The sequence below is a fragment of the Leucopleurus acutus genome (genome assembly GCF_964270905.1).
Source record: "Leucopleurus acutus genome assembly, chromosome: 11".
NCBI lineage: Eukaryota > Metazoa > Chordata > Mammalia > Artiodactyla > Delphinidae > Leucopleurus > Leucopleurus acutus.
In genome coordinates this window covers 55,655,478-55,727,566 of record NC_139152.1, presented here as the reverse complement: position 1 = coordinate 55,727,566, position 72,089 = coordinate 55,655,478, and the positions used below count along the sequence as shown (strand labels likewise).

At 39.3% G+C, this 72,089-nt stretch overlaps 2 protein-coding genes across 2 annotated transcripts in view; both read left to right on the top strand.

Moving 5' to 3' along the window:
* Positions 1-11,566: 11,566 nt before the first annotated feature.
* On the top strand, positions 11,567-39,922 carry MDM1 (Mdm1 nuclear protein; the record flags this gene model as incomplete). The annotated part of the gene is made up of 15 exons (XM_082849461.1): positions 11,567-11,618; positions 12,671-12,785; positions 16,370-16,734; positions 17,845-17,979; positions 21,803-21,970; positions 23,239-23,342; positions 23,424-23,523; positions 28,382-28,411; positions 28,737-28,912; positions 29,984-30,277; positions 31,362-31,474; positions 31,565-31,662; positions 36,642-36,894; positions 38,509-38,568; positions 39,810-39,922. Exons 1-15 carry the CDS (start codon positions 11,601-11,603, stop codon positions 39,920-39,922), a joined length of 2,142 nt encoding a protein of 713 aa, XP_082705587.1. The 5' UTR covers positions 11,567-11,600.
* A 27,298-nt stretch (positions 39,923-67,220) lies between these two features.
* Positions 67,221-72,089, top strand: part of IL22 (interleukin 22) — a gene marked incomplete at both ends in the record, with an annotated part of 4,938 nt that continues 69 nt past the window's right edge. The window contains 5 exons of the mRNA XM_082850451.1: positions 67,221-67,406; positions 68,325-68,390; positions 68,489-68,632; positions 69,557-69,622; positions 72,051-72,089. The exon at positions 72,051-72,089 is cut by the window's right edge and continues 69 nt beyond it. Of these exons, the coding sequence (XP_082706577.1) occupies positions 67,221-67,406; positions 68,325-68,390; positions 68,489-68,632; positions 69,557-69,622; positions 72,051-72,089 (501 nt within the window). The remainder of the gene's footprint in view (positions 67,407-68,324; positions 68,391-68,488; positions 68,633-69,556; positions 69,623-72,050) is intronic.

Below are 72,089 nucleotides of genomic sequence, written 5' to 3'. Positions count from 1 at the left end.
AGAGAAGACAAATTGCATCATTGTTTTTTAAGTGATCCCTATTTATTACTTTCCCTTCACAACCCAGAAATGCAGTTATTATATTTTGTATAACAAGTGAGGATGAATCCTAGGATTTCTTTTCCTTGGGTATTCAATGTATTTTCTACAATATAGTCTTCATAGATTATATTTTGCATTCCTTCATATATCTCCATATGTAAAGATTACTCTGGGTCAGCAATTAATCATGGGCGAGTTACTTAATCTCTCTGTGCCTCAGTTAACTTGGTTGTAAAATGGGGTTAATAATATTTCTACTTCATAAAATTATTGTGAGGATTAAACAAATTAATAAATGTAAAACTCCTTAGATGAGTACTTGGTATATAATGTGTATTATTATTATTACTATTATTTTATATTGTCATCAAGGCTTTCTGAATCTTTACCATTTACTTATGTCTTCCCTATGTGTATAGTAGGGAAGAGGTGGAGCAGGAACGCTGAAGTTTAGGAAACATTACAACCTTCCAGGATCTTATCTAATACACACAAAATATGACATATTTAAAACTACATGAAGTAATATGCTACAATATGTAATCTGAATCAAATGCTGGTTTTAGGTGCTGCAGTAACACAAAGAATGAGATTAAGTGGGTTTATGCCCTTCAGGGAGAGGGTTGAGTTTGAGCTGGGCTGAAGAACAGGTAGAACTGAGTTGGATGAAGAAAAGTGAGGAGGGCATTCCAGATGAGGACAACATGCAAGAAAGCAGAGGCCAGAAAGAGTGTGAGATGGTCTTGGGGCAGTGGGCGAAAGAGCTGGCAAAGCAGAAGAGTGGAAGGAAATAAGATTGCACAGAATGGAGCTTCATTATGGAAGTTCTAGACAATTCTCTCTACTCAGAGGACTCTCCACCTTATGGAAGTGGAAAGAGAGGAGAACAGCAAGCTTCTGAGTGAAGGACAGAGCAACAGACAGAGACTCTTAGAACATTTCCAGGGCTCGGGGGTTGGAGGCTGAGCCCGTGGAGACTACTGAGGAGGTGGCTTCTCTGGCTGTGGCAGTGCGAGGACATGGGGGCCAATGGGGGCCAGTCCAGGGCACAGCAGAGGGAGGGAGAGGAAAGAAAAAGAGTAAGTGGCATTTCGAGGAAAAGTCAGGCAAGTTAGCAAGGCCTGTCTGTCACTGACTGGATAAAGGAAATTAAGTAGCAGGTAAGCCAAAAATCATTTCCAATGTTCAAATCGGTGGGTCTGAGAATTAGAGACCCCATAGAAAACTGGAGGAGAACTGATTAAAGGGGGAGAGAAGCAAATGAGGAGTCTGGTGTTGTATAAATATAGCTGGCAGTGACAGTATGACCTCCAATAATGATAGCTGATGCTTATTATTTACTATGTGCCAGGCACTATATGTTTTACACATGTAAACTCATTTAATCCTCATGGAAACTGTTTGAGATAGGTACTATTATTATTCCCATTTTATGAAGGACAAGAGGTTAAGCAGTTAATGCAGTTTATAGAGTTGACTGGGATTTAAACCCAAGCTGTCTGATTCCAGTGCTTGTGCTAGACCACCACTGTGCTTAGTACTCTCAGGAAGTCCAAACTCTGACAGGAAGTGAAGACTGAAAACAACAGTTGGGAGTCATCAGCACAGAGGTGTTAACTGCAGTTATGGAAATGGATTAGCTTTCTGAAGAAGGCAGGCAGATAGGAGAGCAGATGGCCAAGAATGCATCCTGGGGGAGGCCCACCCTGAGAAGTCGAGCACGGGGAATGTGCAGAGCCCCAGTGAGGGCAAACAGACTGTACGGGGCCAAGGGTGGCAGCCAGGAGACCATACCAGTTCAGGCAAACATTATCGGTGGCTTAGAGTTAGTATAGTATCAGTGGAGATAGTGCAAAATGATCCGATTATTGATAAACCTTGAATACATATCAGACAAGACTTGTGGATGAATTGGATGCCAAATGTAAGAGAAACAGAAAAGTTAAGGATGAAGCCAAGGTTTTCAGCCTAAACAACTAAAAGGACGGAGGGGGAAACTCTTAGATGCAAGGGTGAGAAATTAGGGGTCATTTGGATTGACTAATATTAAGATGCCTTAAAGACATACAATTGGAGATATCACATGTATTTCTTTGCTAAATAAATTTAGGGGGGCGAAATTGCATGTTCAAGTTCATTCTCATCAATACTATGCATCTATCTCAAGGGCCAGACTAGTGACCAGATTTTAAGGACCATTTCCAACCCTGAGACTTGACAATCTAATAGCCCTCTTTTTACAACTAAAGTAAAAGCTATTGATTCTCTCCTTTTAAAATTCCTACAGGAACTTTTCTTCCCCATATGTATTCCCTTCCTTTGCCACATTGCATATACCACTTACACTTCCTATACCACTTACAGCGGCTCTGTTTTCCTGACAGAACCATTCTGATATAGTATATACAGTCCTAAGAGATGTAGCAAGCACTCAATAAATATTAGACAATAATAACACTAATCAGAAAACGTATGTTCATAATAAACTTGAGACTAACAGATTAATGATGTTAGAAATGGGTGGGACTTCCCTGGTGGCGCAGTGGTTAAGAATCCACCTGCCAATGCAGGGGACACAGGTCTGAGCCCTGGTCCAGGAAGATTCCACATGCCGCAGAACAACTAAGGCTGTGTGCCACGACTACTGAGACTGCACTCTAGAGCCTGCGAGCCACAACTACTGAGCCTGTGTGCCACAACTACTGAAGCCCGCGCACCTAGATCCTGTGCTCCGCAACAAGAGAAGCCACTGCAATGAGAAGCCCACACACCACAATAAAGAGTAGCCCCCGCTTGCTGCAACTAGAGAAGCCCGCATGCAGCAACAAAGACCCAACACAGCCAAAAATAATAAATAAATAAATTAATTAATTAAAAGAAAAAGAAAGAAATGGGTGAAGGGGGGCAAAGGTACAAACTTCCAGTTATAAAATAAGTAAGTCATGGGGATGTAATGTACAGTATGGCAACTATAATTGACAATACTATATTGCAATTTGAAAGCTGATAAGAGTAGATCTTAAAAGTCCTCATCAAAAGAAAATCATTTTTGTAAGTATGTATGAGAATAGATGTTAACTTATTGTGGTGATTGTCTTGCAGTATATACAAATATCAAATCATTATGTTGTGCACTTGAAGCTAATATAATGTTATATGTCAATTATACCTCAATAAGAAAAGAAAAAAGAAAGATTGTTAAACCATGTGAGTTCCACTGTTTAGGAACAGCAAATACGAGGAGTCGTATAAAAGGAGACCATTCTTAATACCTAATAACAAGAACTGCTCATGCTTCTATAACACTTTTCAATTCACAAAGTGTTTGCACATACCTTACTGCATTTGGCTAAGATGAAACACATTTTGGAAACAGACACTTACTTTCTTAACAATAAAAGCCCATGATCAAGAGAACAGCACAACTATAATAACAAAGTGGCTTACATTGTAAAAAGAACATTTGTTTGAAACATGGGTTTGTTCCACAGAGTTTTCTCTCATCAGAAGAGAATGAAGCTGCCCTCTGGCTCATGTGTTCTCTCGTGCTATGGTGTGAGCCTTGGATCACAAGGAAGTAGTAAAAAACCCTAATGACCACCCATATTTCAATAATTGCAGAGTTTAGCTTTCCAATTAATTTGCTGAGCACACACTTGATGACATGTATGGTAGTAGCCAATTTATAAATGACTTTAATTGGAATTAATTTTAGGGAGCCAGTATTTTTTCTCTTTTTGGCTCACCAATATTGATAATTTTCCTTAATACTGTGTTTTAGACACCTATAGGTAGAAAGACAAGTTCTGGGCCCAGAGGCTCAGGTCCAGTTTCTGTTTTCCTTGCTCCCTTCTAGAGTAGGGGTTCCTGTGCTCGTCTCAGCTCCGATTCCCATCCTTCTTTTGCCTTTTGTCCAATTCCCATCAGCAGGCTGTCCTGCTGGCCCTTGGATCCAGCTCTCCTAATTGTTTGCTTGGCAACAACTCTACCAGAATCTCTGGAAATACAAGGCTATGGATGGTCTTCTGCAGAGGCCCATTATAACACCATGCCACACGGTAACGTTGAGGAGACCAGCAGAGGGAATGAAAGGGCACAGCGAAATTCAGGCCTAGTGCCTGAAATGAAGGGCACTAGTGCTGACAGGTACCCATCTTCACTCCTGAAGGTTTGGGGCCTAAGACTCTAATGGTTGCACTGAGACTAGCTCCCAATGGGAACAGAGGTTTTTTGGTCTATGGCTTCAAATATATGCTACTAGTTGGGAACACTGACTGCGTAGTAGGAAGATGCTTACAATGATGCGCTGTCCAAGTCCTGCTGCTACTGGCTGTGCTCTCTGCTATCATCCCCCTTAGGGATCACCTTCACTGCAGACAGCCACCTTGCCCAAGGCCATGCCCTTCCTAGGGAAGTCTATTATGGCCCAACGCAGAACTCTGACAGGCCATGTTAGTTCTGGACTCCCCAGGGGGTTGCCTGAGGCTGTGGTCAGGCCTGCCTTGCATCTTGACTTCTGCTCACTCCTGCTCCCTTGCTCTCCCTCCACAGCTATGGACCCCCAGGGCCCTCACTAACAAACATTCAGCACATGCAACTACATCCCGGGGTCTGCTTCCCAGAGAACCCAGTCTGCCACAGACTGCTCTCTATATGGCCAGTATGTGTTGCTATCTCTATTTTGCCATTGTTGCCTCTGCCTTTCTCTTTGACCGTACGAGTTGGTACCTGTTTTCCTCATTTATTATCAGTTTTTAGAGTTTTAAGAGGGACTGGAGGTAAATGAGAGCGTCTAACCCACCACTGTGCAAGTCAGAGTTAAACTGCAGAGAACATAATTTACTCTAGCAATTCAAAACAGAAAGGGTATTTTCAGAGTATTCAGTGTTGACACAGATTTATTGCAATAATGGCCCCAATTTTTCATTCCTCCTCTACCATGTGAGTTTGTAACTCCTCACATCAAGGGATTGAGTCTATTTCCTTACCCCTTGACTCTTGCTTTGGCCTATGGAATGTGGTAGAAATGGTGTGCTGTTTGTAAACCTAATCCTCAAGAGGCCTTGCACACCTTGCTCTTCCTCTTGGATCTCTATCCAGGCTAGCTTGCTGGAAGATGAGGGCCCACATGGAAGAGGAGTTGTCCTAGCTGAGGCCATCTGAGACCAGTCAGCCTCTAGTTAGCCCATCAGCTCTCACACCACAAACACGTGAGCAAGCTCAGTAAGATCAGCCAAACTCAACCTGGACCAGTAGAACTGGCCAGCTAACCAAGAGATTCACGCAATAATAATGGTTACTGTTTTAAGCTGCTGCATTTAGGAATGTTTGTTATAGAGCATTATTGTGGCAATAGATGATTGATATGAGTAGCTTACAGAATCACTGGGAAGTCTGAAGAAGTAGACTCTGGGGCCATGTTATATGACAGAGTCACTAAAGTCATGAAGTTGTCAAACCAGGAAACTCCCTGCTAAGTTGACAAGCCACTGTTACAAGCTCTGGTTCCAGAACCCTGTCACTTCTCCTGTAATTAGGAAGCTGCTAACTCAGAACCAGGCTGCTGCTGTTATTGCCATGATTTACACCATCATGGTAGATGCCTGTGCTTTGCCTTTCTTCCAATTCATTTTCTTCCATCTAATTCATTTTATGTAAGTGCTTCTTGTCATCAGAATGTAGGTTACACCTGAACTTCAGCTGCAAAGGCATCTAGGGTCAAAGGGATTTTTAGCTTTCTAGCTTCTGCAGGACATGAGAAGGAAGTTGGAATGGATTTGGAATGAGTCAGCCTCAGTATCTACCACAGCTATGATTAACTAAAACAAGCATCAGTCCTAAAACTTATTTCATAGGCATATGCTCAATGATACTGAAAACAACTTCTTTAAATTCATACATTCAGTGTATTTCACAACTGGGCATATCACTCTCTACACTGTCAAACATCATTAATTCAATTAACAGAAGTTGAGAGTAAAGGATTAACAACGCAGTACTAAGATTTTATGAACTCATGGCTTCAGCAAAATTCAAATAAAAATTTCTTAAGGGAACCAACAATTATAAGTCAACTAAGGAGAGGAAAACTGATTTATGTTCTGAAAAATTCTTGGTCCCTTATGATATTTGATATAGCAATGCTAATGGAAAAAACAGTGATTTCAGAAGGAATAATAAGAGCTATTTGGTCTTGATCTGCAGTTATTAAGGTGTATATACACAACTATGTGATAAAAGAACATTTCACAATTTATTTTGGCATAGAGTAGATATTTACAAGGTTCTTAGGAAGGCAGGTGGGTAGTGTCCTCTGATCTGACCTTAAGACATGACATCTGGTTTTAAGTGGTGAGAGAAATAAAGCTTCCAAATCTGCCGAGTTAGCAACTCTAGAAAAATCTGTAGGGGTGATGATTTAAGACAATGAATATTCAGTGAAGAAAAGGGAAGGTAATTCTTAGATAACAGAATCTTCAACAGTGAAGGCCTTAAAATGAAAGGAATTTTGTGCCCCCAATATTGTTCTGTGTCTTGTTGCATGGAGACACAACATTATTATGGTATGTAAGGCTTGCAGTGGTTTATGCCTTACTGAGAATTACTTTACTCACTATAGCCTTGTATGGCAAGGAGTCCCACAGCCTCACACACACACAAAAGTCTGTGCTGTCAGAAGCTGGAGTCCCTCCAAAAGGTGCCCCACTGATTCAAAAGCCAGACACTTCTTTGTCAACAAAGGCATGGGGGCTAAAAGTCTGGAGGGCAAACTGTACTTGGCTCATTGGCAAGTCTTAATCACAGACCCTGTTTGTTTCTTACATTAATGTGAAATGCCAGAAATTTTGCTTCCAAGACAGAATCCATTGACTTAATTTTTTCACTTTTTTTTTCATTTGTGCAATCAGAAATTCATTCATATGAGGAAAAGGCAGTTATTACCTATGGAAAAACGCCAAAGAAAGCAGTGGTCAGACTGATTGCTTTTTGGCAAAGGCTGAACTCAAGCTTTACCAAGGGAAGACCATATAAGTGTGACCTGAGGGGAAGTTACAAGTGCCAGAGCATTGCTGAGCCTGGAAACTGGAATTTCAGTTACCTTGTAAAGTATTTCAGAGTAAATTATACACATGCAAATGCAAGGATGACGTATCACCATGTTGCTAAAACGGTGATTTCTAAACCAGCTTTACTCTTATTTCTGAAGCAGTAAGGGAAAAAAAGAGAGACAACAGACAGCAAGTAATTTACCTTTTGGGGAAAGAATCTTGAGCAAGTGTTCCTTAAAATCTTCCTGATCTCTGGCCTGGATTCAGCTACCTGGGGGCATAACAAAAGAGAAAGTGAAAGGTCACCTAGGTCAGGTGTTTCCCAGGATGGAATTTAAAAGCAGCTGCCTTATCCTGTCTGCTCTTTAGTCCCCAGGCTTAGATCAAACTTGCTGGCTCTAGATTTAAAAGCATCTTCAGAATACCAGGGTGCTCACATTTAGCCCCTTCTTTGCTTCCTTCTCTCTATCATTTCCTGTGTTCTTTGTGTACGCGTCTGTTCCCTCATCTGATTGCAATCACATTTGAAGGCAGAGGCTGTGTGTTACTCACTGTATCTTCTTTCTTCAACTTTGTTATCTGTATAAGTGTTTTGCTTATAGATAACATATTTTTGTTTGTTAAATGAAAATATAGTTAGAGGCAAATACAAATTCTTCAATCTTTCAATTCTTACCGAGAAAATAATGGGAGATTGTTAGATTTGTGAAGTGATCGACTTTCTGTTTTTAATAGAGTGAGTAGTATATTTACACTTCAAGTACAAATAAAAGTTGCTTTAAACGATTTTGTATGTTTTTGTCTCTAAAAGAAGCAACAGCCCTATTGGGATATATATAAATCAAAGTGACTCTAGAACAGGTCAATGGAAAGCGTCATTTTAAATAGGAGGACAGCCTTAATAACTATCAATACCACAAAATTTCCATGTATTAGAAACTATGAATAAAATGCTCATCTTCATAGCTGCTGCTAATGTAGTTAGACTCATGAGGGTAAAAATGTCTGTGAATGATGCCATCATAACATCATTTTTCTTTTTTTTGTCTGTCTTTTATCCCAGCTGACGGTATACTACACAAGCTCTTCTACAACTTGCCTTTTTTTTTGGCAGGGGGAGAGGGAGGAATCATTCCATGTTAGCTCAAGGAAATGCTTCTTTCTTTTTAAGGGTTGCATGGGGGCGTTCAAGTTAATAAGCTATTGTCTCAATTCTAGTCTCACCCTTTGGAATCTGCAGACCCCTTGGATCCTGCTAGCTCCCTGTTAGGTGTGCTAAGACAGACTCTAGAGACAGGAATGCTCTCTTTTACTAGCTTTTCCTCTCTGCAGCCCCTTAGCGATGACCTTTACCTCCATGGTGCCAGCTGGTTGCAGTCTCCTCATTCCCTTCCCTTCTGCCTCCCTTTTCTTTTTTGGGGGGCAGCCTCATTTTGTCCCCTCAGAGGCATCAGCACCACTAGGCAGTGATTCCTTCTCAGAGGTCTGACCAACTCCCATGAGGTGTCTCCAGCCAGCCTGGAGCTGTGCTCGAGTAACCTCAACATTTTCCCTCTGTTCTTCCAGACCCAGGGTATGAGCCGCTTCTTGGAATTACTATGCTCTATTACTCCATTTAGCTTTTTAAAGTTCTCCAACAGCTAACCAATCGCTCATATTGTTTTCTCTGTTGAAATGCTTCTGGTAGTTTCTGTTTTCCCTACCACACCCTGAAGGATATAGTGTGTACTTGACATCTGCTGGGTCAGAAAGCCCAAAGGAACAGAGCAGCCTGCACTGCCGTCTGGACCTGCTGCACCGCCTGTTCCTGCTCTGGTCCCTGGAGGAACCATCATGTATTTAACTAGTACCCTGCAGATGGACATTTAAGTTGCTTCCAACTTCTGTTACTATAAACAATGCAGTCAACAACATTAAATGAATTAGTTTTTCACATTTGGGCACGTATATCTGTAAGATAACTTACAAAAGTGGAATTGCTGGGTGAAAAGCACTGCCAAATTGCCTTTTATAGAGGTTGTATCAGTTTGTCTCTCACAGGCAATAAACAGAAATCTATTTGCATGAGAAACAGAGAAATCAAGAAAGGGAAGAGGGAGCCAGTTGTGACACCCTCATCTCATGGAATTCGATCCATCATTTGAGGAATTACTTTCTGGCCTAGACCCAATGGACTTCACCTTGAGTCCTTTGGAGAGAAGGAAGGCTAAAACACAAGTGGAAAAGCTCTGTAAGACAGTTTGGTACTCATTCAATAGAGGGTAACACAAAAAATGTACGGAGGTGATTTGCCACAGATTCCCGCCAGGGTTGAATAGCCCAAGGAGGTTCCATGCTGCGCCTGTAGTAACTCAGGCCACAGGGAATGTTGGTGGCCAGCAAGAAGAGTGACACCTAGAGATGTGTGGCTATTGGAAGAAGTGGGCAAACTATATGTGGTAGCTGTAAGCACATGTGAGACACTTCCTAGGCACTCTCCAGAACACTTGGGTGGAACTTTGTGGGGTACCGGGTCTGCTGCCTACAGTAGTGGAGAGTGTTAGGAGCTGGTAAAACACAGGCCACAAAACTCTCCTTTAGCAACACTGTCGCTCTTTTCATTTCTACATCTTTGGCTCATAAACTGAAATAGGCTTTTCTTAAAAATAACAAAGTAAACTATTCGTCTTCCTTGAGTCCTTGTAACACATCTCAGCAAACTCAGGTTGTGACTAAGTCATTTTTTACCATCTGCTGTTTGGTTTTCTTGACATTTGTTCCCTGCTCAGCAGAGCTCGACTATAGTTATCATTGCCCTTGTTTGGCAGACAGGCTACATTCTGTATATTTACTTCTACTGATTTCCCCTTAGCATTATGTGGTAACAAAGCTTTGTGTACAACCAGATCTGTCTTTCCTATCCTGTAAGATCTGGGCTGCTTTCCTGTAGAGGACTTTTGTTTTATGTTCCACTGTGTGTTTGTGCCATTCTTAATTTACACGACAGAGATGCTGTCATCACCAATTAACATTTATCAAGGGCCCTCTGGATGCATGGCTGCATAGGGACTAATTTAATATTCTCTTTGTTTCATATATCCGATGGCTCCTTCAAATGAAATTTTAAGTATCTCAGTGATGATGAAGAAGAACAGAGACATCAATTAGGATTCAGAAGACAAGCCTCTGCAGAAAGGATTAATAATATTTGAAAGTTTAAAAGAGGGTATCCTTTTCTTCAGTCAACAAATGACAGAAGTAAAACGAAACTGCATTCATTGTTCTGGAAAAAGCCTGGCAGCATTCCATTCAGACATCTGCCCTTTGATTGTCCCATTTTCCTCTTTACTTATTTCAGTTCTTCTAAACGTCAAGGCTAAGTCTGAATAGTTCTTCCTGAGGCTTTTTCTAACCATCTCTGACCTTGGGGATGACTCCTTCCTCCAATTCGTTTATCATTCATACCTCTCATTTGGAAATTTAGCACATGATACATTGTACAATAGTATTGAATAAATATATGTTCATTCTCCCCAAGCATATTAGAGAACTATCTGGACAATTTATGACTTTTCCATCGCCAGGGTCAGCACAGTGTTCTGTCAATGGTAGAATCTCAAGATATACTGATGATGGCAAAAATCTGTAAAATTCAAGTGGAATTTTATTTTTAAAAAGGGTGAGAGGAGAGACAAGGCTGAAACTTTGGAAGCTGAGACTCACAAGCATCATTAACGAACGTTTCCTAATCTAGGAGCTACATGTACATCTTTTGGGGCGGAGGCGGGGTGGGGTGGGGGTTGTGGGAGGCAAGAACATCACTGGGAAGTCAGCAGTTTGTCTATCAAGATTCAGTAAAAAAGTTTTTTGGCCTGTAAGCCATATTTATTTTCTGGCCTCTTCCTTTTGACGTGACAGTAAATAGTGTTAGCACGGTTGTCGGTGGCAGGAATTGATATTCTAAAGAACAGACCTGAATATTTTCATTTCATACAAAGAAACACTCCGTTCTGTCATACATGTTGGAACTAAAAACACACCTTCCTGTTTTATGACGTGAAGAACCTGGGTCCAGCGAGGCCGGCGACTCACGAATCCCAGCGGCACGCAGACCCATTGGTGCGCAAGACGCGACAAAGCAGACGCCGTCGAGCTCTCCTCAGGACGAAGCTCCCGCGGGGCCCCGCCCACTCCGGGCCCGGGAGCCTCATTGGCCGGCCTTCCGCCCGCCATCTCTATCAATCCCCGGGATTTGGCTGGGGAGGCGGGCGTTCTCCTTTCCAGCACTGATTGGTCGACTCTTAATGACGGTGCGGGGCTCTCCGAGTCTCTACTGGTTTTCAGTCTTCAGAATGGGCGGGGAAAGGCAGAGCGACACGGCTCAAGGAGACAAGCGCGGAGTGCGCCGGCGCGTAGTCGGGGACGCTGGGCCGAGGCTTTTGCTAGGGAACCTCCTGTTGTCGCCCCGCCCCCTCCGGGCTTTTTGTCTCATTAACTGTCGGAGTGACTGGGGCTCCAGCGCCGGGCGACATGCCGGTGCGCTTCAAGGTGAGGCCGGGGTCCCCGGGGGCCGAAGCCTGATGGGGGGAGCTGGGACAGGGCGGGTGCAGGGCGCCGGAGCCTCACTGGCTTCCTGGGCCGCGCCCCTCGGCCCTGCTGAGCCTGTCAGCTCCCGATCCTGCCTGTAACCATCCTAGAGGATGCTGCTCTTGTCCTCTTACCTAGCCCCCTCTCCGCTCACACTCACTTCCGAGTTGCCGAGTGGAATAGTTAGATGGTTTGGGGTGGATTTATTTGGGTGGGTGGGGGCGGGGAGAGCTCAGAGGCGTGTAGATGGAGGGCACTTTATAATGGGAACTACGGTGGCTTCAGATTGGGACACCTGTGGACCACATCACAGCTTAGCTTTTAACACCCCTTCCCTTTAAAACTTTAAAGTGTGTTATGTCTTTTAAAGGCTTGAGAAATGGGACCCTGACAAGATAAAGACAGGGTATAAGAAATACACATTCTTCACAATTGTGCATTTGTTTAAGGTTTGTTAATAGTTCCAGGTAGCTGGTAGCTGTCATGGTCAAGCACCCTTCAACATAACAATTGACCACAGTGTTCCACAAGCCCTGACTGTCTTCTTTTATCTTGAGGGTTTGCATCCAGAATGGGAGGGAATTTGGCTTTTCTTGGTTGACTTTACAAAACTTCTAAAGGGATTAGGCATACTATATTATATTGTGTACTCGGTGAGAACTTCGTTAGTTAGGATAATTATAGTGATGAGGATTTAGATTGCCACCCATTATCAGACAAGACCCCAGGCTTTGGAATCAGACAACCAGCAAAAGGGTAGCCACTCTGAGCCTCAGAATCCTTGTAACATCTGTCTCAAGTGGTTGTGAGGATTAAAGGATATAACACTATGAACTGGTAGCACAGGGCTGGGTCAATGTTGGGAGCTATTATTAAGGACCTCTTCTATGTTTAATTATCAGTCTTAAGTCTTTCAACTCTTTTTAGAGGTTCAGAAATGATTTTTAACTGATGTCTACCTTAAAACAACTTTCATTAATTACGTTTTACTCAAATTGTACTTTGCATTACAGGGGTTGAGTGAATACCAGAGAAACTTTCTGTGGAAAAAGTCATATTTGTCAGAGTCCTGTAATTCCTCATTGGGGAGAAGGTACCCATGGGCTGGACTTAGATCAGATCAATTAGGTAAGTTGAACAGCTAGTAGTCATTATAAGTTGAATAAACCTCGGGGTCAAGTTTGCAAAATGATTTATTAAAAATTTGTGAAGTGGGCTTCCCTAGTGGCACAGTGGTTGGGGGTCTGCCTGCCGATGCAGGGGACACGGGTTCGTGCCCCAGTCCGGGAGGATCCCACGTGCCACGGAGTGGCTGGGCCCGTGGGCCATGGCCGCTGAGCCTGCACGTCCGGAGCCTGTGCTCCGCAACGGGAGAGACCACAACAGTGAGAGGCCCGCGTACCACAAAAAAAAAAAAAAAAAATTTGTGAAGCATTGTTCAGTTGGCCTTGTTGATTTACTCGTTTGTTCAACAAATATTTATTGAGGGTTTACTGTAGGCCATGACTATTCCCCTCTTCTAGGGATATAACTTTGAACCAGACAAAGACCCTTAACTGTGGGGGAAACAGTAAACAAGTAACTCAATAAATAAACCAGGGGATTTCAGGTTGTTATATAAAATTGTAGGCTGGTGTGATAGATAACTGGAAGGAGGGGTGGGTTGGAGGGAATATACTTTAGAAGCAGTGGTCAGGAAAGGCTTATTTGAAGTGATATTGGAGCTGAGACATGAAAGCTGAGTGTGGACAAGTGTGGGGAGGGGTACTCCCAAGGTCTTGAGGAATGGAAGCTTAGATAGATAAAGCAGTTTGCCCAAGGTTCACACTCATAAGTGACAGAACCATGATTTGAAATCAAGTCTGTGTTGTTCAAAGCCTGTGAGTTCAGAGGCCATGTTCTTGTCATCACACATGCTTCCTCCCTGTATCTCAGGGAAGTTAGAACCCTCGGCTAAGGTTTCCCAGAGTGTGGTGGAAGGGGAAAGAGACAGACTGATTCCATTCAACCTACTTGCTTAATTCTGCCTCACTAGAACATAAGATCTCTGAGAGCAGGGCTCTGTCTGTCTTCACCACCTTGTTCCTGCTTAGTACATGACACAGGGCCTTGGCGTACTCTGGAGTTTATTAAACTTCATTTTTGAATGAATGAATAAACCTGGGTTTGAATCCATATTTGCTGTGTGACTTCGGGCAAATTGGGCCTGTTTCACCAAGTGGGAGTTGGGAAGCCCATTGCACAGGATTCCTAGGAGGGATGAAATGAGATGTTCCTCTTAAGGGCTAGGTGCATATATACAGATGAGTGCCTGGTGCCCAACCCGTGACATGTGTGAGAGTGCCAGATGTGTAGTATATAAGTTCCTCCAACTTAGATGTGTGAAGCCAGGAGAAGAAAGACTTACATGTGGGGTGGCAAGCCTGGGAAATTAGTAAGATGAGAGTGTTTCCAGGATTAGGTTTGGAGAATAAAGGGAAAAGTGGATGAGAGTGGGTGGTTCTTTTAGGATTCCTCTGAATTGTCAGGACCCTTTGCCCAGAGCCTGGCTTCAAAGACTGGGGTCACTGCATCTTGGGCAGGGTGGTGCTCATAATCCTCTCCGAATAACCAGAAACTCCACAGATTCGAGGCTCCATTAGATTAAGAATCCCAACATAAATCTCTCAAAATGTAGCTAGCCCACTGAGGGCCTTGAGGGATGTTATGACACGGGGCATTGGTTAACCACATAGTTACCCCCATGTAACATTTTAGCTTGGATCAGCTACATGTGAGGTTAGGGGTGATGAAATGAGACTGCGGGAGCAGAGCCACTTTGGAGTATGGTACCTTGTGAGGAAGGAATGGTCTAGGGGGAGGCCTGTTAACAGGGAGGTAAGGAGGAGGGGCAGAGTGAGAACTCCAGGTTGCTCAGAAAGGGAGGTGGGGGCCAGGAAGGAACAGCAGCGGTGTTACCGAAGGCTGGCTGGGCGTTCTGTGCTTATTTTTCCTCATAATGTATTTTCCACGGTGCTAGGAGACAAGGGTGGACCACTTGAGAATCTTCCCTTTTCATTTTGCTCTTCTTCCACCAGCCCTGCTCTGTGTTAAAGAGAGAAGTCTGGGGCAGTGGTCTTCAAGCTTTTGTGCTTTCATACCCGCTAAAAGAATTTAGAAACTCTTATCTCTGTTCACATTTTAAAGTTGATATTTAAGTTCTTTTTTATCAAAAGTGTAATGAATAGTTTCAAAGGATATGATTTCTAGCATATTGAATATTGTGTATATGTTTTACATGTCTTTTGTTAAAATTTTGGAGCTAGCGATTGAGCTCAGTTTATGGTAAATGTTCATCATTTAATTGGTAAAGTCAGTCCTCACAAGAAAACTAATCATGTAAATTAGAATTATTTTCTGTGAGAAAAAAGTCTGACTTTATTTTTTGGTCCACATAAATACATTAATATGCATATATGCATTTCACATAATGACTGTCTTACACCCTGAATTTTAATTCTAAGATAGGTAGATGGAAAAGGTGTTGTGCTGGATAAAATAAGGCACTGTTCTTTTGTTATTTCTAATCTCTGCCTTTGTTGCTTTGCTGTCAAATACTCTTCCTCAGGAGCTGTGCTTTCTTGAATTGTTCCTTTGTTTGTCCTCCCCACCTATGACAATTTTTTTATTCCATAGGGTGGTTGAGAGGCGTGTCTTTCTTGTATGAAGTGGGAAGAGGGTGATTATGAAGGGAGTGGTGAGAAAGGAAACTACAGATGGCAGATGCAGCCCTTAGGCTGTCAGGAAGTAGCACACATGGAAGTTAGGATCTGGAAAGTGATTCCCTTAAGCTGCCCATTTCTGCTCCTGCCCCCCCATAGAATGTCTTTCTGTGCCTCCAGATATATATGCACCCAGTTTGGAGACCATGGTCTAGGGCAGACTTGTAAGGGTGGGGACCCTGGGTTTGATGGCCAGAACATCCATGATAGAGGCTAAAGGGCTCTGGTTTTACCTAATGCCAGGTTGTCTGTCTACCTTCCCTTCTCTTCCATTCTTAATCTTTCTTCTCTACCCCACCCTACACTGTCTTCTTTCTTTTTAAAGAATGGCTCCAAACTAGGGCAGTATCTCAGTGACTGTCATTCCACAGAGCTCCTCTTACCTGGGTAGAAGGTTAAGTTTTTGGACATTTGCTTGCCAGACAGAAATATAGAGAAATAGTATCTTAGGTCTTGTCAAAAGGGTTCATTCTCTTTACTTCTCAGGAACTCAAGGCAAATGTAGAACTAAGATCCAGCATAATGACATCTCACCCCTTCTCATTTTGGCCAGCTGTACATAAGAGAAGCTTTGTGAAAAGTTCCAAATTTTGACAGCACCAGGGCCCTTTGTTCTGTAAAGTAGCACAGGAAAGTAATTAGAAACGGAGGCAACACATTCCACCTGGCTTGCCAGGTCCATCACGTTGTGATTCTAGCAACTTGTGTTAGGATAACTCGAACATTGTGACCTCAATTTAAAAATTATGGTCAAACGTTTAATATTTCTTTAAAACAAAATGAAAGATATTATGTTGAAAAACTGTACTTTTTTTAATCCCGTAACTGGAAGGATATTGTGTATCTCAACTGAATTTTAAATTCCATTTCTCCTCTCATACATGTGATTAAAAGTTGTCTTTGTAGCTTGATGCTTTGGTATCTGCTAATTTTGTATATTATATTTTGTAGGAATCACAAAAGAGCCAAGTTTTATTTCCAAAAGAAGAGTCCCTCACCATGACCCACAGATTTCAAAATCTCTTGAGTGGAATGGAGCTACCTCAGAGAACACTGTGGTTGTATCACCAGAACCCGAAGCCCCTAGAACATCAGAATCAGAACAAAAAGAAGATGTTAACCAAGAAAGGGTTCTTGCACTAGACGCCTCCAGGGTTCCCAAGAGAACCAGATCTCACTCTGCAGACTCCAGAGCTGAAGGGGCTTCAGAAATTGTGGAAAATAAGGAGGATATAGTAGCAAATCATGTACCAGTTAATGAAAATGTGGAGCTGGAACATTCTACCAAGCTTCTTTCAGAAAACATAGATGGTGGGGTAGGTATATTCACTGTATTTCCTTTCAGAAGCATAGAATTCTTTGTAAATTTCATCATCATTTCAGTAATATTACATTTTGTGCTTAAATTTTTCCATTATTTGTTTTCTTGTCCAGTGTCTGTAGAAGAGTTGATAAGAGGCTGTTGACTTTAGTTATTATGACTTAGTTCTCTTCTTAATAGTTGCCATTTTGTACTGGTTTTACTAAGATATCCCTTCGTTGGGTACACAGCCTGCCTCTGGATTTTATTTATCATATATCAGCACCTGAGTCCTAAGGGACAGATCAAGTTGAGACAGAGAAAGGGAGTAGGCCATTACCTCTGGCAGGGATGGTGAGCTTACTTATACCTAGGCCCTTTTCAATTTCTTATTGTGTACTAGCAGAAAAAACAGAGTCTCAATTGACAAAATGCAAAAGAAAGGAGAGGTCTGGCTAGATCTCAAAAGATCTTGCAGTTCTGCTCTCTTATGTCCCAGCTGGCCTGCGGCAGGTCCCTGCGAGCACATAAGCAGAGGCTGCAGGGACCCGTGCAGACGCCTCACTGCTTCCCCATTTTTCTCCACTCTACTGCTTCCTCCCCATCTCATGTCCACCGCTGACTGGAACCACGGAGAGGCATTTAGAAGTGTTGGAAGACCAGGGGGCATGGGAATCAAGGAAGGTGACATGTAAGTCTGGTGGGCAGGGGAAGGGGTGTCCCCAAAGCAAGCTGTGGACGAGGTAATGTGCTGTTGTTTCTTAGTAATATATTCAATTATGCATAATCGGTAGGAAGGGACTGAGAAATGTTATCTACACTTGATCTTAGCCAAAAGGCCGAGAAGCAATGAGAGAAATGTTATCTTTTGCTGGGATGCACAATAATTCCTTGACGGTATTAAGGGAATTTTAAAGAGTTTCACAATTTAAAGGAAGATTAACAATTAAAGAAAGGTGTCTGTATGACGATGTGCATATAGTTAATGATACCTTACTGTACACTTAAAAATTTGTTAAGAGGGTAGAGTTTTATGTTCTACGTTTTTTACCACAGTTAAAAAAAAAAAAGTTTGAATAGAAATTTTTAATAACTTTGAGTGGGATTTTTTTTTTTCCCCTAACAGTTGGATAGACTTCTACAGAAAAAAGCTGGACTGACTGTTATTCCTTCACATAATGTCTTGAGAAATTCTGAATATCAAAGGCAGTTTGTTTGGAAGACCCCTAAAGAAACTACTTCAGCTTTTGCAGCCAATCAGGTAGTTTAATGGATGCAATACATTTTTGAGGAATATCATCTAATCTAGTGTTGCAGATTTACATAGAACTAAGAACTGAAAGAAATTAGATACTTAAGAAGGCCTGAAGGTGGGTTCTAGAAACGTGAAAATGAGAGTTTTGCTAAAATCATCCTATTACTTCTGATTTATAGTAGTAATATTATACTGTCCTAGGCTACTGATGATCATTGTTGCCAGATCCATCACATATACTAAATATGAGACAGGGTAATGAAAATTTGAGGACTGGTAAGTTTTTGCATGCTGTGAATTTTTTTTATTTATTAAAAAATTGTTAAATTGATTGTATTCTGAAATGTTGAATTTTGTTGACTAATATATTGCATGTTTTCTGTCTTCTAAGAAAGGTGTAACTGCATTGGATATTTATTTTAATAAGTACAAAATAGGTTGAAAGTGATGCAAGATATATAATTTTGTCCTTATATCAAATGAGCAGTGATAGGAATTGTCAGTTTAACTATATTTATAAATTCAAAAGCTATAATGGTAACTAAATGTGATATTAGGTTTCATTGTATCCTCACACAATTTTAGTATTAGACTACCATTACTAATATATACTCTGTTGTTTTACTACTAGAATTCTCCAGACAGTTCTTAGCTCATTTATGTTCTTAACCATACTCCTAGGCTTAGGTAGGAAATACTTCCATTTAGAATATCCCCAAAGGCTCATGACAGCTTAGTCTTTTCTTTCTCACTCACCTATATACTTTATACACCCATAAGGACCAAGAGGATAATTAGATTCAGCAAGACAATAACATGTCATCTTACACTAAGATAGTACCAGTGTTATCCTACAAATTGTAGCAGCTTTACGCTTGCTTACTTGTTATTCAGTTTTTAAAAAACTGAAATTTATATAACATTTTAGGGACACATAAAATAACATAAATCAATACATACCCTTTATAAACCTAGTGAATAGAATCAGTACTTCTTTTGCTGGCTCACAAGTGTTGTTGGATAGAAAGTGTACCTACAAAATTACTTACAGCCTAAAAATCATGACTGTTCAATTTTTGTAGAATATCTTACCTTTAAGGTAGAGGTGATTCAAATCAAAGCCCTATTGACAACTTCTGCATACTTCAGTGAAAGCATTATGTAGAAACGTTCTTTTGATAGTATCAGAAGTATAACATAAAATAAATCACTAGCAATACCTTCACTACTAGCTTTATTGCTTTCATTAGTGAGGGTTTCAGAGAATTTTTTTTGGAAGCAAATGCTCTTTGTTAGTTGAAAGCATATCAGTTTTCGGGTCTGTGGATTGAAGAGCTCTGTGACAGAAACTTTCAAAGCTTGTTGCTAGGGAACCTCTAAAGGAGCTGTTCCGTTCTGTTTTATCAGACACCTGTTTTCTGAAAGGATGTCTTATATTAATATGTAAAAGAGTCAGAACAATTTTTGGCAGAAGAGTCCTTGAGCTTATACTACTTCAGTATACAGTATATACTGTACTTAAAAAGATATACTGTTTGGTTGTGATCTGTCTGAAGGTGTATTATTCAGCGTTGTGAAGCAATAGTATACCTTATTTGAACTCCATATCTTTTCTATTTGCTTTCTCTGTAATCAGTGGTAATAGACCATGAAATGGAAACCATATTATGAAATATTAAGGATAAAAGAAAACATTTAAAAATAGAGACATGATAATTACCTGTTTTTTTCCTTGCTTTAAGCTAAAAATAAGCAAAGGAAAAAACCTGAGCAAATGCATATGTCAGATATTCAAAACGTTAAGACTTTTTTATTGTTGTAGGAGGAAAAAAAATTCGTGTCAAGGAGGAAAAAAACCCTGCAGAGCTGACAACAGAGTTGCTTTGTAAAGCTAATGTGTATTTTCTTATTATTAAAATCTGCCTATTTTACTGTTCTCACTACCAAACTAATAGGGGGGTGGGGAACTTGGGGGAGAAAAGATATGGTTCATTATTTCTTTTGGCTTAAGCATTATTTGATTACAATAACTATTATTCAAAACATAGTAATGAGTAGAGAAAGTTGATCTTTGGATTTTCTCTACAGCTTTACTGAGCTCTAATTGACAAAAATTATATATTTATGATGTATGATGTGAAGTTTTGACATATGTATTCATTCTGAAATGATTACCACAATCAAGCTAATTAACACATCTATCACCTCATGTAGTTACCATTTTTTTGTGTGTGGTGAGAATACTTAAGATCTATCCTTTTAGCAAATTTTAAGTACATAATACAGTATTGTTAACTACATACATGCTGTACTTCAAATCTCCATAATTATTTATCCTGCATAATTGAAACTTTGTACCCTTTGACCAGCATCTCCCCATTTCTCCCACCCCCTGGTCCCTGGCAACCACCATTCTATTTGCTGCTTCTATGAGTTCCTTTAGATTCCACATATAAGTGGGATCATATAGTGCAGTATTTGTCTTTCTGTGCCTGGCTCATTTCACTTAGCATATGTTCTCCAGGTTCATCCATGTTGTTGCAAGTGAGAGGATTTTTTTTTTTTAAGGCTGAATAATAATACATTTTCTTTATCCATTCATCTGTCCATGGACACTTAGACTGATTCCATATCTTGGCTACTGTGAATAATGCTATAATGAACATGGGAGTGTAGATATCTTTTGAGATACTGATTTCATTTCCCTTGGATATATACCTAGAAGTGGGGTTGCTGGATCTATTTTAAATTTTTTGAGGACCCTCTATACTGCTTTCCATAATGGCCATATCAATTTACATTCCCACCAACGGTGGACCGGGGTTCCCTTTTCTCTGCATCCTTGCCAACACTTGTTACCATTTGTATTTTTGATAATAGCCATTCTAACATGTGAGGTGAAATCTCACTGATGTTGGTTTATTCCTTGATGATTAGTGATGTTGAGCACCTGTTCGTGTACCTGTGGGCCATTTGTATGTCTTCTTTGGAAAAAAGTTCCTTTGCCCATTTTTAATCAGATTGCTTTTTTTTAATTGAGTTTTATGAGTTCTTTATTATTTTGAATATTAACTCTTTATCAGATATATGATTTGAAAATATTGTGTCTTGGTTTGATGTAGTCCACTTGTTTATTTTTGCTTTGGTTGCCTTTGTTTTTCGTGTCAAATCCAAAAAACCATCATCAAGACCCATGTCAAGGATCTTAGCCTATGATTTCTTCCAGAAGTTTTATTGTTTCAGGGCTTACATTCAAGTCTTTAATCCATTTTGAGTTATGTATGGCACAAGACAGTGGTCCATTTTCATTCTTTTGTGTGTAGCTGTCCAATTTTCTCAACACCATTTATTGAAGAGACCCTTTCGCCATTGTATGTTCTTGGCTCCTTTGTCATAAGTTAATTGACCATATACATGTGAGCTTATTTCCGGACTCCTTATTCTGTTCCATTGATCTATATGTCTGTTTTTATGCCTCTTTGCCCATTTTCTAATTGGGTTGTTTTCTTGCTGTTGAGTTGAGTTCCTTAAATATTTTAAATATTGACCCCTTATGAGATTAATGCAGATATTTTCTCCCACTCAATATGCTGTCTCTTCACTCTGTTGATTGTTTTCTGTACAGAAGTTTTTTAGTTTGATGCAATCCCATTTGTTTTTGCTTTTGTTGTAATGGATGTTAATTAGACATGTGAAATGAAATTACAGTCGTATATAATTTTCCCTTTTTTGTATCCTATGATTCAACTTCATATGTGAAATTTTTTAAGCAATTGAAGAAGTTCTGTATATTTAACAAAAAACTAAACTAAAGTAATTTTTTTTTAAGGTTTTCCACAATAAAAGCAAATTCGTTCCACAATTCAAAGGTAACTCATTCATCCATGAAACTGAATACAAAAGAAATTTTAAGGGTTTATCTCCAGTGAAAGAACCAAAACAAAGAAATCATTTGAAGGAGAACGGAAATTTTGAAACAATATCTCCTGAAAAGAAGGTATTTATCAGCTCTTTAAACAAAATAAAATCCTCATGATTTGAAACTCTCCACGTTTTCTTTTACTTACCACCATTTGGAACTTTACAAATTTCCTTTTACTTATCACCATTTGAGATTTTGTTTTTAGCTAGTTCACTAATTTGTTTATTTATTCACTAAATGTCAAATGTTCATCTAGCACCTGGTAGAAACCAGGCACCAGGTAGGTACTGAGAATACAATGATAACTACACTAAGCCCTAAGCAGTTCTTGGGTCAGTGGGGAGACAGATCTAAATAATTAAATGTAATACAGTGCAGCATATGCTTAGCAATACAGCAGGTAAGTCTGCTATGTCTAATATCAAATGATTGTCCTTATAGTAATGTGAGCTCCAGGGGTTACAGTGGTGATGGAAACACATACTTTAAATTAAATAGTGGAAATCAGATAGAAACACACATCCACACATGTATTTTAAACCATAGCTTTAATATGCCAAATTATAGCCAGTATAATTCACACGATTTACCTTGGTATATACAAATGTACTTCTCTGTGTGAAATTACAGCTGTTTCAGTTACAGCATCAGGTTAAAATTATTGTAAATTATAGGTAAATCAGGGGTAAGTCCTATTTTTTGATCTCCTGGAATGTCATACCTGAAATGTTATGGGTTCTAAGAATAAAAATTATATGACTAAAAGTAAAATAATTTATATATATATAAATATACATATATAAAAATTATATATGCATATATATAAGTCATACATATATATTATATATGATGTATATGTTTAATAACATATATACTTGTTGGACCTATGATGTTCTTGAAAAAAAAAAGAATTAAGTTATTCAGTAAAGCTGTGTGCTAACTTACAATAATTAAGTGGAAGGTCCCAATGAGTAACAATTAAATGTAAACTTAGAATATCAAGGGAAAATGTAAGACCAGTGTTCAATAGGTCGTTAACATAAAGTTTATTTATTTAGATGTTTGTTAATTAAAACTTTTTCCTAGCCAAGTATCTAAAATTTTTATTGTTAGAAAATGAAACCATATCCTGAGCTATATACTTCAAGAAACTAACCAGATATACTAGTTTCAAAACTTGCTTGTTGATTTTTTATGATTTCTATGTTATCTTTAGTAGTTAAAGCTTACTTTTAAAAACAGAATTGTAATTCAGTATCCAGCTATACTTTACAACATCTGTGTTTTCACTTTAATGTATAACATAAATTGAGCATAAAAAGTTAAAATTATTTTCATTTTAGTATAATAAAACAGATGATCCTTTAAAATTAGAAGCAGAGATGGAATCAAAAGACTTAAACCAACCTAAAAAGAAACTTACTCCTTGGAGACATCAAAGGCTTGGGTATGTATTTTGTAAGAAAAATATCATGGTATTTAGATGATCAACATGGTGAAATATTTACTCTCATTTCATTTCTGTTAGGAAGGTGAATTCTGAATATAGAGCAAAATTTCTGAGCCCAGCCCAATATTTTTATAAAGCTGGGACTTGGACACGTGTGAAGGAAAACATACCAAATCAGGTGAGTGTATAAGCTCAGGAAGCCCACATGTTCTTTGGCACTATATCAGTTTGATTTCACAATAGTTTCACCTAGTAATAGAGATGACAGTATGAAAATGTATGATGCAGTAATAGCACTAAAAGTATCAGGAACTTCAATTGTATGTATGAGGATATAGTTTATCAGTGTGTTTAGTTTTTTTAAAAATACTAGCTTAGAGATTAGTATTATTATAAGGTCTTTAAAGTTAAAAATGTTTTTAAAATCAAATATTTATGTTAATGAAGTCAGTTTATAGAATTGTAGCATTATAGATTTGATTATTTTATAACCTTCAGACCTCTCTCAATTCAAGATTGATTAATTTTTCAAGATTAGTTTATCTGACTGACGTGCCCTGTTAGCATGTACTAATAGTGCAGTCTGCAAGCACAAGGAAGGAGTGGCCTGTGTTGATAGAGGTTTGAGTTCTAGTGTTGGGATACCCTGACATATGGGAGAAATTCTGAGGATCCTAAAGAAAGGTTGGAAGAAAAGGGTAATTCTAGAATTGGTGAGTGCTAGTTTAGTACTAGCTTCTTATAGCCAAAGGATAAACAGTGGAGCTTTTTTGGTTATTGCGTAGTTAGCATCTTTTAAACTACATCTTGATGGTTTGCTCCCCTTTCTGTGTGAATAAGCTAAATGAGAACATTTTGGATTAGACATTATAAAGAGAGGGATAATTTGGATGGGGAATGAATCTTATTTAGCTCCATACTTTAAACCATGGCTAACAATTATGTGTAATCAGCCTCTGACACTTTGAGCTTCTGGTTCTTGGCTCTGGCAGCTCCCAGACCTATGTCCTGGTGACGATATTGGGTTGGCCAAAAAGTTCGTTCAGGTTTTTCCATACGACATCACAGAAAACCCGAACGAACTTTTCGGCCAACCGAATATTACTGGGGGCAAAATTCTTATACTCACCTTGGTGAAATCAAGTTAAAAATGAGAACATTGAAAGCAGCCATGACAGAAGAAAGGAATTGAGTCAGTTTTGAATTCTTGAGCAGTTTCTGACCATGCCAGACCTCCGTGAGGATCTCTGTGCCTGAGGAGTCTGATGGGGAATGGGGGAAAACCCCAGGCAAAGGCAGGAGCAGAGTGTGGCCATAGAGGGCGTGTGTGGCCAGTTGGTAGGTGTCAGCCTCTGCCCTGTCGTGTTCCGGTACTTTGCTAGGTTGGGTTCATGAGAAGCTCCTTGTTTTGGAAAGATTATCACTTAGTCTGAGACTTCTTTGAACTAAGATGAGTTGGTATTTAGGCCTCAGATGTAAACATTTAATGGACTCAGAGGACTGTTATGTCTGGAGTCGTGATAATGTGACAGTCCTTATCCTGCCCTTGTGGAAGAGAACATTTTTGTTTTTGTTGTTAATTTAAGATTGGTCTTTAAGATTTCCTATTATAATATCTTGGTAATGTGACTTTTCTGAAGGTTTGTTTTATTAATTGCTATAGGTGGTTGAAAATGTTTAAATTATTAGAATAGTTTGCCTTAACTTCATGGTCAAAATCATTCAAAAAAACAAATTGGAGTTAGAAAAGAATAAGAATTTTTAGTTATGAGGTTAGCGATCACTGATAGTGCTAATAGTTTTAGTCGATCAGGTCATAGACATTTAATATGGGCCATATTTTCTTATATCTTACATTTTTTTCCCTGGAAGATACTTACTGTATGTGGCTGATTTTGAGGTACCTACGTATAAGGTACTCCCTCATTTTCCTACTCCTAACATTTCATGGAATATTATTCACACTCGTCAAATGCATTTGGACATCAGCGACTTTTTTATCATTAGAATATTAACGCACTTTGAATCATGTTACAGTTTTCTAGTCCATGTATCATCTTCATTTCCCTCTTTCTTCTTTGAGATATTGTACTTTTTAAATCTATTTATAGTCTAGTCACTAGATATTTTATCCTGTGTCCCAAGTTCCTATTCACATAACATTAGGGTAGTTGATTTTATTTGTCCAGTGGTTGTATATTTGTTATCTCTATACTATAACCAGTGGCTCTATTCCTAATGCTCGCTTGAAGGCTGTTTTTTAATAATAATCAGCAACTGCAACTGTTAAGTCCAATCCTCAGAATAACTACTGGATCTGTGTTAAATGTCTTTTTTTCCTGATTGTTAGGTAGTCTTCTAATCCTCCCAACTGCATTGGTTGAGATAATTTTTTTCTAATGTGTCTTCCAGAAATAGGACTTTGTTTCAAGATGAAGTGCCACATTGAGACATTCTGTAATTTGACAGACACTGTAAGGACTTTTAGGTATAAGATGACTCTTCATTTTCAGGGGATGATTTTGGGAAAAGGAGTATTTTATTCCCCAGTTTTCTGAGTTTGAATTTTTCACATATAAATTTTAAACAACTTAGTTGAATTCTTAATTTGGGAAAAGAAATCCAGAAAGGAAAACGTTCTACTTATAGCATTTAATATTATGTAACCTGATGGTGTTACTTGACCTGAAAAGGGGTGTGTGTGTGGCTTTAACTGAGTTAGACATGGTTTATTCATATCATTTTTAGTGGCTCCTTTTTTTGGCTGTAGGGATTGTTTTTAATACTGAGTTCACACCATTGATTTTTTTTTCTCTTTCTAGTAGAACACCTTACTTTGGAAATATCAGCATCCTATTTTTTCATCTGAGTTTAGGACTAAAGAAGTTTAAAATCATGTATTTGTAAAATATAACAGTACTAAGATTATTAACAAAGATTGCTGATAAAGCCAATTTAAAACATTGAGTTTTGAATGTCAGTAACAAATAGAACTGAATAAAGTTTTACAGAATTTCTGTATCTCCCCTCCCTTCTTTAAAAAAAGTTGATGTCAGATAAAACTAGGTCACTGTGTACATGGAGGGGATGTTCGTCCATCCTCTCATTCATCAATCAGTGAGGTCCTCCCGTATGGATAGAATGCAGCCTTCTCTGCGGCTCCTTCCTGCTCCACCTTACACACAGTGCAGGACTGGTAGGACCCCCTTTTGAAACCACTCCTTCAGTTTATATCTCATTTGTTTATTATGGCATAGATCGTACCAATATTATGATAATGATTTATCATATACGAGGAGATCGGCCTGCTCTACCAGATTGTGAGCACATTGAGTGCAGGAACTTTCTTGCTTATCTTTGCTACCAGCCGTCTAGCTCAGGCCTAGTGCTTAGTCCATACTCAGGACAGGTTGTGGAATCAATGTTGAAAGGCTACATTCTCCCTCACCTCAAGGAGTTCATAGGTTAATGGGGAAGAATGACACAAGCAATAATTCCAGAAGAATGAAATAAGTACTAGTGGGGATATGCACCAAGGGCTTTGAGAACCCAGGGGGGAGGAAGTGATCCTAAGGCATGAAGATTTTATCCTTTAGGTGATGGAGTGACCATGACACATTTGAAGCATGGGGGTACTTATGCTTCATAAAATCCGGATTATATCAAGGCACTTTATTACAAGCTTCCCATGCATTCAGAATACACTGGTTAAGAGTTCAACAGACTCAATACCTATTAAATGCAAAAACCATTATTAGTAATTTTCTTTAAAGTATAAGAGTTGAAAACATGATAAATGAACATGGCTTAATTTTTTTAACAGTGAAGAAAACAATATTTTGAATTATCTTTTAGGAATGTTTCAGGTTTGGTTCATTAGAGCAGTAGGACTCTTTTGGGATTATGTGTTTTCTTTTGCCCTGGCAGGCGCTGTCCTTTGCTTTGTCTGATTCCCTAGAGATGTAGCACTTGCATCTCTCTGCATCAGTAGTATTTCCTTAAGGAGCTGAGGATATGTTTCTCCAGTTGCTTTTGCAATGCCAATTTTCATTATTTGCTTTTTTGCCTTTAAGTGAGAGAAAAGCAGTTTTTTTCTTTGCTTTTATTTTTTTAACTTTTTATTTTATATTAGAGTATAGTTGATTAACAATTTTGTGATAATTTCAGTTGTACAGCAAAGTGATTCAGTTATACATACACATGTATCTATTCTTTTCCCATTTAGGTTGTTACATAATATGAGAAAAGCGATTTTAGCAGACAGTATCCAGGTATCCTTTTAAGGCTAATATTTGTATTTATGATAGGAAAAAATGATACAGTTTTTTGAGAATAAATTATTTTAAGCAGATTATTCAAAACTTTTAAGCTGCAACTTAATTTTTTTACATTGTGGAATTGTATTCAGGGAAGCCAGAAGGTGGCAGTATGATGTATAAAATGAAAGCGTTTCAATGAGTATAAAAGACTCCTTTTCACGTGAAAATATGTTATTTGCATATTAGGGAATTCAAGTCACCTTATATCAGTAGTTCATCAGAACTTTTTTTTGGTATCCTGTTGCTTTGTCGAATATATTACAGTTATTATTTTGTGGGATATTCTTTTAAATTATGTATTTAATACTGGTTTTGCTGATTACAAGGGAATGTTGAGGAATGTGGAGAGGAAAGCCTCATGACTCTCTCAGTGGAGCTTCTGTAGTAGTAGCAGCAGGTGTATATAAGCCCAGAAGTAAAGACTGGGGCTAGGGGTTTCTGGCATGTCAGTACTCTTCCAGAGGTGGGGAAATAGTAATTAGGTTACCTTGTTGCGGACAGCATTCCACCCATGCAAGAACGTGGTTGATTTTCAAGGCAATGTTAAAGTATCTTGGTTACTGAATTAAATGCTACTGAAAATACTAAAAAAAAAATTGATTGACAAGTTTGGTATATATTTAGAAGGAAAAATAATAAGGTATTTCAGTGATTCCCATTAATATTCGATTATGGCATTAACCTGTCATTAAGTATGTTTCTGTATTCCTCCCCTAGGGTTCTCTAAATGCCATGTGGTATGCGGAGGTTGGTTGCTTTTGAGTTTTTAAATCTGTAATAATGCATAGAGTACTTGTGTAATTTCAGTTGAAGTAAGAAGTAGGTGTCGATATTTTTCTTAGCTGCTGCAAATTTCTCCCTGCCTGCTGGCCTGAAGTAAAATAACTGCACTGTGCATCAGCTTGACTGTTTTAATTTCTGCTTAAAAATGCACATAGTATATGTGGCTACTTTTGCCTTTCTTTCTCCTTGGTCTCTGGCTGTATTTGTACAATGTCTTGGATATGCTACTTGGTGATATTTGCAAAGGAGCATTTACAATGATACATGATATCTCAACTCTCCTGCATAGGTTAAAGAACTCCGAGAGAAGGCTGAGTTTTATAGGAAACGAGTTCAGGGAACTCATTTTTCTCGGGACCATCTGAATCAGATTCTGTCTGAAAACAACCGCTGTTGGGATGTCTCCTCGACCACGAGCTCAGAAGGAACCATTAGTAGCAACATTAGAGCACTAGATCTTGCTGGGTGAGATGTTATTTGTGGATGGTGGAAAAGTATTTTATAGATTATGTAGATCATGGAATTACATAGGAAAATGATATGAAGACTCAAAAGTCGTCTAGTCTAATGGAAATATAGCAGCCACTTATTACATTTCATTATTTTTAGTTTATTCTCTGTGAAAAGTAAAGCTATACATACTTGCTTTACACGCTTGGGTAGAAATAATACATAATTTAAATCTGGAAGATTGGATTTTATAAAATTCCTTCTTAGCAATTAAGAGTAGACTAGGGATGACTATACAGTAGACGTAAAAAACTTTAAAAAGTAAAACAAAAAGAAAAAGGTAACAATAATAAAAACTTAGAGAATATTATCTATTAGTACATTTCCATTATCATTCATTAATGGATTTTTGTGGTTAATATGGAACTTCCACCCTGATTCTATGGAAGAATTCTCTGCTATTTTGGGTTTTAAAGTGAACACAATTAAACTGTTTCTAAGAGGAATAGCACATCGATTTGTAGCAAATAAAATAGTTTTTGGTTTTTATAGTGTATTAGTGTAGCCATACATACCAAATTAACTATAAATTCTAATTATGTGACATCTGATTTTAAAAGTTCATCACAAAATCTGTTAACAGTGACTTGAAAAGATTAATATATCTAAAATATAAAATTGGAATCAGCTTATTTGATCCATAAGTACACATGAGTTTGTGCACAAACCCTAACTGAGTAACTGAACAAGTTAGACCATGTGAGGGGGTCCTAGTTTATGTATGCAGAGGCCACTCGAGAGATACATGTGAGTTTTATCAGCAGTGGTGCAGGCATATATGTGTGATGGGAGGAGTAGAAGGAGATAAATATAATTTATTTTGGAATATTTTAATAGATTGTAACTTTAACTTCTATTGTAAAATGAACTCTTAATTCGATTTTTTTCTTCAGTATCTGGGCAAGGCAATATCAGTGGGAAACAGAGTTGTGAACGATGGAAGGCAATGATGGACTTATTAAAATAAGTATCAATTAGAAACCTCAAACTACTCAATTTAAAATAAAACTTATTTTTGTTATGCAGAGATCCTACAAGCCATAAGACTTTGCAGAAATATCCTTCTACAAAACTAGAAGAAAAAAGACCTATCTTGGAAGAACAGCCCCAGAAAACTACCACAGAGAAATTGGGTGTGTCAGATGCTCCCATACCTGTTAGAAGGCGTCTGGCTTGGGATGCAGAGAACACCACTGAAGACACACAGAAACAGCCAAGAGAGGAGGAGGAAGAGGAGGAAAGGGACAAGCAGGTTAATGTGGGAGAGCTAGAGAAGTTAGAAGTACAGGAAAAATCTAAAGCAGACAAAATAAAAGAAGGGTGAGCGTTTTAAATTAATCAGTATATAGACGCATTATTGTTCACAGTTAATATGTATTTCGTTTTGTCACTAATTAATTATAGTGGTTTACACTTTGGTTTTATGACTAATAAAGAGCAGATTTTACTTTAATGTCACGAAATAGGCATTTCTTTATGGTTTATATAATTTGATTCACTCAGGTATTTGAGTCACCACTACTTGGTAGTTGAACACTTGAACATTGAGCTACTTGGGGAGGAAGTAGTTAGGGTTATTTTCATTTATATTCTCCTAATTATGATTTGCTAGATATCTCTGGAAGTATGACTTTGTGACTTGAAGAAAATAACTGATATTCTTTACTATCAGATGGTTATACTACCAAAAAGAAAGAAAAGACGTTTTGTAATATTAAAATAAGTGATTTCCTACCAAATGTAAAATAGATAGCTAGTGAGAAGCAGCTGCATAGCACAGGGAGATCAGCTTGGTGCTTTGTTTCCACCTAGAGGGGTGGGATAGGGAGGGTGGGAGGGAGATGCAGGAGGGAAGAGATATGGGAACATATGTATATGTATAGCTGATTCACTTTGTTATAAAGCAGAAACTAACACACCATTGTAAAGCAATTATACTCCAATAAAGATGTTAAAAAAATTTTTTTTAATAAAATAAGTGATTTCTGCAGATAGCTAATTTCCATTGATTTATATGCAGAATGCTTTGGGGAGTGGTTCTCTGCCATTGGTTATGGTATTTTTTTTGTCCATAGTCTAATGCCCTTAGCATTCATTCGTGAGTTTTGCAGCTAATATGGAAGTTAGGTTCTGATATAATGGAAGAATTCTCTGGTGTGTTGCTGACTTGCAGTGATCTTAACTCTTTTCCAATATTCAGTTACTCTTAACTGTGCGTAGATTTGCTTATTTTTTTCAGAAACAAAATGGCCTTCTCTTATAGGTCTATAGTTTAATTGCATATTTGATGGCAAAGTATTTTTTTATTATATTTTCTTTTTTTATATTTTTTTTATTATATTTTCAAAGTATTTTTTTATTATATTTTCTGGAGGACATGCTTCATAATTGTTTTAATTTGTAGGTCGGAGTCATCTTCTGTGTCCTCAGGAAAAGGAGGCAGGCTTCCTACTCCGAAGCTAAGAGAACTTGGTGGAATCCAGAGGACTCATCACGATCTTACCACTCCAGCTGTTGGTAACAGGCAAACACTGTGCAGTTCTTATTTCACCTGCTTTCTCTACATAATTTATTAATCAAAATATAACATCTTTTGCATTTTTCTAGGTGGTGCTGTTTTAGTGTCTCCATCTAAAATGAAGCCTTCAGTTGCAGAACAGAGAAAAAGAATGTCCTCTCAGGATGGCTTAGAAACTTTTAGGAAGGTAAATATTTATATTTTGGAGAAAAACATCTCTTCAGGAAGTGATTATTTTAGTCACATGCAATAAGTGAATGAGAGGTTCCGATTTTAGAAAATTCTGCCTATCATATATGGAGATGATGCTCTTAACTTACTTTCAGAAGGCAAAGGCATTGAATTGTTTTTTTGGGTAGTGGCACTGTATTTCTGCTATACTTTCAATTTTTGTCAGTAGTGACAACAGGAAGAGAGAGAAGAAAAGCAATACTATTGATTGAGCATCTTCTGTGGCAGTTTTGTTCCAGCTATGTTCCAGATGCTGATTTAACACTAGAGATGTAGCAGTGAAAGGACCAGGTAAAAATCCTGGCCCTCACTGAACTTACATTCTAGTGGAGGAGAGAGACAATAAACAGGATAACTAGGTAAAATGCATAGTATTTTAGATAGTGATAAGAACTAAGGAGAAAAATAAAGCAGGGGAAGTGAGTAGGAAGTGGCGAGGGAAGTTCTCACTGAGAGGGTAACATTTGAGCAGAATCTGAAGCAGGTGAAGGACTGACCCATATGCATATCTAGGAAGGCATTCCAGGCAAAAAGAATAGCAAGTGCAAAGTCCTCCAGGTGAGAAGGTACCTGATTCTTTGAGGAATTCTTTGAGGAACAGGCAGGAGTGGAGCTGAGAGCAAGAAAGGGAGAACAGGATGGGCAATGAGGTCAGAGGCATAACGAGGAACTCAATTGTGTAGGGCCTTATAGGTCATAGCAAAGACTTTGAATTTTATTCTGAATGAAATGGAAAGCCTTTAGAGGGGCAGAGGAGTGATATGATTTGACTTGGGTTTTTCCAAGGTCACTCTGGCAACTGTATTGGGAATAGACAGTAGGGGTGCAAGAGCAAGGGCTTGAAACTGGTTAGTCAGTTACAATATCCAGGCAAGAGGTGATGGTCATTTGGATCATAGCAGTAGCTGTACCAGGAGCTAGATTTGGTTATTTTCCATTGTCTACCCCTTGGTTGCTGGTAGGCAGAGGAGTCATTAAACTCACGGAACACAGTCATTTTTTTCCTTTGTTTTCTTACAGAAGCTACTATTATAATAACATTAAATCTGTAAGTCATTCAGTTTGCAGTGAATTATCCCTGTCATTCAGTTGCCCGTGGTTAATATCATTCTGTATCTCTTTTTTTTTACCGTAGGAATTAGGAAGACTATATTATATTATTCTAAATATTTTCACCTTGAATTGTGGGAGTGTTATGGGACAGCAGCAATTTGGGGAACTTCTGTGGGGATGATCATAATAGCTAGCATTTACTGAGCACTTACTATGTTCTAGGCTCTGTGCTAAGTACTTTACATGTGTTAATTTGTTCAGTCTTCATAATGGTGGAGTAGGATTTGTCCCCAGGCAGTCTGTTCTCAGAGCCCACATTTTTAACCCCTAAACAACACTGTCTCACAAGACTTGAGAGTAGAATTCTCATGATATTGGTTTGATAGTCAAGTACCATCTGTACATTTTAAAAATGATATTAAAAACCCAAGTGTATGTTAGCTCACTTCATTCAGCAGATGTTTCTTATCCATTTACTTACATGCTAGATGCTGTGGTTGTGATAATGAGCAAAAATAGACATGGTACATGATTTTGTTGAACCTACAGTCTTGTGAGAATCACACCCCCAAAAAAGTAAAATTAAAACTAAAAATAGTTTCAAAGAAGTATATAGTGCTGTCCTGGAAGGAATTGACCTAGTCATGGAGATCAGGAAGCTTCTTGAAAGTCAAGGATGCTTCTTTGAAGAAGTCATAATTGAGTTGAGATATAGAGGAAGAAGAAGAGTTAACCAGCTAAAAAGGGAGGGGAGGAGAAGCATAGCATATGCCACAGTCCCGTGGAGAGAAAGGGCATATTTTTTTGTTTTTATTTTTGATGTGGACCATTTTTTTTAAGTCTTTATTGAATTTGTTACAATATTGCTTCTGTTTTATATTTTGGTTTTTTGGCCACGAGGCATGTGGGATCTTAGCTCCCTGACCAGGGATCGAACCCACACCCCCTGCATTGGAAGGTGAAGTCTTAACCACTGGACCGCCAGGGAAGTCCCATGGACATAGAGTTTTAGGAAACAAAGACCAGTGCAGTGTGTGGCAGGGAGCAGGAGCACGATGAGGCTGGAAGAGACAGCAATATTGAGAATTTCTTTCATCTCAAGTAAAATGGAAAACGACTGAAATATTTTAAATATGAGAGTGTTGTGATTGATTTATGTTTTGCAAGATCTCTCTGGCTGCCGTGGAAGGCAAGAGTGGACTGTGGATACCTTTGAGAGCCCATTGCAGTAGTCCTGATAGGAGCTGTGATAGCTTGGACTAAAGAGGGTGGGCATAGACGTGAGTGAAACTGAAGAATTGTGTAAGGGGAACAATGTCAAGGCCTGGAGCTGGGTTGGATAATGACTTCTAGGTTTCTGACTTGCCCAGCAGGATTGATGGAGAGTGCCATGCACTAAGAGAACTCTGCACGAAAGCCATCTTTGGAGGGGAATATCAGGAGTTTCGTTTTCATTCACTCAGTTCAGAATTTACTGTGCTCTTACTATGTATCAAACACTGTTCTGGGATCTGGGGATTCATTGGTAATCAAGATAAAATTCCTGCGATCGTGGAACTTACATTTTCATTGGGAGAAGTAGACAAATCATTTTTTAAAAAAGAATTTCAGATAGTAGTAAGTGCTATCAATTAAATAAAACTGAAAATGACCTCCAAGGGGTGGGTGAGACTGCTTTAGTTTGGGTCATCAGGACAGGCACCTCTGAGGAGGTGACATTTTAGCAAGACCTGGCTGATGAGGGAGGTGCCCATGCAGAGATCTGGGCTGGAGATTGTTTTCCAGGTAGAAGGAACAGCAAGTGCAGGTGAACAACAGTGAGCGTTTCATCGGGAGTGAAGAGGTCTGTGTGACTGGAGCCTGGAGAAAGCAGGGGAGAGGGTGGGAATGAGGGTGGAAAGGGAGTGGGCAAGGGAGCTGGGTAAGGAGTGGGATGTTCTTCTAATGGCACTGGGAAGCTCTTGGAGGATTTTAAGCAGTAAAGCAGATATAGATCTCTGATAAACTTGATAACTAAAATCACTCTGGCTACTCAGTGGAGAATGGGCTATACTGGGGGAGAGTAGAAGCAGTGAGGCCAATAAGGAGGCTTTTAGGTTCAAGAACAGATCATAAAGTCAAATTAAACCTGGGAACCCCATGTATTACAAATATTCTATAGATTTAATTCAGGTTTTAACAGTAATGAAACCAATTTGACAGAAGTTCCAAATTCTACATATATGTATACAAAAAGAAAAAACCAAAAGAACGATTTTCATAAGAGATCTTTGTAATTAAAAAGGGAAGCAGGGGCTTCCCTGGTGGTGCAGTGGTTGAGAGTCCGCCTGCCAGTGCAGGGGACATGGGTTCATGCCCCGGTCTGGGAAGATCCCACATGCCACGGAGCGGCTGGGCCCGTGAGCCATGGCTGCTGAGCCTGCGTGTCTGGAACCTGTGCTCCGCAACAGGAGAGGCCACAACAGGGAGAGGCCACAACAGGGAGAGGCCACAACAGTGAGAGGCCCGCGTACCGCAAAAAAAAAAAAAAAAAGGGAAGCAAGTGGAAAATTTGTGGTTTTATCTTAGATCTTGATTTAAAAATATTTGTTTTTTGGATGAGACCCCAGGCTATCTCCCCTTTGAAGCAATAAGCCCTCTAATTGCAGAAAATGATGCCTAAGGTCAGAAAGCAATGTTTTGAACATTACATTGATAAACTCAAAGTTAATAACTAAAGGCAACAATTACAAGGAATGATCAGGAAAGTTTGGGGCTATATTTGATACTACTTGTTTACATTCTCCTAAAAAGTAAAATTATACAGGGACTTTTCTATTCATGATATATTATCATTGTGGAAAAACAGAAAATACTGAGCAAACCAAAAAAGAAGGTAATTCATACCTACTGTTCAGAAACATCCGTTGTTGAATTTGAGTTTAGATATATAGTGTATTTGTTTATTATACTGTAGATAAGTTTTCATAATACATTTTTCTTGCCTAGCAATGTATTGTGAACATACATCCATACCATTAATTTATAATCTGACTTTTAATTGTGATATGATGTACGATCTATAGTTATACTATAGTTTTTTTTTAACTAGATGCTCATTGTTGAAATGTATTTTTTAAAACTAGATGCCTATTGTTGTTATTTCTTAGTTCTACTTTATTTTGAAAAAATGCTCTAAAGAAATCCATTCTTTACCTGCATTTTTGTTCATATTGTCGTTACCTATTTTTATGTAAATACTCCCTAAGTATTAATTGTGTGGTCAAAGAGCCACAGTATTAAGGTTTTTGCTATATTTTGCCAGCTCCCCTGGAAGGTTGTCCTACCAGTAACACTGGATAAGAGTGCCAGTTTTCTGCATCCTTGTCAGCTCAGGGTATTATAGTTTGTTTGTTTGTTTTAATTTATCTTTGTAATTTGGTAAGTGAAAAATTACTACATCATTGCTTTTATTTTGTAATTATTTGATTATCAGTGAGGTGTGGAATATGTTTGCTATTTGTAATTTGTATGTGTATGAATTGCTGACATGTATCCTTTTTCTACCTTTAAATTAGGTTTATCTTATTATTTTTAAAGAAATGTTTATGTAACAGTGATAATAATTCATTGTCCGTCCAGTAAGTTGTATATTTTCCCCAAGTTTGTCATTTTTCTTTCGTTTTTTAAATATTTACATATCTTTTGTTTTTACTTACCTAAATATCTTTATCTATATTGGTTGTTAGGCTTATAAACCTTCCCCACATGGAGGTTACATAAATTTTCCCCATATTTTTTCCTACTGCTTTTATGGTTATATACTTTTGTGTGTTTAAATGTTTGTTTTGTTTATATACGTACACACGCATGTATGTATTTTGTTTTGTTTTTGTCATTTAGAAAGAAAGTCGTGCTATACCCCTCCTGACTTCTCCAGCTGCTGGTCTAAAAACAATTGATCCCTTGCCTTTGAGGGAAGATTCTGAACCCAATATCCCCAAATTTGCTGAGACAACTCTTCCAGTTTCAAAAATTCCAGAAAATCCAACTAACACACCTGGGCAGTCTCCATCTCCACCCTGTGCCCCATCCTACTGGCATCCTTCTCGTCGAATTCAGGGCTCCCTGAGAGATCCAGAATTTCAGCATAATGGTAATTACTTGGATTTTAGTTTTTTGTCTATTAAAATGAAAATACTGATAGATACAAAGGCTCTGAGTATATACTATGTATTAATAAGTTGTGTTATTTAGCTTTTTAGTTAATGTAATAGATTTCTTTAAATAGAAAAAAAATCTCATCTCTGGAACACTCAGTTGTGCTGTACCCAAGTTCACTTTGGTCTAAGTGTGAGGTGTCTCTCGTGTTCTTTCCCATAAACATCCAGGCAACCCACTAAGTGCCATAGCACCTCTTCCCCAGGCGTGACAACCAAAGATGTCTTCAGACATTACCAAATGTTGCCTGGTTGTAGAATTCAAGGTCATAAAATATTTTCCTTTCGTTTTATTAGGTGTTGCTCTGCTGTTTTCTAACGTCCACTATTATTATGACTGAGAAGTCTGAAGCTCTTTTTATTTTTGATCTTTTGTATGTGGCTTTCTTTTTTTTCCTGGCAGCTCTTGGCATCTTCTCTTTATACCCAGTGCTCTGAAGTTTTATAGTGGGTCCCTTTTCATTCATTTTGCTAGTACTCACTAGACCTTTTCAATCTGAAAAGTCATGTTCCTCAGTTCTGGGAAATTTTCTCAAGTTATTTAGTCAGTGATTTCTTCCCCTCCACTTTCTATTTCTTCCTTCCAGCACTACTATTTTTCAGATGTTGGACGTGTTGAACATGATATTTTCTTATCTTACCTCTCCTATTTTCCATGTCTGTCTTTTTGTTTATATTTGAAAGGGTCACTAATTTTTATCTTCTACTTGAGTTTTTAAATGATATTTTGCTATATTTTTAATTTCTAAGATTTTTTAAACACTACATACTCCTTTTATACAGCATCCAGTTCTTATTTCATGGATGGCATGTTTTATCTGTTTGAGAAGATAAATGATATATATAATACCCCTATTTTGAATATGTGCCCCCAGTTGAATCCGGTGTCCTTCAGTCAAAGTAGCTAAACCTTCTCTAGCAATGAGACCTCCATTCCTCTTTTGGGAGAGTTACCCTGCTGTACAAATTCGAAGAAGGATCTGGCAGACTTTTGTAGAAAGACTTTCAACTAGATTCCTGACTCAGTTTTACCTTTGCTCCAACTCTCAGTGGTACTCAGAACTCCCAAAACCCCAGCCATCAGGGGAGCAAATTGGTTGCTTCTTGGTATCCCTCCTCTGCTGCCAAGGATTCAGCTCACTTGGCTATGACGACCACATACTCACTGCCCTTCCATTTGCTTCCCACTTTCCAAAATTTTGTTGCTGTTTTCTTGCTTCCCATTTTCGCTGTCCTGTGGGTTTATATCACTTTTGTAGATGTGTGTAGTCCAGCTGCCATCTTTAAAGAGACGCTTACTGTATTTCTTTAAAGTTAGAATAGATCAGTATTTTCACTGAAAAGAATCCCAGGAGATTATCCATTGTTTGTTTACATATTTGCTAAGTACATTATGAATTAATGAATGGCCCTTTGGCAGTAATTTCTATTAAAGTTATAAAATTAATAAATTTTCTGACAGCCTACCTTCACTTAGAGTTGACTATAAATAAGATACACTGTTGGGTGGCTTTGAAGGATAATTTCTTCTGGCTTTTTTTTTTTTTAAGTGGGAAAATCAAGGATGAACAATTTCCAGTTACCCCAGCAAGAAGCCTTTAATGATGAAGGTATTTTAATAGTCAAAGAACACAAGATAAAAGTATAATGTTTTATTATATAGTAGTTCATAATAGTATGATCTTACATTTGGTTAGCACTTTATAGTTTACAAAGTACTTCCACAGATGTCATTTCATTAGAACCTTGAAACCCTGTGAAGAGGGTGAAATTATCCCCATTTTATAAATGAGTAAACTGGAAAATAAGCCTTGAAGAATCTTTTTTAAAACAAAACAGTTGGCAAGAGATTGTGCCTAGCATCACACCTAAGGTCAGTACTTTGTTTTACAGCCTGGGTAGCTGGTGGCTCAGGAATTCAGCCTAGCATTATATCCATCACTTTTTTCATATGTCTGTATATTCTTAAAATAAATATAATTAGGGAAAATGAATTTTTTTTCTTTCGTTTTGACAAATTCATTTGCTTCTAATAGTGGCAGGAGGAATTTTGAATTCTCAGTGTTGAACAATTGAAATTACTATTTTAAATGCACCCTAAGAAGTATGAAATTACTAAATTTATAAATTTTGAATTTGAAATTAAATTTGAATTAATACTTTATGTATTATAGCTTCACACACATTAAAGGTTTTCTCTTAGCAAGTTTGAGACTTTTCAGAATTCAGTGAGCTGGAAATCAAGTTGCTATGTTTCGAAATGCCAATATCTGGACACTTTGAATCCAGTTCTGTTTTCTTTTGAATGGAAGAACAGTGTTTACAAATAACTTGATAAGAGATTTACTTGCTCCGATTGTGGAATTTCACTAATAATGAAGGGTAGCGTATTAAAGTCAGACACTATTTCTACATTAAGTGAAATTATTTTAGAAATGTGATGTGAGTACCATGTTAAGGTATGGCATTTCATTTTTAAAACATTAAAGTTCTTCTGCTCAAACAGCTGTGCTTTTTAAAGTAGGACGAGACAATATGATGAAGAACTGTTTCCGAGTAATACTGAAATCACAGGCCAGGTGTTTAGGTAATGACATAGTGGGATTTCAGGAAGGAAACAGAATGCTCATTTAACATTAAAATGTTTGATTTCTAAATATGATAAACTTGGAAAATTACTATGAACTATCCTAAAAATGTCGATATCTTGTATTTTAATAGATTACTGGTTTCTGACAGAGTCAATATTGACATTACAAAGCTTGATGCTTTTAATTTGCTGTTAATGTTTTGAAACATAGTATTTTTATAAGACATATTTTTTGCACTGAATATAATTCTTTCGTTGCAGATGAGGACAGATTATCTGAGATTTCTGCTCGCTCTGCAGCTTCTAGTCTCCGGGCTTTTCAAACTCTGTCACGAGCTCAGAGAAGGAAGGAGAATTTCTGGGGCAAAACATAATTAGACATACACCTAGTTAAGTTGCTTTTATCTAGGGGAACCACTGGCATAATCTTCTTTATTGCTTTACTATGTTAAGACTACAAGTGTTTGGATTTTTTTCTAACGTTTCCTACCTAAAAAGAATTGTTTGATTTTTCAATAGCCAATTCAATTTACTTGGAAAATTTTTAACATAGGTTCATAAAAATTTAACTTTTGAAGAATTCGTTTTGCATCTGTCCCAAAGTACAAAGATATAGAGTATATAGTTCTTCACATGTTCTAACTTGTATTAGGTGTCAGGGGTAGCTGGTAGAATTGTGAATTTCACCTATCCAGAGAATATTCTTAAAAATGAATAAAGTGAAGTAAAAATTAAGATATAAGTGTGAAGTATACATTCCCCCCAAGATTGGCTTTATGTATGTTTACAGTTGTAGATGTCATAAAATGAATTTGTTGTTCCTTTAACTTTTGCTGTGGTGTTTATTTTTATTTTAGTACCTTCTGTATATGGTTACAGTGTTAAAATAATTGTTCTTTAGATTGAAAATACCAGCTTTTGTATATACTTTTCTTATTTATGTAACAAAGTTTGCTGAGAGAATATGTATATTTTTGATCTTTGTGTGTATTCTGTTTGTATAAGGACTTTGGCTTACATTTGAATAATGTCTGAATTTTGAAAAATTATTTGTAAAATGGAGAATTATAACTTTGTAGACATTTTGAAATAAAAATTGATCAAGTGTTTCAGTTCTGTTTGTTTCAAGGGTTTGGCTTCTCTAGAAAGTTATTATCTGGAACAAATAATTATTTTTTAAAAACATTCTACTCACAACAACTTAAACATATCATACTTCTTTTGCAGCTTGTTCCAAATGCAGCAAAACTGAGTCCACAATGTTTTTGCACAAATGTAGGAAAAATGTAGACTTCCCAAGGCAAACTTATTTTTTAAAAATTTAACACAAACTTTTTTTTTTTTAAGAATTTTTGTTTTTAACATATTTATTTTTGGCTGCACTGGGTCATTGCTGCACATGGGCTTTCTCTAGTTGCAGTGAGCAGGGGCTACTCTTCGATGCGGTGCATGGGCTTCTCATTGCGGTGACTTCTCTTGTTGCAGGGCACGGGCTCTAGGCGTGCAGGCTTCAGTAGTTGTGGCTCGTGGGCTCTAGAGTGCAGGCTCAGTAGTTGTGGTGCACGGGCTTAGTTGCTCCGTGGCATGTGGCATCTTCCCAGACCAAGGCTGGAACCCATGTCCCCTGCATTGGCAGGCAGATTCTTAACCACTGTGCCACCAGGGAAGTCCCTAACACAAACTTCTTGACTATACTTCTTTACTCTTAGGACATGTTCTGTGGTCTTACTCTTTATCTTGCAGGTCATGATAAACTTAATTTTCTAAAAAGTATGGATTTCATAAAATATTTACAATAGATAGAAGGTACTGAAGATGATACACAGAATATTCATGCCTGTTGGTTAGAAAGCAAATGAACAGTCTGTTCTAAAGTGCTTAATTTGGTTGAGTGTTTTTGCAAATCACTGATTCACAATAAGTCTTAAAGATCTTATGTTACCATGAGGTTATAAAGAACTGTGGTCATGCAAAGTATTTGCTTACATTTCACAGACCTTTTAAAAATGTTTGTTGATTTAAAAACTAGGGCACTAAAGATGGAAATAAAAACTAGAAATTAGTGTATAATTGGATTTTAGAACACAGAACACAGATCATCTTGGCTTCTATACAAATGTGTACTGAGGCATATTGTAAAATAAATTTGAAACATTATTTCTCTGGAAGCTTAGACGTATCATTGTGTTCTTTCTAAAAAGCTTGTTAGTTTAGTTGGTTAGCATAGAGTTTTCAATGGCTGACCAATGATCTACAGTAAAGAGAGGAATTATAGCTTGCTTGCAGGGAATTGTGCATAACACACAGTCTGTTTTACCTAAGCCACAGAGTGTAGAATCTGGATATACCCTTTGGATAAGTCAGACCACATGAACTTGGTCTATCAGGTGTTAAGATGGATTAGGGTATGGTTATCATGAGGCTGAGGTCATTACCCCAGCCTCCGCATGACACTTTAGCTTTGCAGTATACTTCTGACTGCCTCTTAAAAGCCCTATTCAGAGGCCCAAGGGAGAGAAAAGTGTTGAGGGCTCAGTACTATTTCATCATTCTCCCTAAAAGAGCAACTCAAAGGACATGCATTTGAGTTGGTGAGTGGTTTTAATTACACGAGAAATGCTCCATGAGATTTGCTGGCATCTAGGAGTTGGAGTTGTTAATTCAATTTTATATCAATTTTATTAAGGCATACTTATGTACAATCTGCAGTTATTAAAAATTTTGCAGCTCAATGAGTTTGGAAAAAATGTGTACATCGTGAAACCAACACCACAACCAAGATACATTGTATTTCCATCATGGAAAAAGTTTCCTCATTTCCCTTTGCAGTTCAGTCCATCCCTCCACCCCTGGTCCCCAAGGCAATCACTAATCTGTTTTCTGTCAGTATAAATTAGTTTACAAGAATTTTATTATTTATTTATTTTTGACTGTGTTGGCTCTTTGTTGCTGCGTGGGCTTTCTCTAGTTGCGGAGAGCAGGGGCTACTCTTCATTGCGGTGCACGGGCTTCTCACCGCGGTGGCTTCTCTTGTTGTGGAGCACGGGCTCTAGGTTCGTGAGCTTCAGTAGTTGTGGCATGTGAGCTCAGTAGTTGTGGCTCCCGGGCTCTCGAGTGCAGGCTCAGTAGTTGTGGCGCACGGGCTTAGTTGCTCCGCGGCATGTGGGATCTTCCCAGACCAGGGATTGAACCCATGTCCCCTGCGTTGGCAGGCAGATTCTTAACCACTGTGTCACCAGGGAAGTCCCACAGAATTTTATATAAATGGAACTATCTTTTATATATGACTTTCACTCAGAATGTTTTTGAGAGTCATCTATGTGTTGGGCACCTGTTTCCTTTTAATCCACTCATTCACAGTGGACTTTTGGGTTATTTGCAGTTTCGGATTATAATGAATATTTGCTATCTGTGTGCAGATCTTTGTAGACATGTGCTTTAATTTCTCTGGAAAATCCTAGGTAATTCCATTTTTATTTATCTTTAATATAACTTCTACTTTACGTATATGGTACACACCCAAATCACTGTTATAAACTGGTGGTTTGGTCGTTTTGTCAAAATTGGTATCTCACAAACTAGACAGGGGAGCAAATGTCAAGATCACAATGGAAGTAGCACAGCTACTGCCTCTGTTCTTCCTTACCCCCATCTTCACCCCAGATCCTGAGATTCTCATGTGTCCCTGGCTGAGAACCCAGATAAAAATGCACAAACACACATATATGGGAGACTTTGTTCAATTCAATTTCATACATGTGTATGGGAAGGCATGTTCATGTTGGATCTCATCTCGATCTCTGTGTGGGAGTCTGAACTCCAAGTTAAGCACTCTTAAAGGATGATTTTGAGGATTAAGGGCAAAGAACATGATAAACATGCTTAGTACATGGCAGGAAATGTTACCATGAGATTTAAGTATAAATATCCTGGTTTTACCGACGGGAAAACCCTCTTAGGTTAAATGACTGGACCAAGACTTGACAGCTGGTGGAGTAAATCTAGGTCTTTTTACTTGAAATCTACCCACGCTGCCTGCTCTAGAGTGTTTATACTAAAATTGTGAGTCCTACTGTGATTCATTTCTCTCTGGTTGATTCATTTGGGAGTTAATTTAACTTTGTCATCTTAGAAGATAAATTAAACATCTTTATGTCTAGTCGGGAAAAAGAGTATATGGGCAATGAGTTATTGTACAAATGGACTGAACCAGAGTAAAAGTGAGTTAACGTTCAAAAAAAGTTTGTTCTCATATAAGTAGTGTTGCAGTTGGCTACTCAGGGAGCTCAAGGATGGATTATGTACCTTTGTTGCAGTTGTAGACACCCCCAAAATATCACAACTTCTGGAAGTTTACCTAAGGAACAAATCATCTAAAACGGTAAGTGATCTTAGAATCATTTACGTTTGGTTTGGGAATATGTTTTTGGTCCTTTTCCATGTGGTGGCATTAGTCACGATAGCGTGCTCAGGGCCCAGTCTTTGTCAAACTGCCAGCATCGCTGTTTCCTAAGATGAGTCAGTGGCACAAAGGCTACTTCAGGCAAAAGAACAGTCTCTGTCATTGGATGAGCTAGGGTTGTGCCCTGCCTGGGAAACCAGCCTGCCCCTCTAGCCTAACTCATGGATTAAAATCAAGCCAGTGATATCTTCACTATGGTATCTTCGCTAATGTTGATCCTGTACTCTGACTTGGCCTTATGCGTGTTTCTCCTGTGGAGGCACAGAAACACCCAGCCCTTTTTGGTCCTCTCAGATTCAGAGCCAAGCTCCCTTAAACTCTGTTTCATGTGTCATTCCCACCTTGTCCTGCAAGGCCTGCTAAGGATAGAAGCCTTTCTCAAGCAGAGGGCGGCTCGCCTGCTGTACTGCCCCTGCTATAAGGCAGGTAAGAAGAAAGAGTAGTCTTCCTAAAGGCGGCATCCACTTCTCTTCCACTAAATGCTCCCTACCCACTAGTCCCTTCCGTGGCTTCATTACTCCCCAGGCCCATATCAGAGCATGTCCTTGGAAACTGAGTGAGAGATGAGGAGCGGGGCCACCGAGGTCCCTTTGGAAGTCAGAGCAGGAGAGCAACAGATAGACTTGATGTTTGGGGAGGTCACAACCAACTTGGACCACGCGACTAATTCGAGCCATGTAGTGGACAATATCGATAATGTTGGGAAATTGTTCAGTTCCCCCCTATGTATTTTATACCCAGTAGTATCCTATCCTGAAGCTGGCTTTTGGGCCAATTGTTAAATATTCAGAACTTTTGTGAGCAGGTTGTTAAACCATCAGTAGTTTGAAATTGACAATTTTGAAAATGGTGGGAGTATTTACACCACAGAAATTGGCAAATGCTATAGACTAGGATTTCCTCCCCATTACCTCCAGAGGCAGTATACAAGCTCACCATGGCAGACACTGCATCAGTCTCTGCTTTTCTTTCCATATCATTTGCCTGATAGAGAAAATGATCCATTTCAGGAAGAAGAAAAGAGCAGCTCAAGATAAGCTATGAGATTTATTAAACCATTCACATCTTCCTTGGCTTATAAAAATAAAGTACTTTGGTTTAATTTCCTTTCTTGGCTGAAGTCTACCTAGAAAATAAAAATAAGCCACAAACAGCAGATACTAGACTATACAGGGACACTACCCATGATCCACCCACAGAATTATCCAGAAATGGAGCCTGGGAATCTGTATGTGTCATCCTCAGGTGATTCTGATATTCAGGTAGTTTGGGAACCACTGGCTTTGGGGTTATAATAAGCTATGGTTGAATCCCAACTCAACTGGAGTAAGCTGGTTAAATCCCTTTGAGTTTGTTTCTCATCTACAAAACTTATGATTAAGGTCTGTAAAGACATTTCATGTATGTTACCCAAATGTCATTCTGGAACCAAGCAGAACCTCCCTCCCCTCCAAGTACAAAACTGAGCAGTTAATGATTAGGACAATAGAGTCACAGACTCAGTGTCTGATGCACATTCCTGAGCTGTTTTACAGATACTATAACTGCCACCAAGGGAAAGAAAAACAAACAAAAAAAAAACTGCCTGATGACCAGACTGTAGTCATGATATAAGCTTCTTCATCTTGAGTAGTTCTGAATCTATGGCTAGCACAGTTCCAAGAAACTGGCCTCAAGAGAATGGGATTAACATTACTGCTCATAATAATCTATATCTTTGTGGGCATCAAAATAATTGTAGCTTGCTCTGCCCATATATGTAAGCGGGCAACTAAAATTGTCAGCAAAGAGATGCTACAGACCCAGGTTGACATCTTCCACTCTTGAGAATATGGTGCCCTATGTCAGTATGAAGATGTTACAGAATAGACCTTCCCCTTAATCCCTTGGAAATGGAATGATGCTTGATAGTGGGGAATTGAAAGCAGCTCTTTGCCCCTTTCCTGTTTGCCCATTTCTATTCCCCTCTAACCTTAAAAAAACCTAATTATAGGAATGAGATCACTAAGCAGTTGAAATTAACTCCTGACTTATGCTCTCCTGAACGTACACCATGCCTTGCCTAAACTATTGATTCTTTTCCTAGATAAAAAGAAGAATGAAGAAATAAGCAGTTAAAAAATGATTAGCTCTCTACCCCCAGCAGCCCCCTAAGCAATCCTGCAGGCAGATCACACAGGTAAGACAACTTCTGAAGAGAGAGTCAGCTAGTCTACACTCAATGGAGAATGATATAGAACCTAACCTCCTGCCTCGATGAATCACTGAGATTCTTCCCCGCCCCCCCATTTTTTCCTTTAAAAACTGTCATGGCTGAGCAGAATCTTTGGAATTTGTTTCTGGACATGAGTCCACCATCTCCCCAGATTGCTGGGTTTTCTGATTAAAGTATCTTTCCTTTCTACTGACATTTGCCTCTCAATTATTGGCATATGAGCTGTGAACAGCCAAACCTGGATTCGGTTACAATTCAATTGGAAATGTTAGTTCTGTTATTTTGAAGGCAAATTTTCATTAAAACAATGGTAGGGGAAAGGTGTGTTTTAGAGAGGCTGAATTTAAATAAAAAAGCCAGAGGCAGTGTATCCTGAAATCGTGGCATCTCGCATCACAGCCCTGTGTGCGATGACCTACATTCAGCTCACACAGAGGCAGTTTGGGGCAGGGGTGCTGACATGATTTGTCTATTTCCGTTATGTGGTAAAGCAAAGAGGTCTGTGACTACAGTGTTGTGACTCAGCGATTCTAGAAGGTGGAATCAATTACTCGGTATATGCAAAGTGTATTAGAGGAACCATGAATTGGAGATGTTATCAGGTATGAGCCAGACATGCAGAGATAAAGGACCCACGATAATTACTGATGAAAGGAAAGATAGGCAAGGTTGGTCTCTGAATGAATGCACAGTCAATATCAAAGATTTCGTACTTTTGCTACAAGTTATTATTTTTTTGGAGATGAATTAAATAAAAACTCAGAGTTTTGTAACTTCAAGAAGGAAATATAAACTAACCAAAATGCCACACACTATGGGAAAATGTAGAAACATTACACTCATAAATTCAATTACAGTCAGACTTTGAGCATGTCACCCAGGAAAATTTTGCCCACAATGAGTACCTTAGCAGTTAATGTTCCCGTTAAAAATTATTCAGGTCAAAACAGTTAAGGTTCTGGAAAAAAAACAAAGAAAATTGAAAAATAGGTTTGTATGACAATACTCACACTTTTGTTCCATAAAGAACCAGTAATAAGGTTTAACTTGTAATTTTGCAAAGATGAAACGTCCAAAGTACTATACTAATTTGAGAGTATAACCTGGCATTAACAAACACTCCAGCCTGATCACTTTAATTACTGTGAATTGTAGCTGCCAAGACTTTAAAAACATCACAGGTCAAGGCTCTAAGAACATAATCAGTTGTTTTCATCATTCAGAATCAACATGTGAGGACCAAGAAGAAAAATTTTAAAAAAATTTTAATTTAGGTTTGTGTTTATAATTTGAATATAAAAAGACAGTAAAGACTAATATCAACACATACAGTTCTTTAATTATTTAAATAATATGTTAGAAAACCTTAGAAGCATAACACTTTTGATTAGAGAAGCTCCTAAAAATCTGGCAATCCTTATTTTATAAATTTAGCAACTATATTCATTTATTCATTCATTAAAACTGCATGCAAAAATTCCACAGATATTTTCTGCTATGCACAATGTTAATCCTAGTGTCTCTTTAAGATTAAACACAAGTCACAGTTGCAAGTTACAAAATAATCTACCAGACATTTAGATATTGGTTTTTTGTTAATTCCATATAAGGAGAAAAATCATTTTCCACTCATGATTCATGGATTTCAAATTTTCTGTAACAATTACTTTCCGTTTCCTTCTCTGGAGGGCATCCTAACCAGCCAGCGAGTCTTCCTTTTTCCTGTGTCAGGTTCCCTTTGTTAAACTCTTTCCTAGTTGCTAATAACAAATTCATCAGTTACAGTAAAATATGGTATGAGTGGTTTGTGTGTGTACCTATGTGTTTGCATGTATGTTACTGATGATACCAACACACTACCTCAGTTACTTTATGCACACTAAATAAGATAGAAATAACAAGTCTTGCATCTTTTTTCCTCTGTCAAATCAAGCTGCTTTAAAGAACATTTGCCCTGTCTCTGCCTTCTGGTTTTCCTGGGCTCCAAGGTGCCGGTTACTCTAGAACTCACCTTTTCCTTGGCCTTTGCAGGCCATCTCAAATCCAGATGCGGCAAGGACACAAGGTCAAATGTGTTGGAGTATATTACCATATTTTTCTCTGGGTGAACGGTGCAATCCCCACGAGTCTTCCTACAGTAGATTTTCTTTAACAATTGTAACAAGACTACAATGAAGCTGGAAAAAAGAAACACTCCCAAATATTCGTTTTAAACAGAGCTTATGCTCTTGGGTTAGGCAAGAGGATGTTGGAATCTTGGTTCTGCCACTTGTTAGCTGTGTGATCCTGGGCAAGTTACCTAATTTCTGAGCTCCAGTTGATGAGTATGTTAAATAGGGTAATAAGCATAAGTTATTTCAAATTGTTACTGTGAAAATTAAGTAATTCTGTGCACCTGAAGCACTTAATGCTGCCACATAGAACTCAAAAATTATGATTATTTTCTACTTCACTTCCTAAAATTGCTCAGTTTTATTGGAAATGAGGGAGGCTGGGAGGAATGAAAGTTATTCTCACTTAGCATTTAAAACATTTTTAATTAGCAAGTGAGACAGGAAGTCAGGGCAGTGGCCCAAGGGCCAAGGAGGGTCAACCTTAAGAGGTGCACAGCAGCTCATTGGCATCTCTTTGTCTGGACCTCGAACATTATCTCCTCTGACTCCTTTCTACCAACCACCCAAATGGGACTAGAAAGAGAAGTTTAAAAAAAGAGAAGAGAAAGGATGCTGTTCACACGGAAGCCTGCAACTACAGCAATGCACCTACCCTGGAGATTCAGAGAAACATCCAGTAAAGGGGTATATTGTTAAACCAGCTACCATGCTGGGTGACTGGAGCTCAGCACAGCTGGGAAAACTCTGGGAGCTCGTATCTGAGCTCTGAGGGTCGAAGGAGTTCCCAAGGAGTCACTGACTGAAGGAGGCAGGATGGAGAGGAAAGTGAATAAGCATCAGTAGCATCAATGCTCTGGCAACTCCTGTGTGGAAGGGATGAGATAGCCCTCAGGCCAAGGTGTGCACTTAAGAGGTGGAGGGGTAGGTAGAGGGAAGCGCCTAGTGTCTGCTGCAGTGCTGTGTTCTTCTGTCCTCTGTCCTGATTCCTTGAAGTCAAGCTCTACAAGTCTGAGTCCTGTCCCACAAATACCTGCCTTTTCAAAAGTGCAAGTCTTTTTCAGTTGGCTTGGGCTGCCATAACAAATTACCCCAGACTAGGGGGCTTAAACAACAGGAATTAATTTTCTTACATTCCTGGAGGCCAGAGGTCTGACATCATGTTGGCAGCAAGGTTGGTTTCTTCTGACGTGTGTCTCCTTGGCTTGTAGATGGCCACCTTCTTCCCATGTTTGCACATGGTATCTCCCTGTGTATCAATCTCCTCTTCTTATGAGGACACCAGTCATGTTGGATTACGACCCACCCAGATTATCTCATTTTAACTTGATTACCTCTCAAAACACTCTCTTTCCAAATACAGTCACATTCTCAGGTACTGGGGGTTAGGACTTCAACATATAAAATTTTGGTGGGTGGGGGAGAGGAACACAGCTCAGCCCATAACAGGTATATATCAAAAAAAATGAAGTTTGGGGGTCAAAGAATGTATACATTTTATATTTATTGATTGGTCATATTGCCATCCTGAAAAAAAAAGAGGTTAATCTTCATAATCGAGAAAAAAATGAAATTGTGTTTCTTGCACACCTGAGCTTGTAGCCTGAGCATCTACTGAAACCCACATCATGCCTGCATCACCTGGGGAATGGGTAGGGGGTATAATCCTTGGCAGGCAGTGCTGGTGGGAGTGTAGGAGGTGAGGAAATTCTCTGTAATGTAGCGAGCTATTATTTTGATATAGTAAATATAGATCCTTCCCACTTCCCCGCCCCAACCGGGTATTTTCTGTTAAACTGTTTTTCTCCCAATTCAGCACTAACTAGACCGTAAGCTAGTATTACCTATAAAGATTGTCATCGAATAATGGGAGTAGTAGAGTTATTTTATTTTGGGTTTTTTCAAAAGATAAAACTGAATGTTTTTAGCCCCTGAGAGAGACTCAAAGTGGCCAAACTGGGGTTGGAAAAGGGAAGGAGAGGGGATGGAGGTTGGGGGTTTCCTGAGGAGGAGCCCCTCCTTGAGACTCTCCTAGATGGAGCCCTGGGTTGAGTGAGTGAGTGAGGATTGTGGACATTTGTTAGCTTGGGGCAATGGTGTGCTGGAGCCGCTGTACCTGCTCATGAGAGCCAATGGTGGCATCTCTTCCCAACTCCATGTTCAGTGCTCTCGCGTTGACAGCTTGGAATCGGCCACAGTAGGAGTATTTACACTGCAGAATTGGCAACTGTGACAAATCAAGGTTTTCCCCATGGAGAACCGATTGTTAAACAATTACCAGCACACCACTAGTTTGGAATCTACTGAGAAGAAAGGGGACTTCTGCTTCACTTCCTGGGTAGTATCCAGAGAGGTGGAAACCTTTGGAAATCTGTCTCATGTCCACCCCATGTCTAGCAAAAAATAGAAATGACTCTGTGGCCTGTGTATTGTCTTAGCAGAAAGGTTATGAGACAGCATCCCAGAATTTCCCATGGCCACAGAGGGACAGGGGAGATGCTCAAATTTGTCCTGTATTTTCAAGAGGGACTCAAGCAATTGAAATGGAGCTGAGCCTGTGCTCTTTGATGATCAACGATCAGTCAGGAAGATCTGTCTCTCAGTAGATACAAGATGGACAGCTGACCACAGAGGACCAGGTTCCTCCCTGCTCCCACTGGTGGGCAGGGACATGGAGATAACTCCAGATGTAATAGAGAAGTGGGAGGGATTAATTGATTCTGATCACCTGGAGTTGACTCCACTCTATCACCCACCTGAAAGTGAAGTTCCATTACAGAGAAAAACCATGTTTTTTGCACTTCTAGGCTCTTTTGCACGTCTAAGCGCCATGCATGTCTAGCCTGAGCTTTACACGCACCACTTGAACTCTTAAGAAAGTCGTAATACTATCTGGGTTGTTTCTGCGTACACTGGTTGAGAATCACTTCCCCAAGTCTTCTCGTTGTAAAAGTTCTAAACGTTTGATAAGTAAAAGCAACACAGTATTAATTAACTTGTGATTTCTTTATGAAAATGCTTGGGTGGTGCAGTGGTTAAGCAACTGAGCTGTGGAGTTTGACTGACTGGGTTCAGATTTTCTGCATTGACATATTGATGTCATCTCTTAGGCAAGATACTGAATTTCTCTAAGCCTTGTTCCTCCCTCAAGGATTAATTGAGTAGGTCCATAGAGGATTCCTACACAGTGCCCTGTACACAGCAAACATGCAGTAAACGCTAGCCATTATTAGAAGCGAAATGACAGTAATCAATGGGTTTTACGTGACTTGTCCTTTGCGTACATTATTCAATTAAATGTTCAGAATGATCTTATGAGTTTATCTCCCATCTGCCAGTAAGAAAATTGAGGCTGAGATAAGTTGGAATCCAAACCCAGCTCTTTTAATTCTAAAGCCTGTGTGTTCCTCTCCATGCCGTGGAGAAATGGACAAGGGGCACCTACAGCCTTCTCTTAAATCAGTGGCATTTCAACTGATAGTTAAATGCCAGAGTTAATCTGACTGCAACAGATTTCTGAGGCCCTCACAACTAGCAGGGGGCAGAGTTTAAAGCGAGGTTGATCCAGTTCTGGGCCTCAGCACAAAACCAATGAAGCCACTCTCTTTCATTCCACTGCCTTTTCCATTCTGCCTCTCCAGATCAAAGGAGGCTCCCCCCATTTTCTGATACTTCAATCAATCTCACTAAGGACTTGATAAACATCCTTGCATGCACGTTGATTGCAAACGCTGATTTCTGAAAATGCACCATTGCCAAACTGCTTGCAAAAGTAGGCCAGTCAAGGGCATTGATTCCAATAAAGGTCTTACTAAATTTGATTCCCCTTTGAAAAATTGCAAAATAGTCATAAAAACACCCTTGGAATTAAGTAGGCTGGATTTCCCTAAATGAGATTCCCAGAAAAGCACCAGCCTCTTAGAACTTGAGATGTCTCAGAAGGTAACAGATAAAGGCCCCTGCATGGAGATGCCAGTGCAGTGATTTCTCTGGGTAGTGGCTCAGTTCTTAGTCACCACGTATAGTATTTACTGTGTCTCCTCTAGGGTATAGATATTACTGTTACCATGAGCAATGGAATGAGAGAATGGAAGAGCCAAGGTGATTACACAGCAGCGGGAGTCAAACTGCTTACACCTGTCAGAATAGCACTTATCAAAGACAACAGACTGCAAGTGTTGGCGAGCTTCTGGAGAAAGGGACTCCTCCTGCACTGTTGGTGGCAATGCAAATTGGTGCAGGTGTTATGGAAAAGTATGGAGTTTCCTCAAAAACTTAAAAATAGAATTACTGTATGATCCAGCAACCCTACTGAGACAAGAAGACAAGAGTACAGCCATCTGGGTAAAGGACTGGGGAACAGCCTTGGGCAAAACAGGTCTTGCAAGCTAAAAAAGGCCCTGGGGGCCTGAGTCCCGGCATTGGGGGGTGGGGGGCGGAACTGGTCTCACAGGTAAACCCCTTGAAGACAAGAACTGTGTACCATCCTCAGAACATAGCCCAGATGCCAGCATGGAGGAGGTGAGGTACAGCTGTTTGCTGAGTAAAGAAATGAACTTCCAATTTTGAAGGGCATGATGAGTTGGTGTATATTTAATTGACCAATGGACAGAATCACAAGTCATGTGAGGAACTGTTTAGTTCCTCTGACCACATCAGGCGCTGCATTTTTTTTTTTTTTTTGAAAAAACAAAAACAACCCCCCCCCAACATTTCTGGAATTTTATAATGCTCTCCCTTTCTTACGCATTCAGAGACACATCTAAGCTTGGCTACGCTTCCTCTCATTCCTTGAGTTTCAGCAGCAACAACCATTTCCAGCATTGAAGACAATTCCAAATAGCTTTAAAGTAGGCAACACATTACCTTTTGCATAACGTTTGCATGGTGCAAAATGTTCCTACGCCACTGATTTTTTTTTCGTGAAAAAATAAAGGACTTACAGATGGGATTGCCGTATCATTTTGACTTGCGTATATTTAAATTTTGATTTGTCTTTCCTCCTGGTGAAGCTAACCACAGAGTTGAGGGACTCGAATACCCTATTCGTTGGATGATAATCTGGAGCTACCAAGGAAAGAGAATATTCTTCCCTGTGGTATAATTTTTTAGACATGGTTATAAACAGGTTTAAGCAGGACTTCTTTTTTTTAAGAAAAGGTATATATTGACTTAAGCAGAACCTTAAAAAATAAAACACAAAAAGAAAAATATAAAACTGTGTATAGCATGACCTCATTTTTGTAAAATTAGAATAACTGAGTTAGCATATTTATAGAAAAGAATGTGGAGGACTATGCACCAGGCTGTTAAAGAGGATTTTTCTGGAGGGCAGGATTGCAAGAGACCTTCACTTTTCACATTACAGTTTTCTGGTTTGCAAAAATGTGCAGAAAATCCTAGGAAAATTTCTTATTTATAGCTTTATTCTGGGGGCTATTTTGCTTTTCTTCATCCTCAGCATGGCAGTGCTGTCTAAAACATCATTTAAAAATTTGGCTAATCATTGTTGTTGCTGCCATTATTCTGTTTTCTCATGACACTAGGGGAAATGTTTTCTAGCTTAGTTTCTTCTCTATCCAATTGTTCCTGATTTTTAAAAAAGGAATGGCATACCATCCTGAGAACATAGCCCAGCCTAGTATGTATCTTTTGTTTACATATTTAGGGACATGTTTTTCTTTAATGATATGATTATATTGTAAAAGTCTGAGACTTTTATAATTCAGTGAATCATAATTTCCCCCCACAGCTAAAATTTATCAACTGCTTACAGCAAATAATTTCCAAATTATGAGACTAGTTCCACAGTAGGTGGAACCCTGGGGCATGTCTCCAGCAGTGAAGCTGATGAGGGCTTGTGCCATGGCAGTGTGGACCACACGCTGAGTCAGTCCCTTAGACGACTGGAGTTCAAATGCAGCGACCGATGGAAGAATCCCTCTGTGACATCCATGATGTGCCAGATTCCTCACCTCAAGGACTTCAACAGCAGTCATGGGAGAGAGACTGGATTCTCTAGCCCTAGTCGAGTCTTCAGAGGACTGCAGGCCTAGCTCTCAACTACAAATCATGAGTGACCCTGAGCTAGACTTTTGGAAATTATATGAGATAGCAAATGTTTGTTGTTTTAAGGTGCTAAGTTTTGAGGCAATTTATTACATAGCAGTAGCTGACTAATAAAAAAAGAAAAGAGTGAATATATATGTTGGGCGGTGTTGGCAGTTGCCAGGGTGGTTGGGGAGGCTTCCCTGAGAAGGAGTTTTGTAACAAACACCTGAGGAATTTGGGGTGATAACGATGTGTCAGTGGAGGTTCATCAGCTGTAACAAATGTGCCACTCTGGTGTGGGATGTTGAAAATGGGGAGTCTAAGCATGGAGTCAGAGGGTACATGGAAAATCTCCGTGAACTAAAAACTGCTCCTAAAGATGGGGAGAGAGAAAGAACCCCTGAAGGAGATGAGGGAGTGAGTCATGTGCACATCTCGGGGAGATGTCTTGTTACTCTTCCTATAGCGCTGAAGTCATATGGAACTTACTTCAGTTATTTGAATGCGCTATTTTCCTTCTTAACTCCAGGTCTTCCCACATGTTATTTCCTTCATCCATAACTCACCCCTTGCCCCCTCCCTGCCACTGCAACTCATCCCACTCCCACTGCCGACCTCCTCATCAACTCCTCATTTAGCCATCAGGTCTTAGCTTACCTGTCTAGTCTGGGGAAAGTACGTCTTCCTCGTGCTTCCTTTTGTCCCCTCTCCCCCCACCCCACCCCCATAGCACTTGACACACTGTAAGATGATGGCCTTTTTGGGGGGGTTTTCATTAGGTAGATGGTACTCTCTGTGAAGATAGGGCCATATCTATCACAGTGATAACGTGTACCCAGCAGAGCAATGGACGCTTGGTAGGAACTCAATGCATATGTATCAAGTGCAAGAAGATATTCTGCTCCTGCTTGGACCAACCTCCGTCACCAAATAGCAGTCACATACATGCTCTGAGTCTCTGTTTCCTCATCTGTAAAATACCTCCCTTGGAAGATTATGCTAAAGATCATAAATGGGCTATGTAAATCACCTAGCTGAGTAAGTTTTATATAAATAAGTATTGGCCACATTCTAGTGGTAGGAATTTGTTCCTTTACAAGACAGTGCATTCCATTCTATTATTGAACAGTCTATTTAGGAGAAAACAATTGCCTTGAAACTGGCAAAATTGGGGATTAATACCTTCTCTGGGTAAGCCCCATTTTATTTTTTCAAACACAATTAGATTTTAGGATACGAGAGACAAATATTAGCCAAATTCTTCTTTCCTTCCTCCCTTCCTCCCTCAATCCCTCCCATCCTTTTTCTTTCTTCTTTCTTTCCCTCCTTCCTTCTTTCTCTTCTTCCATCAGGTTTACTGAGATATAATGTATGCATAGTAAAATCCATCCTTTTTCGAAGTGCAGTTCTATGAATTGTGACAAATGTATGCAGTCTTACTACCACCTCCAGTCAAGAGATTTTAACTTTCTATTAATTCTCTGTTGATGACAACTCAAAGCAGTGTACGGTTCTTACACTACTTCCACTCTCTGCTAAAATGGAATTCTCTAATTTCAAATTATTCTGGCTCGCTCTCTCAGTGTTTGGGGCCTGGACATCCAAGGGGGTGCCTGTGTTTTGGGTTGATTCTCTGCGGGCCTAGAAGGCTATTATTCCAAAGTCATGTTGTTATACTGCATTCAGATTCCTTTTATGACTGTGGCTTAGAGCAGAAATTGTGAACAGGCAAGGATAACTTTTTAGCTTCACTTGGGACCCTGAAGGTCAAATTCCTTTCTCTTCTCTAATAGGGGTAGAAAAAGGAAGATGGCAAAATTTCTTAAAAAAGAGGCATTTTTAACAAGAAATTTGCACACGTACATGTTTCTCACTATGGTCAGGCCATTTAAGATGGCTGTTCTCTTGCTGTCTGTACATGCCCTGCTCGACCAGTGCCTGTTTCACCTACACCCTACTCACAAGACTAAACTCTCGTAATCATACAGCCTAACAAGTAAATGCCTACATACTTGCCCCCAGCCCCAGTTCGTGATTGTTCTAAACTTTAGATCAGAAGGGCTCCACTATGATAGCTAATTGAAAGGGCAGTAAGGGGTCTGCTCCTCTGCTGGTTTCCCTGGTAACCGATAAATCCACCTGACGTCAATTCCCCCTGTAATTGGCAACTTCCCTCTCCCCATAGCGAAGACTGCTGCACACAGGGTGGGGCGTCGCTCCAGGACCTTGCTTCAGACAAGTAAGATCCCCCATCCATTCAACCACTGATGTCTCTGTCACTGGCTCCGGGGGCTCTTTCTTTGGTCTTGAGGCTGGGCAAGCACAGGGCTTGCAGGCCTCTGGGGTGCAGCCCAACACTCACCCTGATCTGAATTTCTGTCATTCTTAATGTCAACACTGACTGTTCTGACCATTACTTTCATGTTTCCTAATTGCTCCTTCTTTGTGTTTGTCTCACTGATTCAAATATAAGGTAAGGAGGTGTTCCTTACGTTTCTTTCCTCCTACATAAGGAGGACCAGCACAGGGTCAGGCATGCAGAAGTCACTCAATAAATGCTCTTGTGAGACACTGACTTATGGGGAGAAGTGGCTTTTCATAAACTCATGGAAAAGTCCTTTCTGGATAGATCAGGATTTCAGGACATAACTTCTATCCGAGTGTCAGAACTTTTATTTTATTTCAAATTAATTTAATTAATTTAATTCATGATGATGAATGATGCTTTTGCCAGCACCTAGCAACATCGTGTGACAAATGTAGACATCTAGGAAAGTGGATTATCTCAAAAGATCAAGGTAGAGTTTCGGTTCTTTTTGTGGGTGTGAAAAATGAAAGAAGGAAGCATTTGTGGCTCTTGAGGTAAAGTGATGCTGGCTTCCAGTTCTTTCCCTCAATGCCCTTCATTGTGTAAGTCATTGTCGAGAACACTAAACCACCAGGGTGCTTCAGGGGAACCCCATAGGCAAACATATTAGAACATGTTCTCAGAAGCGTCCCTGGAAGAGGTTTTCTGGACCTCCTGGGGGAGTTAATTCATGGCTATCTGGTAGTGAGCATGCTATTAAGTCCCCCAGGTCAACCTGGTGCCAATAATGCAATCATACGTTTTGGGATCTTATGTGAAAATATAAAAAACCCTGTACTCTTTCTCAATTACAGTGAATGCAGCCAATCACAAATATTTCCAAAGAGGTCACAGAAATGATAATGTTATAAGAAAGTCAGGGGGTCAGGGTAGGGCGTAGCCCAACACATGCGTAAGAGGCACGGAAAGTTGCCCAGAGACACATACCCAAACTCTTTCCTCTATAAGCCTGTCATTTTGTACCAGTTTCCCGCCAGTTGTTCCTTTGAGCTAAGATATTAAAGAATCCTGCAAAAATGCCTATCTGCATGTAGAATTTCTTAGCTATTAATGCCTAGGTGTGGATTAGTTAGCCATTATTGTCTCAGTTACCTGGTGCCACAGTGGGTAGTAGCAATACAGGTCAGAACAATTTTTGATAAGGTTTGGGGCAGGAAGTAAGGACCAGGGCATGGCGTGTTTCTGCTGAGGCTATGCCTCCATGGGGGAAACGTTGGAAACCCCGAGCAGTCTGGGGGTCAACATAAGGGCGGAAGAGTGGAGGAGAACAGGTGTAGTAAAGAAGGTGAGCGTGGCTGCCACTGTGGGTTTGTTACCGAGCCAGGCTTGTTTGCTTGGGTGCAGCAAGACAAAATGCTGAGATGCTGAGGTTTGCAGCAAAGAGAGGGTTTATTCCCAAGGCAGCCAAGCGAGGAGATGGGAGAACAAGTCTCCGATTCACCTCCCCAAAGGCGAGGGGCTCAGGGTATTTATGGGATGAGGAATGAAGCTGCAGGGTGGTTTGAGGCATGCGGAGTGTGGGGAGCATGGGGAAAGGTGATTGAAAAAAGGTGCAGTGATTGTGGTTCTGGGCAGGTGTAACTACGCTCCAGGCCTCTGCACTTTCAAATGTGGAGGCACTCAGCAGCATCTGAGGGTCGAGTTTTTGGCTCCCTGAGGTCAAAAGGTCACAAGGGGACCCTTGCTCATGCCCAGTGGGAGGGTCCATGGTCCTATCCAGTCATAACCAGCTCAGCTCCTACTAGACACAGTTGACCCCAAGTTCCTGGAAAACCACTTGGGCAAACATCCCATTGTTTAGGCCACAAGCCGCTTGGAGGATATGCAAGTCTTAAAACAAGCTTGATTAGTGAAGGCAGGTGAAAAGGATTTGACTAATAATTACTCACAGTTTCAGTTTTTCATCTAGAGTGCCCTCAGGATGGCCTTGCAACTGTGGAGAAAGCAGAAAAGCGGTGAACTTGGGTGGTCATTGAAGTTGGGTCACTCTGGGGGCATGTGTGTCTGCTTGTGGTAGGAAGAACTGGATAACCCTCAGGAGACACAGAGACAGCATCCTTCCCAACCCGACCTTCTTTCAGTGAATCTTCCAGGTCTGATCTTAGCTCAAAGAATGAACCACAGAGAGGCTGGGTTCATGTGAGTGCCGGCTTTATCCTTCATAAAATAAGGAAGTGGGCAGTTTGCTCCTCCTCTCCCTTTGGTGCCCATGGCACTCCCCTTCTTTTTCCTTGCCATTCTCTCTCAATCTCTCTTCCTAATGTAAGGGGGAGATTTCCCATAAAAAAACTCTCTATGTTCAGTTTGAGTAATCATGTAACATATTAAATGTTATGTAGAATAGCCATATCCTCACTTCTTGTTCTTTTCACTTTACTTCAGGTCATCCCTAGGCAAAACATAAAGTGTTGTAGTGTGTGTGTGTGTGTGTGTGTGTGTGTGTGTGTGTGTGTGTGTGTGAGAGAGAGAGAGAGAGACAGACAGACAGACAGACAGACCATGGTATTTAATGGAATTACAGGGAGAAGCACATAAAAACTGACCTATCCATGCTCCCTGATGTGATGGAGCCAGCCATCTAGTTGGGGAGATAGAGAGATAACCAGGGTATTTTAATTCAGATTCACATGTGCCACGTTAGGAGTGCACACAAGGTACTATGTGACTTAGTGGAAGAGGAAGTGGTGTAGTTTCATGGATTCCAGAAAACTTTCTTTGCTGACCAAGTATTTCCTTTGCCTGGATTGCTAATACTTGAAATCTTATCATTGGAGACGCATTTAGCTTGACACTTCACTATGAGATAGCATGGTGATGGAAAAAGCCCTTCATTAGCCCTGAAGTTGTCATTGTGTAACAGTTGACTTGGAGAAAGTTATTTGTCCTTTCTGAGCCTCATATTTCTTATCTGTAGAATTGGAATAACATAATTTGACAAGTTATTATGAAGATCAAATGAGATAAAATCTGGGGGAACAGATGAAAATTATGGATGATATTAGTTTTATGATTTATCACTTAGTATGCATATAAAACAGTTTGGGCTAGAGGTTGGAGCTGGAGAGGAGAGAGACGATGGTGAATGAAATGGTGTGGAGAGGAAGAGATGACAGTCCCAAAGCACGCTTCTTTTATTCCACAGTTTTGCTTCAAATCCATTCTAACTGAAGATAATAGTCATTGAGAAATGTGAATAATTGACCCCATTGTTAACGAGGAAAAGGAAAGAAAGACTAGAACGTGTGTGACTCAGTCAGTGTTATGCTGTCCACAGATATAAACCACCTCTTTTCCTTCCAATAGAAACTATACCGACATCATCAAACTTCCTTTTTTTCCTCAAAGGATCTGGCGGAGTTCCTGAAAGCCCAACAGGAGCACATTTTCATGGCTGGCTGAGAACAGCCTGAGAATATGGTTATCAGAACAAATCAGATTCAGAGACCAAGATGATGCCAAGTTGAAGAATTTTAACTCAATTCTTATGGAACCTGAAAAGAGAGATTCTGGGTGGGGCTGGAGGATTGGGAATGGGAAGAAGAGACCAATGGTGAACTGTGATTGGGTGTTTGTATGAAAGAGAGTAAAAAAGGTCACACCAAAGATCTTCCTCAAGCAGGAACGTCTCTAGTCACGTCCTTGATGTTTTTGGATAAAGTTCTGCCTTTAGGTCAAAGTCAGCGGAAACCACTCTCCCACGTGCTTCTCTCTGTTGGGAATGTGTGGAGACGAGGGCAGTCGACATTGAAGCTGAAGAAATCAGCTCTCATGACTCAGTTGCCTCCAGATTGAGTGTCTGATGAGCAGAAGGGTTTTGTCTTAGTGCACGCTGTCGCTCAGGCTCTGTCGAGAAGCTGTCAAAGCAACTAGAATCTTTGTCAAGCAAGTGATCATTTTGTTTTCACTAGCAGTTCTCTGCCTCGGGTGCGTAGGCCATCTCTATGAGGGCAAAATCCAGGAGCCACCGAGTCCCTTTTACCCCTCTCTCCAAACATACGATCTCCCCGGCCCCAGCATTCTCATTCTTATCCTTTCCCCCCACTGCACCCCATTCCACGGGGGAAGCGTATTTGATCTTGGCTTCAGTTGGTTCCCCACCTGTCATTTCAGCTAGGGTGGGGGAGGAGGAGTGATCCCTGAGGATAGGAAGGGACTCTTTGGGTTCATGAATCAATTATGAGGAGAAAGTTGGTTAGAAGCCTTTGGGCTGCTGCAGATATAATCAGTGGCAGCAGTTTGGTGATTCTTCCTGAAGCCTTTAAATTTGGCCTAAATTTCCCTCAAAGTCAGCGGTTCCTATTCCATTTATCTTTTTCTCCCAAGTGGCTGCACCTTCTCAGGGACCCCCGTATGGCACCTCTGCACTCTGGGTATGCCAGCTGTTTACCAGATCATTCAACTGATCACCAGTAGTGTATGGGACTATGTTTCAAGGATCACTAGTTCCTAAAACATCTTAAGTAGCTTTTTTTTTTTTTTACTGAATTGCCTCAATTAAAGTGTTCAAAAAATATTTTGTGTCACAAACTCAAACTAGTGTTAAGTCTAAATCTTACCCTCTGGTGGCGCCGGTATATTTGGATTCTGGCCTTCATCTTCATTGTTTCTTACGGCACCAGTAGTGCTAAATTTCCCCTGCTGCTGCTGTCACAGTCCCCTAGCTCATCTCCTTGATGTCAGTTTCCGCCTCTCCAATTCATGTTTCCCGTAACTCTCAGGCTGTCTTTTTAAGTTATTGCTTTATACAAGTCCCTTCCATGCACAACTGTCCATAATGGCTCTCTATTGCCCATTGTCTCAAGTCTAGACTATTCTGGCTGGTATTCAAAGCTGCTCGTAAGCTGCTCTTACCCTATCTACCCCACCCCTTCTTTGCCATCACTTCTCCACATCATTCTATTCTAACCTAACTAGTCATTTCTCTTCCACCAGCCCCATCTCCAAGGTTTCTTTTCCCTGCCATTTCCTCTTGTTGGGAAACCCTTCTTCCATGCTTTAAACTGATCCAAATACTGATAGTATTAACAATTTTACTCAAAGTCAACATCTTGAAGTCTTGAATGAGTTTCCAATATCAATTTCTAATCAGGCACCGCTACTGTAATGGTTATAATTCCATTGTAGCATGTTTTATTCATTTAATGTTATTTTGTGCTTGTAGGATAATACTACAAGAATCATTACTTTTCTCTTTGAGTGATCACCGTCTCCATTATACTCTGAGTGCTCCAAAGGAAAGAAATATACCTTATTCATTTGTGCCTCCCTAGTGTCCAGCCCAGTACCTGGGACATAGCAGTTGAATTAAAAATGTTATTGAATCAGTTGTATTAATAAGCTTCTTGAGGCCAGGGCCATGTCTTAGTCATTTTGCATCTCTGAAAACCCAAGACAGTATTAGGCACGTGGCAGGTATTCGGCAGTCATTAATACATTGAGTTGTCAAGATAAAGAAGTAGGAATTCTCGTGCTTGGAAGGAAGTAGGCTTGAAAAGAGACGAAATCTGGGATGTGTAGGATCAGCTCTAGAAATCAAGGTGTGGCCCTGGTTTTGTCCATGACCTAAGAAGAGAACCCTGAACAGATAGTGAAGGTCGACACTGATCACTTCTTGAGAAGTACAGAACCGAGCAGAAGCCGCCCTGGAAATTATTGCCCAAGTAAGAGAAAAATGTGGACAGGGTCACCGCTGAAAAGGTGTAACTGATTCTGAAGAATGTTAGGAAAACTTTTATTAAACCATAATAAACACATAGAAAAGGATGTTCTAAGGACTGTGCCAGATAGAGCCTGAGCTCTTATGGAGCTGATGTTACAATGAAGAAATGCATGAGGAAATGAATAAATAAAGCAAATTACCCTTTTTCTCTCATTCAGCAACCTGTGCATAGCTCTTTGTCTCTGCTCCATTTCCTGGTAAACCTACTTAGATATTTCCTCTTGGACCCATTCAACTAAATGTTCTAATAGATGATCCCGCTGTCTATGACTTTATTATGTATTGTTAACTCCTCCCTTTTCTAGGCTTTTAAGTATTACAATACTATTTCCATCTGGTTCTTACATTTAATTCCCTCCCTACTCATATAAAGGCCTGTAGGTCAAATTTCTCTAAAGGTATGTTAATTTACTAATATGAGTTCAATCTCAATTCCAGTTCTCTAATCAGTGTTTAGGTACTTCAGTGTTTCCTCTCAAAGGTAAGCCCACTTCAGGTTAATCCTAAGGCTACTACAACGCAATTCGTTAACTGTTACTGTATTTTTAAAAAGTATTAAACATGGGTTCAAGAACCCTTACTTGGTAAAGTATTCCAATAGAAACAAAACAGATATTTGTTAAACAGAATGAAATAAATTAGCTTAGTTTATCTGGTTATAAGAATTTGGAGGTAATAACAAAATGGTACTTCTTTTAAAACATACTGCATTTCAGACTTGCACTGATTTAGAGTGACATCTTGTCCAACTGGCCTAAATTGGTGATGCTCTGTCCTATTTATAGCACACACAGCTTTTGAATTAGGACAAAGAAAAGGGAAAGGGGACATTTTCTCAGGATTGACGTTTGTGATATTTTAAAACCAAATCACCTAGGAATTGGAACTGTGTTTGATCAGTTGTATTTTAACAAGTTCAACAGGGTCATGAGAATATAAGAAATGTCTAGTTCACATGGCCCCAAATTTTCTTATCAGAGACTGAGAGGGTCTGGTTAAACTGCACCAAGATACATAGAGCTTTTAATATGAATTTTTAAAGTCATGTTTAAAAATACTATTTAACCTGTGCAAATGACTGTGAGAAACATTAATAATCCTAAAACTGATTAGAGAGTTGGGATAAAAGTTTCACTGATAACAGGCAATTAGCTATGATTTAGAATATCTGGTGATATAAGCAAGGGTGAATTATGATGTTTTAAGACTTATTTACTAGCCAAAATAATCAGTGGAAAGAGAGACTGGGATGGATCTATGGGTTAAAAAAAATCTGACAGTAGAGGGTGGACATTAAGAAGCCAATGTCAAATTCTGTGTTTATGTCCTACAGTAGTGAGGAACTGCATAAATGTTGCTTTCTTCTATCATTTAAATCAATTTCAGTACTTGGTATTACTAGAGAGGAAACTGTACTCATTTATATTATGACACATCCCCGTGAGTATAGTCTTCCCTTTAAGATGAGGTAAAGTACAGATTCACACGATTTAGTCCTCAGGAAGGAGAGAAAGGTGGCTATGGTTGACAAGTGTCTTTGTGGGCAGGGTGTTAAGAGGGAGGGTGGACATGGTAGGAAGTTGTCCTGGGTACTGACAGGGTTATACTTGAGCAGAAGTGAAAAGTAAAGGAAGTTCACATTTGGAAACTCCAGTCTCTAGCTTTGTTCTTTGCTGGGTACCTCTATCTCTCCTCTCTACTGAAGTTGAAAAAGGTACATGCTTTTTATGTTCTCAGGAGATGAGTAGCCCACATAGTCTCTTTCTCCAAGCCATCTTGGTACTCATTCACACCCAGGTGAAAGTGATAAATAACAGCTTAAAATCTTACTTCTACTATAATGTAGCTAGGAATTTAAAAAATACACTAGATCTCAGGGAGACAATTTTGAAAGACTATCAAAGGGTATAAAAGAAAATCTTCCATAGAAGAGAGATAGATGGTAAATGCTCTGGGATGGAATGAATTTATGTTATAAAGATGCTAATTCTTCCCAAATTAATCTTTACATTAAATGATATTCTAAAGTTTCTGCTGCGTTTTTCTAGAAACTTGACAAATCTATTATAAAATTTATGTAAAATATATACAAAAATTTCATGAATAGTTAAGCCAGCCTTGAAAAAGTAAAGAAAAGAAGGTAGACTTTCCTGTCTAGATATAATGACACTCCTCAGTAATAAAAAATATGGAACTAGCTCAAGAACAAAAAGGGAAAAATAAACAAACCAGTGTAACAAAACAGAGAGCTCAAAGATAGCTACTTATAAATGGGAAATCCACATATGATAAAGGACTCACTGTTTAGTAAACTGTGTTGGGAAAACTGGCTCGCTATGTGGAAAAAATAAAACTGATTCCCTACTTCCCATCATCTACACAAAGGCATTAAAAACCTGATTGTGAAAGGCAAAATTATAGGGTAAATAAAAGAAAAGACAGAGGAATATCTTTGTGACCTAGGGATGGAGGGAGATTTTTACACAAAGCCTCGAGAAGCACAAACCATATAATGAAAAATAATGTTTTACATGACATCCAAATTACATTTTCTGTTCAACAAAGGACAAGTAGAAAAAGTTAGTAGACAGGACACAAATTGGGAGAAGAGTTGCCTACAACCAAAAAGAGAATAATATATAAAATATACACGGTACTCTTACAAATCATCATCAACAACAGCAATAAAAGACCAAAGCCCATTAGAAAAATGGGCAATTGATGTAAACAAGCAATTCATAAAAGGAAACCCAAGTGGCTGCAAATGTATGAAAACTGCTAATTAAAACAACAATGAAGGCTTCCCTGGTGGCGCAGTGGTTGAGAGTCCGTCTGCCTATGCAGGGGACACGGGTTCGTGCCACGGTCCAGGAAGATCCTACATGCCACGGAGCGGCTGGGCCCGTGAGCCATGGCCACTGAGCCTGCGCGTCCGGAGCCTGTGCTCCGCAACGGGAGAGGCCACGACAGTGAGAGGCCCGCGTACCACAAAAAAAAAAAAAAAAAAAAGCATATAATTCAATAATATCAGAACTTATTTTCCCCAGGAACAAAATTATGTATGTTTGTAAGGTTCCCAGGCAAACAAACAAAAGCCTATTTAATCCATTATATTTCTTAACTCTATACATAGGGCTTAACTCTACATAGAGTTAAGAGCTTAACTCTTAACCCTAATGCTAATATAATTATATAGAGATCTGGACAAAAATGGTCATATCTTATTAACAGGAAATTGGAAAAGAAGAGTTTCCTCATCTTGGGCTCATGAACAACCACAAGAAGACGTGGGCAATGGGTCTAGTTTTTATTTACCCGCCTTAACCTTCTCTTTTTCCTAAGACCACCTTCCCAAATGCTCAGCGTCCTCATGCTGTCCTAAGCCTTTACTGTGGCTCCTTGCCTAGGTCTGTGCCATCTCACAAAATGCTCAAGTTTCTACAATTATTCACATCCCTTCTTTGATGTTCCTGATCCGAACTCGTTGTGAAGAGAAATATCTGATCAAACCACTTTGCACGAATTCACATTCCTTCCCTTAGCAATAGATGAGTGTACTTGCTCCCTGCTCCCACCCATTGGGAGGGTTTCAGTCTAGTTTTTAGGTATTATATAGAATTCAATGCATTTTTAATAAAGTCTACATGTAATAACTAAATTGCAAGATTCTCTTCTTTAGACCTTCATATATATAATAAAAAATGTTATAAGGTTTTTGGAAAATTGTTTTGAGACTTGTGTGTTGTTTAGAAGTAGTGCATGTAAAATTTTATGATGAACTACTGTATTTATTATATTCTTTTTTTTTCAATCTTTATTGAAGTATAATTGCTTGTATTCTTAAAATACTTGCATGTTAAGAAAAATAGCGATCAGATTGTTCAGCATTAATACTTCCAAACTTAAACTGATATTGATTATAATTTAATGAAAACATTTAAGGTATATTTGCATCTAGTATAATTGTTATGATCACTTAAAAAAAGTCACAGAACGGGAGGAAAACAGTGCTTAGATTAGCCAATACTGTTATTTTTTAAATGTAAGTCTTCTTCAGGACTCAGCATATTTTAAAAAATGAGATAAAATTATTTTTTGAAAATGGAATTATCCTCAAGCTGTCATTACTGTTTATTTTAAAGCAGAGGATGTAAGTGCTTTATTTTTGATCACCTCCAATGAGATAAGAATCTATGAAGCTGGTAGGAAAATGAGTTCATGACCAAAATGCTTACTCACTGACTATAGGAAATCAGAAACTATTATACTAAACCTGGAACCTACAAAGCAAAGCAATTGTTTTCTTTGAAAAGTATGTAGGGTTTGGAAAATTTCTGGGATTTGTCTGTACAAGCATCCTCTGGGCCCTAAAAGTGACGTTTTATGGAAATGCTGGCGTATCAAGTTGGGAAAGCTAGGAAGTGGTGCTTTGCGGGCTCCTATGGTGGTTAGGTAGTTCTCAGAAGACAGCACTGGAAATTAGATAATTGCTGATGTCATATTTTTCACACACACAATTTGGTGTCCTGGGCGCTATAAAAGCAGCATCTTCTACCTTCCCATCACAAGCAGAATCATTGAAAGCAACAGGTAAGTCCTCCAACAAACTTGGTATGCATGCTTGTTTGTTGGGTGTGACACTTCTTGAGACTTACTTTTTTCCTTTATGTTGTTTTTGCTTCTTGTTCTCTTGATACCAGGTTCTCCTTCCCTAGTCACCAGTTGCTCGAGTTTGTGTTGTCTACAATGGCTGCCCGGCAGAAATCTATGAGCTCTTCCCTTATGGGGACTCTGGCGGCCAGCTGTCTCCTCCTCATGGCCCTGTGGGTGCAGGGAGGAGCGGCTGTTCCCATTGTGTCGCAGTGCAGGCTCGACAGGGCCAACTTCCAGCAGCCTTATATCACCAACCGCACCTTCGCGTTGGCTAATGAGGTACTCATCTCACTCTTTCTCTCTTTCTTTTGCATCCTTATCTACCTGGAACCTGAATAGTTCTTAAAGTTTCTTCAGAGCACATCTAAGATCTTTAAGAAACCAACATTTATCTCTACTGGTAGACCAGCCATCATATTCTCTGTCTCTTCTGAGACTTTGTGGAGATCTTCCAATGTACGCCTTTAGGATGCATACATTGAGTTTTACCCTGAAAGGAGCCATTTAGTAGCTCATCTTACTATTTATTTTTCCCTTTATTCCTCTAAGCATTATTTTATTTTACTTTATTTTATTTCTTGAAGAGAAAGAAAATGACATTTATTGAGCACTTACTATGTTATGAACTCTATGCTAGGAGCTTTAAATCCATTTTTTTTTAAAACTGAGGTATAGTTGATTTACAATATTATTTAAGTTTCAGGTGTACAGCACAGTGATCCACAATTTTTAAGGATTTATAGTTATTATAAAATATTAGGTATATTACCTATGCTGTACATTATACCCGCATATCTTATTTATTTATTGAAGTCTAGTTGATTTACAATGTCGTGTTAGTTTCAGGTGTACAGCACAGTGATTCAGATATATATATGTGTATATATATATATATATATTCTTTTTCAGATTCTTCTCTCTTGTAGGTTATTACAAAATATAGTTTCCTGTGCTATACAGTAGGTCCTTGTTGGTTATCTGCTTTATATATAGTAGTGTGTATATGTTAATCCCAAACTCCTCATTTATCCTTCCTCCCAACACCTGAGCATTATTTTAAACTCATGCACATATCTGAATCCTTTCTTTAGTCCTTATGTGGCTGCTCTGGGGAGAGGGGATAGAGTACAGCTCTACTTACAGACATTTCTTCTAGCTCCTTGACGTCCAGGCACTTAGTCTTTTCTTCTCTTCCAGGCTAGTTTGGCAGATAACAACACAGATGTTCGTCTCATTGGGACCAAACTGTTCCAGGGAGTCAAGGTAAGCCATAGGCATGATGCCACTCATGGTGGTGAGGATGGGTTGGGTCTTCTGAATGTCACCTAATATGAGCCCTGCTGTTTCACTTTCACCAACAGATGATGGAGCGCTGCTGTATGCTGAAGCAGGTGCTGAACTTTGCCCTTGAAGAGGTGCTGCTCCCCCAATCCAATAGATTCAAGCCCTACATGCAGGAGGTGGTGCCCTTCCTGGCCAGGCTCAACAAAAAGCTAGGCCAATGCGTAAGTTCCTTTCCCAACCTAAGTCCACCCGCTCCCAGGTGCCCACCCTCTCTCTTTCTTCTGCATGGAGCCCTTTTCTTTCCCACCCTCGTTTGTTGCCCCTCCCATGCTGGCAGTTAGAAGTGCCTCAGTAACACCATTACAGGAATCATTAGGAATCACAGAATGTTTATTTTTGCTTTAATTGAGTCACACTTTGAGTTGATGGTGATGGACAGGGTCTGAAAGACCACATGGAGCTTATTTGTCCCTGGAAAAAACCAATTTGGGTTATGTGAGATGAGAAGGGAGTTGGGAGCTGTAAGGAAAAATACCAGTTGGTGCAAATGAATCCACTGAGTATAAGTTGATGGAGGGAGGGAACTGGAAAGAGAGAAAGAGGGAAACAAGATTTAATATTTGGTGGTGGGTGGGTGAAGACTGCTGCGCTTTTGATATGGGAAGTGACAAAATCAGAGGTGTGTGAACTCGATGCCTCTGAACATTTAAAACTATGAAACAAGATTTGAGTGGAGTGAGCAGAGCAAAGGGGGCCTAGTATTTATTGCAGAGGGCCCTGTTCACATAAGATGCTTTATGTATGTTTCTTGTTCTGAGCACGCATTTTTGATGAGGTGCAATTATGGTTTTATTCTTGACAGGATTTGCATAAACCACTCCACTCTTTCCACAAACTTCAACCTCAGTAGGGTTTCCCAAAAGTGAAGTGAGGTCCCATGTAATAGAAATGACTGGACTTTGGTGTCCAAGGAAATTCAAGAGCTCAGAAAATCTAGGCCACTGGTGAAATCTAGGTCATTGTGGGCAAAATTGCTAAGCACATTAATTCCAGGTGAATGTAACTTACCTCATTTAGGGGCGCTGAGGTTCAAAAAGCTTCAGTACAGCTGTGTTAAAATTGTTACTCTGGTTTTCATTTTGTAGCATATGGAGTGTGACAACCAGAATATCCAGAGAAATGTACAGAATCTGAAGGACACAGTGAAAAAGGTACTACTGATAACTGTTAATGCTAAATCATTTGCTAGAAGAGACAATGTTGTTTTCCTTTCCTTTCTTTTCTTTCCTTTTTTTCCCCCCATGTCATGATTTTTTACTTGATTCTCCTGCCATTGGGTTGACTATTTAGGTGCATATGTGTTTAGATGTGTCTATATGTTTATAAGTCAATTTCCAAAGTTTACAAGTCATAGAATTCTAGAACTGGCTAGGAACTTAAATCATCTAATCTCATCACCCCATATGCCACTCACTGGCAGAGCCAGAATAGAATGCAGGTCTTCTGAATCCCATCCAGGCCAGAAGCAATGGATATTATGTTTAGTCTCATTAATTCTAAGGGAAATTTAAGAGTCCTACTGATTCATTTAATCTGAAGAAGCATTTGTTTAAAACCAGAAAAGTGTCTGGGGGTAAATTTATTTGAAATAATTTTTGAAGTCATTCATTTGAAGATTTAAAACTTGGAGAAATATACCCAGAACAACCATAACAAAAGAGCTGGACGTGCATATAGGATGAATTTCTGGAATGATTGATACTTACATTTAACTGTTATAATATAATACCCAATATCTATTGATTTTAACTTAAAAGCAAAAGTGAGCAACCCCCAGTTTCTTTTACACCGTTTCAAATAGAATGAAAATACTAGTAACGGATTCATTATAGGGAAATGAAAGTCCGAGATGGAAACGCTGTTTTCTTCCTCTCTCATTTTCCTTCCTTCCTTTCTAGTTTCCTCCCTCCTTCAACAATGCCCTAGTGAGCATCTATCTGGTATAGGTTAGTGTATATTCCGACAGTGAAATATATTGTCAAGTGGTCTATTTGAGGAAAAGAACAATGGTGGAAGGCTCAGGCCAGCAACTGTGACTCATCCAAAAACCAGAGGTATGATTAGTAGCAGCAAAAGTGATGATTTGGCAAGCAGGTACAATGAAACCTCAGAAACATGAAGGCTGTAGTTGATGGAATTTTCAGGAACAAGCGTAACCTCAATTCCCCCTTTTTTCCATCTTGATGTTTTTTATAAAAAGTCGTTCTTCCTGAACATGTTTTAATGAACGTGTCTGGGTCTTCCTTTGATAACTGAAGGATTTGTTGTTTTTCATTGTGAAGATCAACTCTCTTTTTATAGAATCATTAGTTAGACGTGGAGGGCTGAATATTAGCATGCCACAACCAAGAAGTACTTTGCGCTTCTGGTTTGAAAAATCCCTCATGTCGGCTTACTTTGTTGTCTTTAGAAAAGTGAAGTGTGGGAGAGAAAAATCTGATGGTGATCTGTGTGGGAAAACAGATTTTAAATCTTTTAATCCATTTTGAGAGAATTGACTTTCACGTTTGCAACAGGTTGCCACGTGGAAGAGTGGTTATGCTTTTGTTTTTCCCTTTAGCTCCAGAAAGCATAGTGAGAGGAATGTTATTCAGACAAATCGCAGCATGAGGAAAAACTGGTCAATGCTGTCTGAAACGGGAGGGTTGTCTTGGGGGGTAGTAATTCCGTCACTGGAGGTAAAAGCAGAGAGCAGGCTATAGCAGAACGGATGACACACAGTAGGGCAAGAGAAGCTTTAAAATTCTTTATAATCTTGGGAGTCTTTGAGATATAAAAATGATCTCTTGGCATTATGTCAAAGGAAGTATGGAAAGATGGAATGGTGGAAGAAAGCAGGAAGAGAAAGGAGACCGCAATCTAGATGACAGTGATGACTTAGGGTTGTTGTTTTCTTTGAGGTAATCTTGAGCACATTTAATAGATTAGATGAATTTCAGAGGAGGATGATTTGGACTTGAACCTGGGTTCCCTCACGCATGGAGTTTGAAAGCCTCATTTGCCTGCTGCTTGGAAGGAGGAGGAAAGAAGGGGTGTTAGAAGTCGTATCTGGCCCTCTACTCTTAAAGCAACTGGATAGGATGCATTTGGTATTTTCCCCATAAATGTGAAAACCTGTTTTTTCTACCCCTCGGTCAAGAAAGTGGAAACAGAAAAAGCCCATGTGTATTGGTAATGTGCAGTTTGGATTCAAGGCTGTTTGAACTAAGTGGTTATATGTAACTGATTTGTCATAGACAGTAGTGGGCCTGGGAGGTAGGACAAGGAGGATGAGTGGCACTCTGGGTCCCCCAGATCCCAGCACAGCCTCTATCTGCTTGCTCTGGTTAGGAAATGGTTTGAAACATCATCAGCTTAGATTGATGCCCACAGGTGCCCTCTCAGTTCAGATAGCCATACTTTTAAAGTCTTTGGCAAATCACGTACACTTGCTAAAAGGGTATTATTACTGATCTTTTACAAAAGGCTAAACCTTGGTTTCTGTCCCAGCAACCTAACCATCTCATCTCCCTCTAATTCGTTTCTCTTTAGAAAACATGGTATAAATGCTGAAATACTTGTGTGTTCTTATTTTCACAGCTTGGAGAAAGTGGAGAGATCAAAGTAATTGGAGAACTG